The sequence below is a fragment of the Enhydra lutris genome, unplaced genomic scaffold (genome assembly GCF_002288905.1).
Source record: "Enhydra lutris kenyoni isolate GAN:26980312 unplaced genomic scaffold, ASM228890v2 scaffoldscaffold9, whole genome shotgun sequence".
NCBI lineage: Eukaryota > Metazoa > Chordata > Mammalia > Carnivora > Mustelidae > Enhydra > Enhydra lutris.
The window spans coordinates 74,078,956-74,148,420 of record NW_019154093.1 but is presented as its reverse complement, the minus strand read 5'-3'; the positions used below and the strand labels follow the sequence as shown (position 1 = coordinate 74,148,420).

General features: G+C 53.6%; 2 protein-coding genes across 3 annotated transcripts; one reads left to right on the top strand and one right to left on the bottom strand.

Annotated features, from left to right (window-relative positions):
- The first annotated feature begins 29,944 nt into the window (after positions 1–29,944).
- On the top strand, positions 29,945–39,159 carry LOC111143660 (ALX homeobox 3). Its single transcript, XM_022497481.1, has 4 exons — positions 29,945–30,221; positions 35,343–35,659; positions 38,350–38,478; positions 38,836–39,159. Exons 1-4 carry the CDS (start codon positions 29,945–29,947, stop codon positions 39,142–39,144), a joined length of 1,032 nt encoding a protein of 343 aa, XP_022353189.1. The 3' UTR covers positions 39,145–39,159.
- Positions 39,160–41,812: 2,653 nt separating this feature from the next.
- On the bottom strand, positions 41,813–63,122 carry LOC111143578 (striatin interacting protein 1). 2 transcript variants are annotated; one of them, XM_022497402.1, is made up of 21 exons: positions 62,943–63,122; positions 60,283–60,352; positions 59,394–59,468; positions 58,837–58,971; positions 58,618–58,738; positions 58,274–58,342; positions 57,185–57,291; positions 56,945–57,072; positions 55,692–55,880; positions 55,113–55,330; positions 53,656–53,721; positions 53,469–53,532; positions 52,336–52,407; positions 51,774–51,848; positions 51,486–51,583; positions 50,120–50,246; positions 49,807–49,907; positions 48,803–48,869; positions 48,161–48,265; positions 47,374–47,578; positions 41,813–46,285 (listed from the first exon to the last, which is right to left on the bottom strand). In XM_022497402.1, the coding sequence occupies exons 1-21, from the start codon at positions 63,120–63,122 to the stop codon at positions 46,038–46,040; spliced, it is 2,520 nt and encodes an 839-aa protein (XP_022353110.1). In that variant the 3' UTR covers positions 41,813–46,037. The 2 variants fall into 2 exon arrangements, with proteins under 2 accessions (XP_022353110.1, XP_022353109.1); XM_022497401.1 differs by having other exon boundaries at positions 55,698–55,880.
- Between the last annotated feature and the right edge of the window lie 6,343 nt (positions 63,123–69,465).

Sequence of the window (69,465 nt, the reverse complement as noted above, 5' to 3'; positions counted from 1 at the left end):
GGGTGTAAACAGGGGCCTGGGAAAAGCCAGAAGGGGGTCCTTCCTCCCCCATGTGGATCAGGGAAGCTCCTTCTCAGCTCTCCCAGAGAGAAAAGTAGACTCACGCAGCCTGTCACTCCAGGAGGGACAGTGGACCAGAACAACACACTGATTTTGTGGAGCTCTTCGGGTTTGTTTGTTGTTGTTGTTTTTAAGTTCAAAGTTATGGTCATCGCATTCCTAGATGGTGTGCCACGGAGCCAGGGTGATGGATGGGCGTCCCCCACTCATGGAGTCAAGATAGGGGTAGACGCCCTGCTCACTCCCTGTGATCCTTCAGTGCTGCCGTTGGACACAGGCATGGGCAAGACTGGTCATGGCACAGCGTGCCCTGAATGAGGCTGTTTGGATCATTCTAGTCCTTAGAAACTGCACAGGTAGCTGGGCCTCTGCCTCCACCTCCAGGGCCTCCTTCCAGCACCCCTACCCCTGCTCCGGCCATGGACACTGCTGGCCTGGAATATGTCACTGCCTTGGTCAACCGCTGGCTCAGGGGGGCTGGTTCAGGATCGAAAAGAACCCAGGAGGAGCCTCGCAGTCCCTCCTTGGTAAATGGAGTGTGACAGCCAAGAAGTTGCAAAGCCCTCCCCTTCCTCCATTCTCCTCTGGGACCCAAAGAATCAGAGCTCTGAAAAGCCCGAAGCCTGGGGAGTGTCAAGAGGGTGGAGGCTGCTCTTGGCCTCACCTCACCCCGTTCCCCCACCCACCTCCCTGTAAATTCTGGCAACACAACAGGAAAGCCCTTTAACTAGCACATAAAAGTGCTGTGGGCTTTCAAAGCCCCCGCCCCAGTGTTTACAGGGAGCCCGAGACATTTATGGGCCATTTCCAGCCCCCTTTCTGCTGACCTACTGAGGCATCTTGGTTTCTAGCTGTGGTGTGGGAAACTGTCACAGCCCAGGTAAGGGACAGTGTGGGGCCTGGAAGGAGGATGGGAGACTCCTGCCCCTGGGGGCTGCCAGGCAGAACCTCTATGGGTCAGGCAGTCTGCTGGGATCCCCCTCAGATCCGGCCCTTTGTCCTTGGGTCACAAAATAAGGACTCACCAAGTTGTTATTTGACAACTGACTGGTTTGCAGCTATAGTGATGATTAGATCAGTCTTGGAAGGGGCCCAGCAAACACCCCGGAAGAGTGATGAGGGCTTTGTCCCCATAGATATTCAGCCCATTCTGGAGGTGGCCAGGCAGGTGAGCTGTCCTAGGCTAGAATTCCAACAATGGACCTTTAAGATCTCATTTTGCCTTGCAAGACGGTGAAGCTGTAGACTTGCAAGGATTTGGAGGAAAGAATTAGTAAGCATCTGCTCTCTGATGCAGAGCTAGGACTGCCCCAGGCCAGTAGACACGGGGAGAGCCCAGGAGAGGCTTCTCCCTCAACCGGGTCTCTGATCCTCGCAGGTCCAGAGATCTCCTGGCTCTTAGTGCCTGGCGGGGCGGAAGGGAGCTCCCAGCCTGGGAGCTGACAGAAGCCCGGTGGTGGGGTGGCAAGGAGAGATCTCTGTCGGCTCCTATCTTCTTCCGCCTGGAGAGCTCAGCAAGAGGGAGCCATCCAAACCCCACAGGCTCCCAAGGCAGATACGGAAGTCCCATACTGGGCCCTGCCAGCTGTCCCCTCTCCCCAGCCCCTTCCCACCCTTCCCCACTGCCCCTCCCTTCCTGACCCTCTTCTATCTCTTTGTCTGCTACATTTTGGGGGGACAGCTTTTGCTCCTTTTGATATTCCTTAGACTCACTCCTGTTCTCAGCATCATTCCATTTGGTTTTTACCGTTTCTTCCTCCCTTTTGCCTTTTGCTTCCTTTCTGTTTGATCTAGCCATCTCTGCCCTCCTCTCCTCTCTTAGACAAGATTGTCTTTTAAGGTCTCATGTGACAATGAAATCACATGATCTGAAGATCCAATGAATGTATGTGCTACGCAGGTACATGTCAGGCTCTTCTCGGTTTCTTTTCTTTTTTTTTTTTTTTTAAGATTTTTTTTTAAATTTTTTTTTTATTTATTTGACAGAGAGAGATCACAAGTAGACAGAGAGGCAGGCAGAGAGAGAGAGAGAGGGAAGCAGAATCCCTGCTGAGCAGAGATCCCGATGTGGGACTCGATCCCAGGACCCTGAGATCATGACCCGAGCCGAAGGCAGCGTCTTAACCCACTGAGCCACCCAGGCGCCCTCTTCTCGGTTTCTTATTGCACTGGAAACTCACGTCCTTTCTCTGACGCTGAGCTTCTCCCCATTTTACAGGTGCAGACTTGAGGCTCAGTACCCAGACATGATTTGCTCAGAGCCACAGACCTATCAGATGACAAACCTAGGATGAGCTCCCCCTGCCTTCAGTCACAGCAGCGGTAATCAAGACCTCCCATAGCAGCGCTGTAGAGTGTAACACACATTGTGACATACGACATAGCACATTCCAGATATGGACAGTGTACTTAGTGCAGCATACAGGACGGTTCCAGATACTGCTCTTAGTGCTTGTTGTTCTTTTATTTTTAAAGATTTTATTTGTTTGTCAGAGAGAGAGAGAGATCGCACAAGCAGGGGGAGCAGCAGGCAGAGGGAGAAGCAGGCTCCCTGCTGAGCAAGGAGCCTGATACGGGACTTGATCCCAGGACCCTGAGATCAGGACCTGAGCCGAAGCACAACGCCGAACTGACTGAGCCACCCAGGTGTCCCAGTGTTTGTTGTTCTAAGTCCACACAACTTCATAGCAATCCTATGAGGTAAGTATACTACCCCCATTTTACAGATGATGAAACTGAAGTGCAGAGAGATTAAATAAATTGTCTACAGGCACACAACTAGTAAGTGGCAGAGCAAGACTCAACCGCAGCGCTTGCCTCCAGCCTCTGCCTGCACCGTTCCTGGGCTCCTGGACTCCCCTCTTCCCTGAAGGTCTTGGGCAGGTGGTCCCCTCTTCCCCCAAGACTTACGGCAAGTGGTCCTGTCATCAGGAAATTCAGGGTGCTGGAGACACGGCCTCTGATTCAGACAGTAATGGAGTTTTTTGGAGGCCTATTCGCCTTGCCTGCAAGAGGAGAAAGTGTGTGTGTCTGGATCTGTATGTCCCCAGGAACTCCAAGGCCAAGTGTTCAGGAGAGATGTCAGAGGAAGGGGTCTGCTGAGACAAGCAGATCCTGTCTTATTTCCAGATTAGAGAGAATAAAGACCTCTATTCGGAGCCCCTGCACACACAAACACACACACCCGGCTGGCTACTCCCATAAGGGCCTCTTGCCTCTCCCCGCCAACTCTGGGAAGGCCCTGAAGAACTTGCCCTTCCCTGACCCTGCCCTGGGAGCCGCTGCTAAATCTTGCTCCACTATTGTCCAGCAGCACCCCACTTGGACCCATGAACTCCCAGCCCCCGGGGACTTCTTGGTGGGTACCTGGTCTGCCTCTCTCCCCCCCCCCATAGGGAAGAATGTGCCGCTGTCATCCTATCCTCCCTCCCCGACCCTAGCCCAGCGCAGAATTGGATTAAGAACAAAAATATGAGCTGTGTTTGTTTTAATCAGCTTCAAGACATGAGGGCTTTTAAAGGGAAGGGGAGCAGGCTGGAGCTGGCCCCGGGGCAGGGAGGCCAGGCGGTGATGCCGTCCTGGGGTCAGGAGCACAGAGAGTGGTGAGTGCATCTGCAGGTCAGATCCTGGGCCAGATAAGGGCTGTGAAGAGACGACCAGGGGGCCAAGGGCTTCAGCTAAGGGAGGAAGAAAAGGATGGTGGGAGGGAGGGGAAACACAGGTCCCCCCCAACCAAAGTGCAGAGTGAGGCAAGAGGGGTGGGGAGGCAGGAGGCCCAGGAAGTCCCTGTGGAGAAGAGCAGCAGGGAGTAACTAGGGGAAGTAACCCCCTAGCCCCTCCGGGTCTCATCGTGAAGGATGATGGGAAGGAGGTCAGGGAGGGTGGACAACGATCTCCACCACCCATCGCAAGAAGAACTCCTGCCAGGGGCTTCCACTGAGCCGGAGCAATGGTGTCTGGACTGGAGTGTTGCACCCAGGTGTGCCAGAGGTGGGGGGACCCAGGTGCTCTCATTAAGCCAAACATGTGGAATCCAGTGGAAAATGGGAAGAGTCAGGGTCCGATTGAGGGAACCTGCCTGATCCCTGGGCAGACATCAGATCTGATGAACACCTGGAGGCTGCAAGGTATGGAGGAAGGACTCTGAGGTGGGAGCCAGGAGCCTGGGTGCCCAGGGATCCCTGGGCATTTAAGGAAAAGCCCCTGTGGCCATACACTTGTACACTTACTCTATGAGTGGCTCTCCTCACGTTAGCTCTGTGAGCCAAAGAAAGGGGCTCAGAGAGGTTCGGGGACTGGTCCAAGGTCACACAGCCAATGAGAGAAGAAGCTGGTACAACTACCTAGGGCTCAGGATATCTGGCTGGCACTCCAACCCCTCTGGGTTGAACAGCCTCAGCTAGTTCTCAGGTTGAAGCATCCAGATGGAAACAGTGATGTCAGACAGCTGAGGGCGGAGCCCCCAGAGGTCCTTCCCAGAACCTTCCTGCTCCCCAGCTATCAGGCACAGGGAGAAGGGCCTGGTTGGGCTCTGCACACCCTCCAATCAGACTCTGGTGCTTTGCACCACCCTTGCCTGGAGACGCCCACGAGGTGGCGGCCAGAGTCTGGGCCAGCCCTGAGACCAGAGCACGGGATCCCTGGGCCAGATCTGGGTCTTCTCATTTAAGTCCACAAAGGGGTTCTGCTCCATGACGATGCTATTACCAGTTGGAGGTGGAGAAAAACCAACAGGGAATTCTTTATATGGTTACATTTAGTGAGCTTCTAAATTTGAAATAATACCATCCTTTTTCTGATTTAAAATGTTCTTTCTTGTTATAAAACATAATGAAAGCAGGACTTCTAGAAAGTCCATTCTTGGCAAAATAAAAATTGTCAAACCTTTTCCTCCGTTCAGTTAAAAGCAATTTTCAATGGGTCCATAAAAATCCCCAAGTTTGGGAACAACTGTATATTATTTATTTGGGTGGGGTTTTTTTACAGATCTATTTATTTATTTGAGAAAGAGAGAGTGCCGGCATGAGCGTGTGGGATGGGGCGTGGGGCAGGGGAGAAAAACTAACTCTAAGCAGCCCCATTCCCAGCACAGAGCCCGAAGTGGGGCTCGATCTCACGACCCTGAGATCCTGACCTAAGCGGAAACCAAGAGTCAGGCGCTTAACCGACTGTTGCCCCCCACCCCCCGCCCAGGCATCCCTATTATTTATTTGGAGACATTGTTACCTGCCCTGAGACAGAGTCCAGAGCTCTGCATGCATGCTATAAGAGCTTAATAAATGCGAATCACAGGACTTCTCATGGTCCAGGTCAGCAGCAGGGACGCGGCTGGGAGGAGTGGGGTGTCTGAGCAAATAGCTACATTTCTGCCTTAGTCTCCTCTTCTACAGAGGAGGAGGCAGGAGCATCTAGGGACCCTGCAATGGATCTCGGGGGCAACATCCCGTCACTCGGGGAGACTGAGCTCCTGGCACACAGACGGGGACCATCTCAAGCACGGAGCTCGCAGCCGTGCCCCAGGCCAAAGACTTAAGGGGGAAGACGGAGGCGTGGACTGGCTTACCTGGCCCACGGGAGAGAATGTCTAGTATCAGCCACGGAGGGTCTGTCAGCCATGAGAAAGAGTATCACCGACAGCAGCCAGGACTTAGGCCCAGACTAAACAGGTGGCCCTGGTCCTCTGTCCCAAGCCTCTGGATGCATCTCCCAGGCCCTGCAGGCTGGGGCCAGCCTCAGAGCCTCCCCTCCACCGGGAATCAGGCCACCCTCTGTAGGTAAAGTCTATCCGACCTGGTGCAGCTTGGACCCTGCTCTGATGCCAAGTATGGGGGCACACACGTTATATGGGAGAACGGTGCACACAGTTGTGCTGCATTCTTTCAATATAGGACATACGTGTTCATACAGGTCTACCATAGTCCAGTCTGTTAAGAGGCAGTTGGACTGGGGGGCCTGGGTGGGTCAGTCGTTAAGCATCTGCCTTTGGCTCAGGTCATGATCCCAGGGTCCTGGGATTGAGCCCCACACTGGGCTCCCTGCACAGCAGGGTGTCTGCTTCTCCCTCTCCCACTCTCCCTGCTCACGTTCCCTCTCTTGCTGTGTCTCTCTCTCTGTCAAATAAATAAACAAAATCTTTTAAAAAGAAAAAAAGAGGGAGTTGGACGAAATAAAATATGTCCAGCCTCTGCCCTCAAGGACCAGCTTCTGGAACACACCCCTAGGGACTTGAAAAGAATCCACTGGACAGAGGAAACACATTCCACCCCAGGGAACATTCTGACTAATGGCAAAGGTGGGTGCTTGGCACAGACCCGGCATCAAGGTAAAACCTGAAGCAGGAGCCATGGACTGGTGGCCACCCATCGCAGGGCCCAGACGAAGATGCCTCTGTGAGTGCTGGAGCCAGGTTCGAATGGGGAGGGAAGGGGCTGAGGCCATCACTCCTCCCTGAAGCGGGACCCTCATGTCACTGGGGGTGGGAAGGGTGTGGCCGGTCTGGAGCAGGCACTGTCCCTGGGGTGTGGGTGCTCTGGTTTTTCCCAGCTCTGGTCTTGTTATGATGCAGGAAAGAGGCATCTTTGCCAGGGCCCCGGCGTGCAGGGGGAAGAGGGCACAATGGCCTCCACAAAGTGATGAAAGGACAGGGCAGCTGTGGGGCGGGTGGGGGCAGCTCTCCTACCCCCTCAGGCAGCTCAGCTCTGCACAGTCTCAGCCCCATTCCCCAGACACCAGGGGACACTGGTTGCTGACACCACGGCATTGGGTTTCCCCTGGGCTGGCCCAGGCTACTGTCACTGGGCCTGCCAGGAAATTGCAGCTGACACTCAGGGAAGGGCCCAGAGAGTGGGGGTCCAGGATCTTGCAGTCAGTGAGTTCTGAACAGGCCCCAGACCGGCTGGAGCAGGGGGAGACAGCTGGAGCTCGGAGGGGACAGCAGCCACACAGAGCTGGGCCTTGCATCTCCATGCTGGTCCTGCTCCTCTTGAGCTCTCCCCAGGAGGCTGGGAGACCCTGGAACCTGGGGTCAGCCTGGCTGTGTGGGGTGAGAACGGAGGGGAAGGGCAACACAGTCCAGGGTCACAGGACCCCTCTATTTCCCCACCCACAAGGTTGTACAAACTGGTGCTTTAGCATCCCTCTGGGTGGAAAGCCACAGCTGCCCCACCCTCAACGGGCCACGTGCTGCTGCCTCCACGGGGCCCCATCAGCTTTAATCTGGAGAGGGGTCACATCCCCCTAGTCAGAGTCTGTGCCCTGTCCTGCTCTGTCCCACTGGATCCCAGACAGCCCGCTCTGTATCCTCCCCCATGCCATCCCTTTCTCTCTCCCTCTCTCCTTCTTCTGTTAGCTCTCCCTTCTCTATTGTATTTATTAAAATAAAAACACACACCGGTTCCCAGGTGCTCTTAAGTATTTCAAAAACTTAGAGAGAAACTGGGGAGGGCTGCGGGTGAGCAGCAGGAGGGACCCTCAGACTGGGACTCGAGATCCTCCGGCTCTCACTGCCCCTGGAGGTTCTCTACTAGAAAGCGTGTGGTTACCTGCTGGGGACTTTGGGGATGGGATGACCACGGACACAAAGCACTCTGGGCTCTCAAGGGCAATTCTTACAGGAGGCTGGGCTCCATCCCCACCTGCAAAGAAATATCCATGGACTTAGCCCCTGCACTGTCCCACTGTCCACCATACCCAATCACAGATGAAAGCCCTCTGGCCCGGACTATGACAGCCCCCCAGAGCCTTGGTCCTGGACTGTCTCATTGGAGCCTCGGCCCAGGCAGGAGGACAAGGCAGGCCCAAAGGAGATGCAGGTGCAGTGAAAGTGTGGGAAGGGGCAAGCCCCTGGGAGGAAGCCCCCAGGGCACCAGGGTAAGGGTGGGGATGGAGATTGGGCTGAGAGGGGAAGGGTGGATAACATCCACAGGGGAGGGGCAGTGGGAGTCCAGCCAGGGACCCCCAGGAGGCAATGAGCCGTTGAGGATACCATGCTGGCAGCCCGGGCCCTGGGTCTCACAGCCCCCCACAACGCAGGCCACTCTCCCACAATCCCACAAGGGCAGGATGGACCATTCATGCAGGTGACTCATCCTCATCCGTGCACACCTGCTACAGCCGTGACACGGTGACAAATGTGCAAAAGGCCCCCAAAGGCCCATTTCTTCCTCAGTCTAGGAGACTCCTTCAGAACAGGTGGGACGGGGGTGGGGGTAGGGCACATCTAACTTGCTGATTCCCAAATTGGGTAACAACAGACTGTCAAACTATAATTTGGTGTACTTACTGTTCATTTCATCACAAAAGAAAGGTATTTTAACACTTGTTTCGAAAAGAAGTGAAGAGGATAGAATAAGACCATCCTTCTCAGTGTCGATTAATGGTAAAGATCCAGCAAGGGGCAGCTTTGGAGACAAGTGACTGAAAGGGCCACCAGGGGGCCTGGGGGGCACTGGTCAGGTGCGCACCCCAGATCGTGGCGGCCGTCACAGAGACACAGTGCACCGAGACACCTACTGAGCTGTACATCTGGGAGGAGGGCACTGGCTCGCCTAAGTTACACCTGAATGGGAAAAGTCATGTAAATAAGGCTCAAGTCAGACATTGAGCTCACGGAAGCTCCTGCCCTTGGGGGCCACTCTTCACAAACTCAAATTCCAGCTCTACCCCTTGATATCCGTGTGACCTTGCACAAAGTGTCTCACTTCCCTGTTCCTCAGTCTCCTCATCTCAGAAATGGGATCCCCAGCTCAAAGAGCTCCTGCAAGGCGCTCAGGAGTCCGTGTCCACGAAGTCGCCTGTGTGGAGCTTGGTCAGATGTGCTCTCTGTCCTTCCAAGAAAGGGCAGCTGCCAGCTCCACACGGAACCGTAAAAGAGACGAAATAACCTCACATTCAGAAAAGAAAACGTCATGCGACATTTTACAGGATGAATCATGTGGTACGATGTTGCTTTCTTCTACAAACTTATTAGAGGCTCTACCTGTGGCTACTCATTCATTACTCAACCCATATTTACCAAAGGCTGCTAGCTTCGGAGACTGCTCCAGACGGTGGGAATAAATCAGTGAATTAGACAAAGTCTCTGTCCTCGTGAATTTATGTTCTCCTGTGGGAGACAGTAAACTAAATAAGAAAAAAAATATATATATAGTATATTTATAGCTTATATAGTAAGCTAAATAAGCAAAAAATATATATGTATATGTATGTATATATAAAACAATGTCAGCAGAGAACACCTATCGGGAGAAACACCAACAGATCTACGTGTAGACATACCATGTTCAAACCACGGAAAAATCAACACAAAGAACAAATCTTGAAAGAAATCGGAAGGAAAAAAATGTTTCACCTGAAAAGATGGGTAAGAATCCATTGGACTTTCATTTTTTTTTCAAGATTTTATTTATTTATTTGACAGAAATCACAAGTAGGCAGAAAGAGAGAGGGAAGCAGGCTCCCTGCTGAGCAGAGAGTCTGATTCTGGGCTCAATCCCAGGACCCTGAGATCATGACCGGAGCCGAAGGCAGAGGCTTAACCGACTGACCCACCCGGGCGCCCCTTGGACTTTCTTTAGACACCATGCAAGCAGAATCAAAGTGGAATGAGATGTTTAAAGTGTTGGAAAATATATATCCCAATCTAGAATTCTGGATCCAGCGAAATTATCCTTCCAAAGGAAAAGAGAAATAAAGACAGTCTCAGAGGAGCAATGTCAACAGTGGTAAGTGCTGTGAGGAAAAACAAAGCAGGGTGGGGGCACTTGGAAGGCTCAGTTGAGAGAGCATCTGACTCTTGATCTCCAGTCATGAGTTCGAGGTCCACGTTGGGCAAAGAGATGACTTTTAAAAAATAAATAAAGCAGGGTAAAGGGTTAGAGAATGATGGGGGAGGTTCTCTCTCGGGGTGGTCAGGAGAACTTTCCAAGAGGGTGCCATTTCTGTGGAGACCTGAATGAAGTAAAGGATGGAAGCAGGAGCTGTGTGCAGATCAGGGAGAGAGCCCCTGGCAGAGGGAACAGCAGGGGCAAAGTCCCTGGGGCGGGAGGGAGGGCGTGCTGGGGCAACAGAAAGAAGTCATCATGGCTGGAGTACAACAAACTCGGGGCAGGGGCTGTGAGGTAAGGAAGGAAAGGCACAGGGCCCAAGTCATGGAAGGAATCTGAACTGAAAGGCAATAGAATCAGATTTACGTCTTTTAAAACCCCATTCTCGGCTTTGGTGTGTGAAGAACAGAGGAGGAGTTGCAAGGCATTGTCTAGGCCAGAGATGGTAGGGTGTGGACCAGGACAGCAGCAGAAGGGAGAGGGCGTCACTGGATTCTGGATATGTCTGGAAGGTGGAGCCAATAGAACAATGGAGGGACTGGATCTGGGACACGAGGAAGAGAAAGGAGCCAAGGGGATATTTTGGCCTGAGCAAGCGCAGAGCCGCAGGGCCTGCAGCTGAGATGGGGGGACCTGAGACGGAAGCAAGTCTGTGGCTGGGTGGGAGGAGGGGGTGGCAATCCAGAGTTGGGCTCTGTTCGGCCATGTCAAGTCTGCGACACCCGGGAGGCCTGTGAGAGGACGGGACAACTGTATAGCTAGACATACACGTCTAGGCCTCAGGGGAGTAGGCAGAGCTGAGAATATCGTTTGGGGAATTGTCATCAGCAGGAAGTGTAGCTCAAATGCCCCGCTTGTTCTCATGCTTGGGGTTTTCTCATTGTGGAAAATTCCCTGTAGTTCTGCTAAGGAAAGTGGGAACAGTCTTTCTAGGGCTGTCTCGTTAAAAGTCAAAGGAGGCGAGACCAGCAGACCTTGTCTCCAGCAACTCCGTTGTCCTCTCCCTACGGCCCGAAGAACATGGCTCTGCGGCACATCTGGGAAGATACGGTTGGAACAAGCTGAGAGGGATGCTTCGATTCCTCTGAGCCATGCCTGCTCCATGCCCCTGGAGGGAATTTGCAGTAATCTTTGATGATGCCCAGAAGAGCGAGCGAGAACATCAGGGCTCTCCAATCCGCTTTCATTTCTGATCACAACGTGTCCTTTACATGACAGTGGCATCTAGTCACTTACAATGTGGCCAGTGGGGCTCTAACGCCCTCTAACCCTTGCTAGCATTCCTGTTGTAGGAAAGAAAGCAAACGTTTGGACTCAGAGCCTTCTACAGGCTCTATGCATACACACGCATGTGTGGGTCGTGAGTTACTGTAAAGAAAACCGTTAATAGTACAAATGTGGACCCAAATCATGAAGGTCCTACTTCCGTGACTGAAGTCTGAAAAAACATGGCTCTCAAAGGTGCAGGAATGGGAATAAGAGCCCTGAGCCTCATGTTCATCCACAGAGGTTAGAATCCCCCCAAGCCACCCTAAGATCAAGGGTGGGAACATTCTCATTTCCCTTCATAGCCCCAGCAGGCCGTAGGGGGATAACACTCCCTCTTCCTTGTTGTGTTTGGTATTTGCCACCCAGGGAGTTCACTAAAGGGGAAAAGTCACAAAACATACAATTCTCACCATCTCAAGGCCATAAAATTGATGTTGTTCCCAATGATAGCCACCCTCCAAGTGTTGCAAATTCATGAAATGCCCTTTGAATCAGCAAAGCTGGGGCGCCTGGGTGGCTCAATCATTAAGCGTCTGCCTTCAGCTCAGTTCATTATCCCGGGGTACTGGGATCAAGCCCCGCATCAGGCTCCCTGCTCCACGGGGAAGCCTGCTTCTCCCTCTGCCTCCCCCTGCCCTTCTCCCTGCTCATGTTCTCTCTCTCTCAAATAAATAAACAGAATCTTCTAAAAAATTAAAAAAATGAATCGGCAAATCTTACAACACACCCTCTAAGGAACAACAACATCTGGTCACACTTCTAACTCATGGCGACAGACGTTCTAGACGATAACATCCGTAAGCAGGGCGAAATTCAGGAGTGGGTCCGAGTGTGACTCGGGGCCTTCTGCAGAGGCTGGCCAGGGCCAGACCTAAGGGGTCTCTGTGCGTCAGGTCTCTGTGCACAGCGGCCTGTGAGTCAGAGGACAGCGACTGTGTGAACCAGCTCAAACATGGATGGAAAGTACTCAGAAGCCAGTCCTGCTGACCCCTGGAGACCCTGTAGAAGCAGCCACCCCCCTTCCCTGGAGCCTTTTGGGTCCAGCGATATTATCCCGTAAGGAGGAAGTGTGGGTCCTGGGTTCTCAGCACCTCCAGCTGTGGCTGTGCTGAGGGAGGCACAGCTGTCTTGCCCGAGGCTGTGTCTTTTGCAAAGGAGAAACATCCGGCCAATTCCATCAAGAATGTCAGTCACTGTGCAGGGAAGGAATAGCCGGTTCAGCCGTCCTGTCCAGCAACGCCTGCATTCAGGGAGCGGGTGCCTGGACCGTCCTCGGCCGGATGGGGAGACCCACCTCCTGTGGACCATGGCCCAGGTGGATCCCTGATCCCAAAGGTCTGCTGCTGCCTAGAGCCTAGGGTTGGTGGCCCACAGGTCCAGGGGCGGCACAGGGACTCTCGGAGGTGACCCAGGATGTGGGGACCTGAGCACTCAGAGGGAAAAGATATGCAAAGGTGAAAGGGCAAACCTGTTTCCAGTCTCCTTATCAGGAACAGCCGACTGAAAGGGAAGCGGGCCGCCCTGGAGGTCAGGTTGGGGGCCATGGAAGGGGCAGGGCCCAGCCCAGGAGACCTGAGAAGAGACCCACTGGGTGGGGGAGAGAGAGAAAGGGAGGATGGAGGGAGGAACCAACCGCAAGGCCCTTTGCCAAGGGGAGGAGCAGCTACTGTGGCCAGCCATCCGGATCCACCTTCCTGCCATACGGGGCTTCCACGCTGGAAACCAGATGGTTGGTCACCCCTGGAGCAGCCCCAGCCAGGGGACTGTCAGAGTCCCCCACACTGCACACCATCCCAGGCTCACCCCACCACCCTATCTGAAGGCCTTCTTACTCCCCAGCGACACCTTTACTCATCCAGTGCTAATGAGCACCTACTCCACGCCAGGCCTGCTGGCAGGCACTGCGGGTTTGGCCATGAAAGGACATGCCCCCTGCCGTCCCGAACTTGTCGGTTGTGCCCACTGCCCACTCCCCAACCTGCCCGGCCAGCCCACCACACAGTGCCTCCCGGGCACATTTCTGGGAAACATCTTTTCTGTCTACCCCTCCAAACCCCCCAGGGTGGGGACTGTACCTAGCTCCTGGCTGGGCCCGGCATAGTGTCCTGTGCAGACAGGGGCTTAAGACATGTCTTTGGATGGAGGGGCTGAGGTACTGAGGACAGCTGGAAGTGGGGACACCTCAGCAGCCTAAACGCCCACAGCCCAACACCCACGCCACCCACATACGCACCTGGGGCACACCTAGCCTATGGGGGCATCCCCCCCCAGCACAAGGGGGCCCCACCATTCCCAGCTGGAGAGTGGGAGGGGGAAACACAGGCAGCCTGAAGGAAGACCCAGCCCAGGTTGGGGCAGGGTTGTCCCTGAGATAAAAGGTGGGAGGATCAGAGCTAGCTTTTCCCCCAGCTGAGAGGTCTTCCTCTTGGGCTCTGCCATCCTCTTCCCTCAGGGGCCCCACCTGCAGGGAGCCCACAACAATGTGCCCCATGTGTGTCTGGGGGCATCATGGGAAGGCAGAGCCAAGCCTAGACCCCTTTGACCTCGGTCCTTGCAGCCAGAGAAGCCAGTGGGGACCCTGAGGGGAGGCCAGGCATCAAGGACTGCTGGGGGAGGTGCTGGAAGAGGTTAGGGGGTTCCAGCTACAACTCCAACAGACTCAGCTGCCCACTTAAGGAGCAGGGATCTGTACCACTGAAGTCACCATGGGACTGTAAGCTTCTCGGAGGCAGGGACTGTATGCACTCATCTTAGTCTTCCCGATAGGGCACTGCTTAGAGCCGGAGGATGGCCAGAATCAAGCCTGGCCCTCAGAGAACAGGACCCCATGTTTCTGTCCTGCCCCCTGGTGGCAGTTTGTTGTATTGCAACTCAAAGGATCTAACAAGCTAGGGGGGTTTCTGACAGCAGCTGAGCTCAGCCCCCTGGACAACCCCATCTTTGAGATGGTCTTGAGGTATCACTAGGATAGGGCCCCTGGGTGTTCTGGGAACAGCTGGAACCCAGCCACTCCCAACCAGCTGGGGAGTGGGAGAAAAGAGCAGGATGTGGGAAGAGAAGGCTAAAGAAAACAGCAGCCTGGGACTTGATGTACGCTCTAGCCATAGGCTGTGGACAGACAGGGAATGTATAGAAGGGACTTGGCAAGTTTTTTCATGGAAACTCAGGTGTCCAGGATCAGATTCTGGCTTAATCACCATCTTTGGCTCCTGATGCACTCTCACGCTTTCACTGACTGGTTCGCTTACCTATTTTTTCATTATGCACAAGTTCCTATGAACCAGGGATTTTCTTTCTTTTAAAGCAACACAGATCCCCCCCTTTTTTTAAAAGATTTTATTTATTTATTTGACAGAGATCACAAGTAGACAGAGAGGCAGGCAGAGAGAGAGAGACAGAGGAGGAAGCAGGCTCCCTGCCAAGCAGAGAGCCTGATGTGGGGCTCGATCACAGGACCCTGGGATCATGACCTGAGCTGAAGGCAGAGGCTTTAACCCACTGAGCCACCCAGGTGCCCCCACACAGACCCCCTTTTATCCCAAAGGAAATTCTGCATGGAACCCCAGTGGAAAAGTGGAACTGTTCTGCTGCAGTGGCAGTGCGGGATGGCCACTAACTGCTTGATTTCCCCTTTCTCTGCCCCACAGCCCTGAGCAGCTCCTTGGAATTCTGTAGAACATGATCTATACCAACAGTGCCCAGGAGGGCAGGAGCCTGTCTCCTCCACCTCTGTGCCCCAGTGCCCAGCACATGCCCAGTTTGGTGTCCCACTTCAACGCATGTTGGGTGAAACGAATTGAATGAGAGACATTTGCTCCAACGACTACCCAGGTCTGGTGTGGGGGAGAGCACCAAAAAAATGCCCCTGCCTCCCAAAGTCTTGCCCATCTGCCCATCACAGTGCCTACGGTTCCCCATTAACACACAGCCTAGACTTGCTCATCTTCTGGAATCCAGAGGAGGTGCCGCCTCCTCCATGAAGCTTTCCCAGATGTTGTCAGCCAGTCATTTTGCTGGCTCCGAGCGCCAAAGCCACCTCATCACACCTCTTTCCCACATTCTTCACACGCACTCAGCCTTCCGCTCAAGTTATGGGCAGGCACATCTCATTTCCCCAGCAATGCGGACACCGTACTCCCTAAAAGCCAGGCATGTTTGATTACCTCTTGCGTCCATCCCAGGGCCTTCACTCAGTAATACTAAAAAAATATGTTTGAGAAAGAAGTCAAGTCTCCCCATACTCCTCAGGGCACTGTGTCTCCAGAAAGTCCTGTTAAAATTCTCCAGAAGGGGCACCTGGAATCAATTTGCCCTACTAAGACATGAGCACGGAGTGTTTTATCCACTCGACAAAGTGTCACCAAGCAGAGCTCATGGAAGGAGATCCAGCATAGGGAAGTTGGGCTGGAAAAGAGATATTTAGAGCCACAGCAGTGCCAGAGCTACGTACAGAGGATGGGTCTCTGGCCCTGAGAAGGATTCAGAGAGTGTGGCTAAGGAAGGGTTGGGGGTAGGGGCATGACGCCTTGGCTCCCGCAGCAGAGTTGGCCTCCCCTTGCTGCTCCCCAGGGCCTGGCAGGCTGGGACATAGGGGACTGGTTCCCTTTCTCTCCCACAGAACATCTGGGGCTGCATCAGACATAACGGTCTGGTAAAGAAAATTGTTATGGAAATATGTAACCGTGAGACATTATCAAAGGCGTCTTTAAAGTCCCTCTTCAGCCCCCAGCCCAGTGGAGGGGATTGGAAATTGGAAAACTGGGAGACAATCACAGGACCATCAAAGTGGCCGAAATTCAATCCAATCTGCGGGGTTGGGGACGGCTAGCAGACCCCTGCCCCAGCCCAGAAGGCTGCAAACCCACTGTTTAAAAACCAAATCAACAGCATCATCAGATCCGGGTCTGGAGCAAACAAACGGCGCCCACAAAGGCTTCCCTGGATTTCCCTTGCGTTGGGGAAATCTGAGAAGGGAGGCCCTGGGGAGGCGCCTAGCCCTGGGAAGGCTCCCAGCTTCCAGAGCTTCTATCTCCTCCTCCCCTCCTACCCCACCCCCAGCCTGGGCTCGGGCTCTCTGGCTCTTTGTCTCAGTCCCTCCTGAATATTCTCTTCTTCCTAGATATTTTGAGTTTCTTTCTCCTTCCGCCTGTCTCTCTTCTTCATCTCTCTTTCTACATTTTTTTCCAAGAGTCTTTGTCTCTCTCTCTCTCTTCTTCTCTCTAAGGTTCCCCTTTGTCATCTATCTTCTTGTGACATTTCCATCTTTTTTGTGTCTTTCAGCATCCGTCTCCTTACATTGTGTTTTCATTCTTCTCTTTCTTTTTTCTTTCTCTCTCTGCCTCCCTCCCTTTCTTCCACAACAACCACCTCATTTCCTTGGCCTCTCTTTAATTTTTCGGCCCCTTTTTCTGCCAATGGATTTCCTGTAATTTCAGACTACGCATGAGGTGAAATCCTCTTTGATCCGTTTAGTTACTAGCGCGAGTCCTGGGTATTTCCCCCAGGTCTCCAAACACACACTGGCCCTCCATGCGAGCCCACGTAGGGACTCTTCTCCCATCTTCCAGCACCAGGAACCCTGTGTTGCTGCCATACACATACAGCACATACAGGCACCCGGAATAGACATGTGGCTTTACCTACCAGCTGGCTCTCCAGACATGGAAATCTATGTCTGGAGGGGCAGAATGCTACAGCGCATAAAACTGATACACGCAGAACACTTCCTTAATTTACAATGATTTTTTATTTGGGATGAGAGAGAAAGACTGTAATTTTGCTACTAATACAATTCTCCGTATTTATCTTCGAGATGTGAGAGTTTATCTCACATTTCCTGTGGCCCTGACCTCGGAAGCCTCTGTTAGATTGCAGGTTTATGATCCCACGAGAGCCCAAGGCGCGCGTCTGGCTGGACACAGCCGGGAGATTGACTCCTGCAGAGTCTCCCAGGGACCACGAGAAGAAAGCTCCATTTTGAGTCATTCACCTTAGAAGAATCATTTCGGGAACGGGAACGGAAAGGGAAACGCACCCGTCTGTTTCTTGAAAAATGGAACTGCGAAAGGGCAGGAGAAAACGAAAGCAGAGGCTGGGCAGCCGCCGCGGGAGCCTGCAGGGCAGGGGGCGGACATCCGACGCGATGCGGCCCGGAGAGGCGGCCGGGATGCGAGCCGCAGCGGCGGGTTCGGAGCAGCGGGCAGCGGCCGCCCGTCGGGCCACGTGTCCGTCGCGGACCCCGGCGAGCTGCGCTCTCTGCTAGCGCGTTTCCTCGGCCCGCCGCCTCCGGCTCGGCTCCCGGCCCCTCGGGCCGCGCGGCGGACAACCTGTGAGCTGCGGTCAGTTTACCAGGCCTCAAGTTCACGGGCACTGCGTCCGTCCGGCCCGCGTGCGCCCTGGCCCCGCTCGGCCCCGGGCCGCGGTGCTGGAGTCCGAGGCCCCGGCTGGAGAGAAGAATGCGCCGGGCAGCCTGGAGCTCCATCTTCGGGGCTCCCGGAGCCCCGGGGCCCGCGGCGATCCCGGAAGAAACCAAGCGCCTGTTCCCTTTGATCTGGTTTTATAGAGATTTGATGTTGACATTAAACTTTGAATGCTTTTATCTATTTCAATCTCTCTCTCATTCTCATTTTGGGAGGGGATTCCTGGGCCCGCGGCAATCTCCGCGGGCGGGACTCGGGCACCGGGATCAGCAGGTCCAGAGGCACGAGGGTGCAGGGGGCGGGGGTGGGGGGGGTGACTCTGGGCACAGCCCCCACCCACACCCACCCCTGCCCCGCTCGTGCGCCCCGCCGCTCTCCGCAAAGCCGGCGCGGGAGGCCAGCGCGCGGTGCAGGAGTGATGGACAGAACACGTCTCCCGGGGGGCGCAGGACTGCGCGCTGTCGAGGGACTGGGCGCCGCCGCCGCGCCTCGGTCCTCCCTCCGCAGCCCCCAAACCCATGCTGAGAGACTGAATTACTTTCAGGTGTGGACCACTTAATAAAATAAATCTTCCGGGTCAGGAGGCAAGTTTCCAGGGTCCCGACTCAAATCAGCAGACTTCACATTTAGAAAGAAGGGCTTCCCTAAAATCCACTAAGTTTTTGTGGAGCAGGAGGAAAGGAGGTTCAGGAACACAGGGTGTCTCTTCCTGGGCTGATACTGTCCTTAACTGGGTGGGGGGATCCAGGGGGGCGCTCTGTTTGTCTCTTTCCCAGTTGCTCTTAGGGCTCTAGCTCTGTTCTCGCTCAGTACTTGGGAACCGAATCAACCATCTTGGGATCAAATCACCGTGTAACCGCGAGAGCCCTCCCGTGAAGTGGGAAGACCCAGTGGAAACAGAAAGCTGTCTTCCTCTCCCTCACTTCTTTCTCTCCCCTTTTCTCCCTTGTCTCCATCATCCATTGCCCAATGGTTCTCTTGATCTGAGATTTCCAAATCCAGTTTTGCAACACCCCAGGGAAACTCCAATTATCTCTAGGGCTTTGTGAAATGCTCAAAATGAAATAAACTTCAATTAACTTTAATTACTTAACTGCAGGTTACGGACCCCTAGTTGGGCAGGAGAAGCTGAGGAGGATGTTGGGGAATCAAGCAAACCATCCTGTTCTCTTGAAGCTCAGGAATTCCAGCTTCAAAAACTTCAGGGCTCGAGAAAGGATCCTGGATGCAGGCAAAGAAAAGCAAGTTCCCAGGAGGTCACAGCCTTAGTTTAGCAAGGTTTGGAGCCAGGGAAGGCTCTCTCTGACTGAAGGCGGCCTCCTCCCCCCACCATCTAGCCAACCATCTCCACGTAGGCCCTTGCAGGAGGAAGGGAGCGCGTTTCTCCCCACTCTAATGCCACCTACAATTCTGCCCCCAAGGTCTAATTGACCCTGGACACTGCTGTTCTTTGACCATTTGAATTCAGACCACAACAGAAGTCTTACACGGACTTTCCAGGAACTGAGGCCGATACAAACACACTGTCAAGGTTCTGCTCTTGTAGAAGAGTTACTCACCCAGAAGTATCCAAGACCTCCTCACTCCTCACACCACCGGCTTCAGAACACTGCCCTTCTCCTGAGCTCAGGGATGGGAGCCCCAAGAGGTGATCAGATGGCTGTGACGGAGGGCAGCTCACTCTCCCGGTGTCTGACAGGAGCCCACATGTTTCCCGTACAGAGAACAAATCTGCCCCATTAAAGTGTTACTCCGTTGGGGAAAACAAGGAGGCAATATTGGAAACATGCTGGGCCCAGTGCAGGAGCTGCTGGGAAGGGGAGGCAAGTCTTCCCGGGGCAGCCAGTGAAGGCCAGTGGGCGAAACTAATCCTACTACCTCCACCCGCACTTGGCCCAGCAGACAGAGGGAGGGATTACTGACCAAAACATCTGCAGGGAGCAAGTCTGTGGGGCTGGTGGTGTAGTTACAGACAGAGCATCTGGGGACAGAGAGGGGAAGAAGGTGCTGGTGACTTGGGGGGCAGGGGGGGGTGGACATGGCCGGGCTGTCTGAGCTTGAGGCCCCACTGGAGAGTCCACTTCCTAGAACCTGAACTTTATAGCAAATAACTCCATGGTCTGAGCCCTGGCAACACTGCTGATCTAAATAGCTTATTAACAAATGGAAAATATATAAACATAACAATTGCCTCTAAGAAAAAATTTATTAAACACCCCCCACGTTATTTGCAAAATAAATAGCTGAGAACATATGGGTGAGGGGGGGAAGTGGCTGTGTCCTAATTAGCTATATGCTCTTGGCAAAGGTTCCCTCTCTCGGCCTCCCTTGCCTCATTTTTAAATGAAGATGACAGCCTAGAGCGGCCGTGGTCACGCTGAAGACGCCATCAGTATCGGCCAGAAAAAAATAAAAAGTGTCAAAACAAAGTTTGCTGGGCCGCACCCCAGGACTTTCTGGCTTGGGAGATCTGGGGCAAGGCCGATCATCTGCCTTTCTAGCAAGTTCCCTGATGCTGCTGCTGCCGGGCCAAGGACCACCGTAAGGTTTCGGTGATGCCCATCCTGATCTAGCGTTCTGTTCTATCGCAGCGCCCCTGTCCGTCCCCCTCACCTGTTGGGAACCAAATGCAAGGGGCTTGATGTTTCTATACTCTCAAGCTTGTACCCCGTCATTCGGACAGAATAAATCTTTCAACTGGCCAGCGTGGGCTGATGGTCCTGCCCCCTGAGGGATTCCTGACCCCTCTGCTGCGCCTGTATTCCAGTCTGAATTAACCCCAGCTGCCTGACTGCGGGGCCTCACTCTCCCCACGGTGGCTAACATGGATTTTCCTTTGTACCAAACTGGGCTGGGCCTAATCCTAACCAAATCCCAAGCAGGCCTGTTGTGTAGAGGGCCGCCTTCAGAGGGGCTGGCAGGAGCCCAGGGTACATCTCCAGGCCCCTCGAGACAGGCTGGTGTCTGCGAAACACTTGCCCCAACACACACACACACGTGCACGCGCGCGCACACACGCACACACTTTGCCACACGCGGAACCCCCGGTCGTCAGGAGAACTAGTTTTACTTTGATGTACCTCTCACTGCACATTTGTTTCAGCTCCTCTCCTAGAGCCACGGCCTTATTTATCTTCTTGGCATAGGTTCTTAGAATCCTTCCATTCAGGCAGCAGCAAAATCACTCAGCTCCACTGTTTTACGGAGTTTATCAAACAGCAAAATATCCGGTCTCTTTGTCCAATGGATCTGGTGTGAATGTGCTTACAGAGCTGCTTTTCCCAGACGTCCTGGGGTCTGTGTGTGGTTACAGACGCCCTCCCCTGCATGGACCCCGCCAAATCCAGGGCTTGCCTGTTTTGGCTGCAAGGGGCCCCCAAAGCAGATGCAGGGCTTTGAGGCTTCTCCCAAATAGGGAGACCCAGCCACGCATATTCCACACATGCACGCCCCGTGTTCACACCCCACCAGCACAGCCTCCGACTCCCATGGCAGACCAACACCCCCCGATGCCCCCCACCAGACCCCAGGCCTGGCACAGCACCCCCACCCCCCAAGGGCAGGAGCTGCTTCTAAAATCACTACTGTCACCTCAATCCCAAAGACCTCTTCGGAGAGAGCCACCTTCCCCGAAGCCCAGGGCTTGGGCTGTCCACTCCCATTTAAAGGGACCACGTGTTTCATAATGTGCCCAGATTGACTCAAAACAGCTGCTGGCCTGGTCTTCTCCACTGTCCTCTACCCAGCGCGCAAAGCATCCTGCTCGTTCCCTGGGAATCATGCCCACCCCAGCATGCCTATGTCCTGTGTATGCCTACTGCTGTCCCTAGGAGGGTGCCCATCACAGGATTCCAGGGCCTGGCAAGCCCATGGAGAGACTTCCTCCCTCAGCCCCCGAAGTTCTTAGGGTTCTTAGAATCCTTCCATTCAGATTTTGCAGTCGACAACGTGTAGGGAGTGAAGGGCCCCTTTCCGGATGGACGTCTGCCTCAGGGGTTCCACATGTCCCCTGAAGACATATCCCTGTGCCCTCCTCTCTGCAGCTGCTGGTCATCCATACACCACACCCCCACCCTGATGGCAATATGTCTGTCACTTCTTCTCACTAAAAACACCTCTTCCCTCAGCCATCCCTCTTCTTCCCCTCAGCCACACCACAGTTCAGGCCTTAGGCACCTCATGCCAGGACCACTCTCTTACACGACACACTGTGTCCCCTTGTCCTATGTGCCACCGCTACCTCGGGCAAGTGACTGACTCTCTCGGGGCCAGAGTTTTCTCAGCTGTAAAATAGAGACAGCAGTACTTGGCTCATAAGAAGGTCAGACTTCGGGCGCCTGGGTGGCTCAGTCGGTTGGGTGTCTGCCTTTGGCTCAGGTCATGATCCCAGGACACTGGGATCGAGGCCCGCATTGGGCTCCTTGCTCATCGGGGAGTCTGCTTCTCTTTCTGACCCTCCCTCCTCTCATGCTCTCTCTCTCTCATTCTCTCTCTCAAATAAATAAATAAAACTTTAAAAAAAAAAAGAAGAAGGTTAGACTTCACTAAGACAGTGTGCTTAAAGAGCCTGGCCCATAGTAACTACTCAATAAACGTTAGATAGCATCGCTACTATTATTATTCTGCTCAGGCCACCAAAATTCTCTTCCCATAACACAGCTCTCCTTCTCCTGTTAAATGACAGCAACCATAATAATACTAACACTTACCAAACACTTATTCAGGGCCAGGCCTCCTGCAAGGGCTTCTCACTACTACCCACTGGCTCCTGCTATCTAAAAAGTAAGAAGGCTCCCTTTTCCACACCTGCCACATTCTGGTCCCGCCCAGCCCATCTCTGTCACACCTGCTGCTCCTTCACACAGCCTTCTGCTGGAGGCAGCCAAGTGCCTCGTGCTCAGACACAGTGTCCACTTGACCTGGGCTCAGCAACTGCCCTCCCCTCCATCTGTCCAGATCCACATCTTCTCAGGCTGAGCTCTGAACTCTCCAAGGCTCTCTGCACGGGGGAGTGGCCATTTGCAATGGTCCCCAGGGTTGTGCAGCTGAGAGTCCGGCCAAGGGTGCTGATATGCTCGCGACCATGCAGTGGTTTTCTTCTCCACCAGGAAGTGACTCGGAGTACACTGTGCCTTCCTGCTCATATCTGGTCCTCCACCAGGACAGCCTGTCTCACACTTAGCAAACATCCTCATATTCCTGGGTAATTGGTCTTGTGTCCCAATCTCGTCTCTCCCGGAGAAAAAAAAAGCGAGTAAGAAGGATTCACCCAGAATTTGGAGTGGGGGTGCGTTTTTAGCCCCGCACCCTCCAATTTTGCCCAGTGTTGTCTCTACCCCACGCAGTGCTCGGATCCACCGAATAGCCAGAGGGAAAGCAAGCACAGCCCTCATCTGTCCAAGGCGACTCAAGGCAGCATAGCACGCTGGAGAGGGCGCAAGCTGATTAGGGCACCTGCCTGGGGTCCCTCCTGGTTCCGTCATTGAGGAAGTGTATGACACCTTGGACAACTGACTTCATTCTCCGAGTTCCATATTATCAATTAGGAAGTAGAAATGATAGCATCTACCTCCCAGGTGGGTTCTGTGCCGTTTTAAAAAGTAGACTGCCCGGCTCAGACTTAAGTCATAGTGGGCTCTGAACACTGCCCCCAGCTCCTGATCATTCAGTTCAAGGTCGAAGGTCAGTGTTCCCCTTGCTAAGCAGAGAGCAATGCAAACAGGATATTCTAGTACCCTGCTCAGGGAAAAGGTGAGCCTGCTTCCTTCCTTCACCCACATGAACGAAGAGCCCGGGGGAGCCCGGAGATCAGCTCGCTGTCCTAAGGGAGCCCCTAGGAGTCTGTGTGCTGTGGCCACTGACGCCCAAGGTACAGAAAAGACCAGGGCACACCTCATCCCCATATCCTTCAGTCTCCCTCAGGACAGGCAGTGAGTATGGCTCTCCCTACCCACTGGGTTTTGCCACTTGTCTGCCAGGCTCTGTGCCCCACAAGAGCCGCCTCTTAGCTCATTGATGTACACACAGTCTTTCTGAGCCAACATGTGGCCTTCGAGCCTCCCCACAGAGTCTCGCATGTGAATCCCAGCCGCACTCCGCAACCGTGGGATCCAGGCAGTTTTCTGAGCCTGTCTATGGTCATCAGCCCCCACGATGGCCCCACGCTGGTGGGATCCTCTCAGTCAGAACCAATCAGAACTGTGTAGTCAGTCCAATATGGCCAAAGCGTGCACGCGTGTGTGCGTGTATCCCAAGGCTGGGTCGTAAACGACACTGCACCTTGATCTTTGGCTGTGGGGAAAGCCAGCTGCCAGGTTGTGAGGACACCCAAGTAGCCAGGGGGAGAGGCCCCCCCAACGGGTGGAACTGGGCCCTCCCATCAACAGCCAATACCTACCTGCCAACTGTGGGAGCGAGCCACCACAGAAATCCATCCTGCAGCCCACACCAAGCCCCAGAGTCCTGCAGCCCAACCAATATCTGAGTTGGGGTTGTGAGATGCCCCAAGACACACCATTCAGCCAAGCTGCTCCTGACTATTGTTGTGCTAAGCCCAGTGAGTTTTGGGGTGATTTGCTAAGCAGTATTAGAAAATTGACACACAGGCCAATCTCCGTTTCTTCATTTGTTAAAATGGGAATATTAATGCCAGCTGCGTAACAACGTGAAGATGTGAGGAGGTGGTGTTTGCCTGGCACACTGTAGGTGCTCGGTGAGCGGTGGGCGTTGTTATTACCCAGCCCACCCCCTCTCCTCCCCAGCTGACTCCAGAGGAGGCCAGGCAGAGGCCGTTTAAACCTTGTCACTTGCTTTTCTCCCAGTCCCTCCTAAAGTTCAGACCCAGTGTCCGCGCACTCTCTCTCTTCCCAGCGCAGAAGCAGACCCTGGACTGGAGTGGGTGTCTCTGTGACATGGTGGTGAGCTCCTTCCAGAACTCTGGGGTGGGTCCCACTCACATCTCTAAGGGTGTTCGATGGTGTATGTTTGCATTTCCTTTGAAGGGCCCCAGATGTGCTAATTACATACTTGTTAGCCCCGTAAAAACAACAAATCTGGAATCTACACTCTGGAACCAATGGATTTCCTGCTGAAATGAGTTCAAGAGGTGCCCCGGCCAGCATTCCCAGGAAGAGCCAGAGCTCTGCTATGGAAGGGTCTCAGGGATCGCGGCGCTCAACCTGCCGCACACAGCTCCTCCGCCCTCCGCCAACTCTCCAACCTCAGGGCGCCCAGCAGTTAGATGGGCATGTTGGTCTGCTGCTTCTCTGTAGGCTTTCTTACTGCCTGCCTGCTAGATATGGGTCGTGTGCCCCCCTAAAGTCAGGGAAATTCTGGGCCCTAGGGCTTGCTCCCTCTCATCTGCCACTTGCAGACCCAGTGCTTAAAGCTGGGCTTGGCAGATGGACACTGTGCACGGTGGATGTCTGTGGAACCATCCTGCCCTCCCCCTGGAGTCTCTCTTGATTTGGGTGGACACCTCCCCTCTGTCTCTCTTTCTCCCACTTCAGCCCAGACTCTTCCTGCCCTGGCCCCAGCAATTCAACAAATGCATGTTCCTTTGCAAACGTGGCTTCCTCTTTCCCACCACAGGGCTGTTCTCTCTGGATGCCTTCTCTCCCTGCCCGCTTCACACCCCCTTCCCTGCTAAGCCCCACTTGACTTTCTACCTGGAATTGTCCCGTGACCAGCTGCCCCCAGCCCAAAGCTGGGACAGGTGCCCATCTCATGGCCTCCATGAGCCCTGTGCTTCCTGCCAGCACAACACAGCCTGCGATCTAAGTGCCATTGCTCTGTGTGTCCCCTACCAGCCTAGAAAAGCCTTGTCCTGTCCTCTGATTCAGTCCTTGCTGTGCAGCCCTACTGTCTGGCACAGGGCAGGCACTCAGTACAGGCTCAACAAATACACAGATGCAGTATGTCAACTTATCAGCATGCTAGAATTGCCAAGAAGTCCAAATCTGCCTCCTTCTGCTTTACACCCAGAACGAGTTCATCAGAAACTCTCCCATAAAACGACTTCTCCTGGTCTGCGTTGGCATTTGCCACAGACCCCGTTTACCTCCACACAAGGGCAGTAAGGCAGCCGTCAGGCCAGATCAGGCACTCAGGACACATCCCAGACACAGCCCCCCCAACTCCGTTCACTGCCCCCATCCCAACCCGACCCCAGGGAGGTGGGCAGAGGGCATAAGCAGAGAAATATAGGTTCAGGGTGGAGTCAGGCTCAAACACCATCTGTCTAAACACAGTTCTGTTCATTCCAGCAAAGCTAAACTACAAAATCACTGCTCTCGTTTTCCAGGGAAGAAACTGAGGTATGGACAGGTTAAGTGACTGTCCCAAGGAAAGAGATCAAATGAATAGAAGAGCAAAAATAGCTCCCTAAGGTCCCAGAAATTTCACCCCTAAGCCCAGACTGCAGCCTGGATTGTCAGCCCAGGATTCTGGGTCTCGCAGCACAAAGCTCCCCGCCCCCTTCTTTCTTTCTTTTAAATATCATGGGTGAGGAGGAAGCAGCGGATCTGAGGGTTTATTTACCATTCCTTAGCCTGACCTTCCAGGAAGAATGTCACTAATGAGAAACAATCTCCTTGGGCTCCCAAACCCAGAATTTTCATAGGGATCAGTCTAGGATTTCAGAGCCTAAACAGGACAAGGGCAGTACCAATGGTCTTCCCTTCGAGGGGAAAAAAAAAAAAAAAAAAAAAAAAGAAGAAGCAACTGAGTCCTTCCTGTCTGAAAAGGAAGGTTTGTCTATGTCAGATCTGAGGTGACATTTTTCCCGTTGTTCCGACCCCTTTCGGATATCCACTGGGGAAACGGGATGTGGTGTAGGCTGAGGGATGTCGAAAATGAAAGAGAGCGGGAGTTGGGGCTCCTTCTCTGATTCTAGAACCCATCTCCCAGGTGAGGCTAGACATCGGGAACTCTGTTTTGAGACCAGGTTCCATCCTAATTCACACCCCAATGCCGATTTTGTCGTGGGGGAGGAGACATTTCCAAGTGTCTACCCCACGAAGGTAGCAGGCACTTCTAGCATCTCAGTGCCCGCACACGTGCCTGCCACACAGTAGGTCCTCCCACGGAATGAATAAATGAAGCAATTGGCTGGTGGAGAACAGCTGCCTAGACATAGCCAGTAAGCACTGTTGTTATTTTAGGAGTGGTTTTTCTCAGCAGGTGGGAAGTTAGTCAGTGTTGTTGCTTTAAGGTTTTTCATGTGATCGGGATCATCGCATCAGTTCTCACTTACTCCATGGATCATACAGCAGTGACAGATGCTACCACAACGCACGCAGCCATCAAACAGCAGGCATGGGGAACTCACACATTCTCTTAAGATACTGCCCCACATCTGGCCGCACCAGTGGGTCGTAAAACCTCTCAGGTGCTCGCTGCTCTGTTTCATTTGGTCTCAGCTTAGCAGAAACCACCCTGTACCTATTGTCCCAGCCACCCTTGCTACCCGCGAATGAGGGGTGGGGAGTCTCAGTAAAGTGCCACTCTGTGGGCAGGAAGGCGGCGCTGTGGTTCCACCCTGGACCACCTCTGTCTCTAGTCCACTCTGGCCTCGACTTCCTTTTCAGGGAAAAGTCCCAACCTTCCTCCAGGAACACGAGGGTGTGCACTGGATGATTTCAGCTTTGTCATGTTAGCCGAAGAAGGACCAAGAGGTGCTCCGTGTCAGGTGCGGGACCACAGACAGATAATGGGCATCAATTCTGGTTCCACCACGAAGTGGTCTTGGCCACCCTAGACAAATGGCTCCCTTCTGTGGCCTCAGTCTCTTCTCTGTAAAATGGAGATAATAATTGTGCCTGCTTCTTGGAGTGGGGAGGATTAAATAAACCCGTGTCTGTAGGATACATGAGAGAGTGGCTGACATGCAGGAAGACATATCAGCTATTGTTTTTATCTGTAAGATGAGGGCCCCTGTGGTACTCCAGGATCTCTCAGCCCTCATAATGGACAATTCCACGAGTGCCACTTTTGTGTTTTCTATGTGCCTCTGCTCCATCAAACTCTCCCCAGATCTCATAGAGGTAAAGAGTTTGCACTAGTGGTTTGAAACGGGAACAAGGAAGCGTACCCTGCCTCTCATGATCCTGGGAGAAAAAGCCATCCAGAGGGCAATTCTATCTACCCAGACGATCTGAATGAAAGCTGGGGTTTTCTTCGGCCTCAGTTCAACTGGCAGCATGGAAAATGGTTCTGGTCAGAGAGTGGGGAATGGCAGGAGGAACTTCTGGGCTTGGCAGGGCTGTGGGTCTCTAGGTCTGTCTGATCAGCCCCAGCCTCTAGCCCACTCAGCCCCCGGGGTCAGGAACCTTCCACCAATTGCTGTCTCTTGGATATCATAATGGCAATAATAATCTCATGAACTAACACAGTGCATCACACCCATCAAAACATCTGCGAGTCTCCAACATCCTTTGTCCGCGTGCACAGCCTGTTTTTACGACAAGGAAACTGAGGCTGAGAAAGGTTTATCACCTGAAGCAAAACACTTGGCCTTTAAGCCCGGCTGCCCTGTTTAAACTGTTGGTGATGTTTTCCCTGCATCCTCTGTGCATCTCTCTCACTAAGCTGCTCCATTCCTTTGTGGAACAGAAGTGGCGTCCTGCGTGGACGCGAACATCGTCCCGAAGAGTCAAAATATCCACAGCCCCAAGCCCAAGAACTATCGGAAAACCTTCCTAATAAGTGAAAGGGATCGAGGCAAATTGATTGCCCAAAGCTTCGAGCCACTGGATCCTGGAGAATTGATGCCCCTGGTGAGGCCAGAGAGGAGAGCTTAATTCTGAGCTGAACCTCCCTCTTGGCTGGAAATACCAGCCCCAGGTGCTCCCACCTCACTAGCCCAGTCTGCAGCCTGTGATCAGGGGCCCTAATGGCCATAATGCCTCCAATGTGGTATTTAAACCAATAAGGCTTCAGAGAAGTTACGGTATGTTTAATAATGGCTTAATGACTACTTGTGAGATGCAAGGCTTCTGGTTCCTGTTTGGCCTTGATTTACAGCCCAACTCTGGCTGAGGACAGCCAAGAAACCCCCTCTAAGCCCCCAGCGGAAGAGGGAGGTGTTCACACCAGGCCTCTTGGATTCCTTTAAAATTGAGAATTCAAATGAAATACAAACGATGTTTAACTCCCTGTCCCACTCACTAGTCTCTGGAGTCACTGAAAATAAAAGCTGTGTAACCCAGACTTGGGGACTCCTCAATCCACAGAAGGGAGCAGGGTCCCAGGTCAGGAATGTCTTCTCAGATCTTAGGGTGGGGGTTGTTTCTCTTCTCAGAAATTCCAAGCTACTTCCCTAGTCCTATGCATCCTTTGGTTGGGGTGGGGGGGAGAGACTCAGCTCCTAGGAGATGCAACCCTACCCTCACCTCCCTGCAAAAGGGCAGGCCTGGGGCAGTAGAGCCTTGGGGTCTGAGCTGCAGGCAGCCTCTCTCCAGTGGACCCCCATGCACTTTCAGATCACTGGAAAGGTATTCACTTCATGCCTGCTTTTCAAACCCCAAACCTTCTATGTACCCTCTCACCTGCTCCAAAGACAGCCTCTGCTAGACCCTGTCCAGTCTTGAGCTGCCCCTGCAAGTCTCCCTGCCCCTTCTGGTTCAGCCTCTGCTTCTCAAACCCACCAGGAATACACAGAAATGCTCCAGAATCAGATGAAGACACTAGCCACAGTTCAAGGTCCCACAGCTAATTAATGACAGCGCCCTGGCCCAAACTTTCCAGACCCCATTCCCGGATTAGATCTTTTTCCACACACCTCTCCCCAAGGACTCTAGTCCCAGGGAGGAACAAGGGATCCCCAAGGGAGGTGTTCCTGCCTGAGGCAAGGTTTTTCCAGCTCCCAGCAAAGAGTTAGGTAAAGTCCCAGTCCAGCCCCTCCCCCAGACCACCCTTATCCGAGGCTTCTGTCGGGAGACCAGGCCTAAGAGTGTTTGCTGGGCGTGCATCACGCCTCTAGGGGCGAGAAGCTCCAGGCTGGATGTCAGGACCTAGGGTGCTGCTCTGAGCAAGGGACTCACCAAGATGGGCAGACAAAAGGGACCCTGCCGTCGAGAGAAGGTGGCTTCCTCCCTCTGCTCGAACTGCCTCTGATGAACGCGGGCTGGGGTGAATCCAGGGGGCTCCCGGGCTCCTAGGGGTTAACCCGCGCGGGGCCGCACGTGACGTGGATGGTTCCAGCATTAAGTCAGAGGCGCGGCCCCCTCCCCTGTCCCCCGCCCCCCGCGGCGCGCGCCGCTCCCGGGGGCTCCGCGCCCCCGCTCCCAGGTCCCTCCCCCTTGGCGGGCGCTCACAGGCCGCACAGGCAGCGCTAGCCCCGGAGCCCCCGCGGCCTGTGCGCGGGGAGCCGGCATGGACCCCGAGCGCTGCGCGCCTTTCGGCGTGGGGCCCGGGCCCGGCCCCTACGCGGCCGCGGGGGACGAGCCACCCGGCCCGCAGGGGACCCCCGCCGGCGCGCCTCACCTGCACCCCGCGCCGCCCCGCGGCCCCCGCCTGACCCGTTTTCCGGCCTGCGGGCTCCTGGAGCCCTACCTCCCCGAGCCGGCAAAGCCGCCCGCCAAGTACCTGCAGGACCTCGGGCCCGGCCCGGCGCTCAACGGCAGCCACTTCTACGAGGGCCCCGCGGAAGGTAACGCGCGGCGCGGGGGCAGCGCGCAGCCCCGACCCGCTCTCCTTCCCTTCCCCGGCCGGCTCCGGCCTTCCCACTCCCCTCGCCGGCTCGCCCTGCTCTCGACTCTTTGACCCTCTAGCCCCCCGCCACGGCCCCCTCGGAAGCCCCACCGGTGCCGGTCCCGGCCGGGCAAAGCCAGCGCCCCGCGTGAGGCAGAGCCCCCCGTGTCTCCGGTGGCTGGAATGGGAGGCGGGAGGTCGCGCGAGGGTGGAGCGGCGACGGCCCCGGGCCTAGTGAGACCCGAAGGCGACCGGAGGCGGGAAGGAGAAATCACGCTTGGCCGGAGTTGGCCTGGAACTGCCACCGATTCAGAAGCCCGGACGGGGCCCAGGGCCTGGGCGCCACCCTGAGCCCTCTGCGGGGGGATGCGGGGAGAGAAGCGCGCCTTTTGTGTGCGGCGCCCGTTCAGGGCTCTGAGCTTGGGCCCCGACCTGGAGTGGCCAAGCAGGACTCAGCTGAGGGCTGCGGCCTGGCCGCCGCCGGCTTCTCCTCCCCAGGCCCAGCCTCGGTGGGGAAGGCGCTGCCTGCGCTTTAGGCATTCGGCGGCGCGGACGCGGCCGGTCGGCAGCGCCGGGGCGGTTCTCAATACGGAATAACTGTGTTCTTATTTCTCAGACAAACCTGGCCTCCCCGTCGTTAAGCACGGGGATGGCCGCCCTTCCCGCAGTCTTGGCTTGCTGGCCCTGGATCGCCACGGCTGGGGCCGTCGAGAGCAGCCCGGGCGGGCCTATCCCCTGGGCGCCTCGGGCTCCTGGGCCGGTGCCCCATGTGCCAAGGCCAGCTGGACCGCGCCAACTCCGGAGAACGCGCCTGAACGCTGGGGCCTGCCACACGGGCCGGCAGCCCAGCCGCCACCGCTGCACTTGCTGACCTGTAAGGAGTCTGGGCGCCGGCCCCATCTGTGCTGCCAGGGCCCGCACCTGAGGCCCAGAGCTGAATGTTCTGAGGTCGGCCTCAACCCGTTGGCGCCTGGCCGGCCTCCACCGAGTGGCCAGGCAGCTCGGGCTTTCGCCCAGCCGGGGCGGTGGGAATGTGCCGGGAAGGGCGGGGAGGTGTGTGGGGGTCAGCGGAGGAAGTGAGTGAGTCCGCAGAGCTTCGTGTCTGTGCCCTTTGAAAGAGGCTCTCCTGATAAAAACCATAGTTGGGACTTAATGAGAAGCAGTTGGCCTGGCTCCTCTGATCCCAGCCAGACAGCGGCGGCCGCGCAGCGCCATGAGCACGCCGGGGACAGGTACCCGGGCTGGCTAGGCGCGCCGCGTCGGGCAGGACTCACCCCACAGGCCCGCGTCCAGCTGGGCGCGCCGGATCCCGCAGGCACCGCGGGAAGGCCGCGACTGGCACACTGTGGAGAGCGCTGGGGCACAAGGAGCGGCGGGGCGCGGAGGGACCCGGCGACGGCGAGGGTGTCAGCAACGAAATGCGTAGAACTAAAACCTAAGAGTGTGAACCACCACCAAAAATAAGGAAAAGGGAATTGAACAAAACAACGAAGAAGGAGAGGTAGACAAAGTCGGCAAGCAGTGCAGAATGTTAAGAAATAAACGGAGAGCGAAAGGAAGAACAGAAAGAAAAAAGCAAGCGGAGGATCGAAGAACGATCGAACGAAGCGGGTAAATGGAGAAGGAGGGAGGGGACAAAGAAGAGTAGAAGCAGAAAAAAATGAAAGGAAAAACAGGGAGATCTTAAAAGAGCAGAAAGCTGCAAAATGAGATCAAGTGGAAGAGGAAAATGAACGATTCAAGTGGAGCGGAGGACCACCCAAACGAAAAAACAGGAGCGCAGCCTGGGACCCCGGCCGCTGCTCGCCTCCCGGGTGCCGGGGCCGGAACACGGCAGGCGCGGTCCCCTTGCGTCCCTGCGGCGGAGCGGGGCTGCTGGGGAGGACCGGCCCCGGGGGACTAGGGCCACGCAGTCTACCAAGTGGGAAGTGGCGGCAAAGGGGGAGACCGCCTTATTTCCAGGCTTCTCAATTGACGGGCTCCGAGCGTTTCCAGTTCAGACCAGTGAGCGCGCAGCTGCGCCCCATCTGCGGCGCGATCTTGCGGAGGCCCTGGCAGTCGCGCGCTGGAGAGCCTGGAGCTCCTCTCCCGCTCTTTGCGGTGCCCTTGGCGGAGAGCGCACAGCCCTGCCCTAGACCCTGGCCGCGTCCCGGCGGTGCTGGCCACCCTTTGGGCCCCGTGCGCGCGGCTGCTCAGAGGACCGGAGAAGTGCCCGGCCGTTCCTTCCCGCTCCGCCGGGGGCCGCTGGGTCCGTTCCCTGGCTTGGCTCTCTGACCTGGGAATGCGCCCGCCACCTCGGAGGCCCTGAACGGAGCACTGAAGGCCTTGCTCACCGCACGGATCGCAGACCTCGTGAAGGATTCCAAGCTGGGGAGGGCCCCAAGCTGAGGCGTCTAGGCCAAAGGTGGAAACTCTATGGAGAGCACAAGGGCCCACTGGGGTCCCGCGCCCGGGGTTTATGCCCATAACGGCTTCAGGTTACCAGCCGGAGCTGCGAGAGCCCAGGCCTCTGCGAGCTCTGCGGATCGCGTGGGAAACAGCGCAGAGCAAGACCCCCACCGTGGTCGAAAGCCGGGTGCTGGGTCTGGAGGCCTCAGTGGACGCTGGCTGAGAGGGCAGTGGGGCTCTCGGCTGGCGTGGGGAGCCGGGGCTCTGGCGGCTGGCAGGGTGCGGAAGAGCAGCCCTGCGAAGGAGCTGGAGGGAGCACGGTGGCAGCGTCAGAGGCTTTTGCCTGGCTCCTGTCTTTCAGGCCCCACAGACTTCTGCTGTGGTGTTTCAGTTGTGCAGGCTGTGGACCCCCTGGTGCTGGGCCCCAGGATCCCAATCTCTGCCATGAACACTCCCCCTTTAACCACCCAGGGTCCCCACCAGGTGCAAGTGACCCCCATACACTGCCAGTACACCTTGAAAGTGCTTGGGGCCTCACCAGGCACCATACTCCTTGCAACTGCAGACTCAAAACTTGGGGCTGCCTTTCCTTTCTTTCTTGACTGCTGCTCTTCCGGATCCCACCTCCCCTTTTCTCCCCTGAGCCTTGCTCTTCAGGAGAGATTCTAGGAGGTGTGCCCCGTCCCCCCAAAGAGAGGGGGTGCCTGCTTCTCCCTGGAGTCCTCCAGGTAGATGGAGGTTTCAGGCCCATGGCGATGAAGAGGGGAGAAGTACCCTAGTCCCCCGGGAGGGCTCTAGAATGGGCCAGCATAAGAGGCCAGCGGAGGCCAGCAGGCTTGGCCCCTTTTCTGGGTGGCTGTTCTGAAAAGTCCTGCCACACTTTTATCTCTCACTCTGGCAGCTCAGAGCCCAGAGCTGGTCACTTCCTCGGGCAGATCCTGTTCCAACAGACTCGGAAGGCCCAAGAGCCAGTGAGCAAAGCCTTAGAACTTTGGAGAAACCCCTACAGTGATGTCATTGCTCCCCTCGCCCCCATCCCCTAGCCCCCATCCCCTTGCAACCCTCACCCTTTTTTTGCCTGGAGTCCAGCAGGACCTCCCTCTGAACCCAGGACTCCAAGAACCCCCTCTCAAACCTGCTAGAGGCAGGGTGTCCCTTTCCAGTCTCCCACTCCCCCTGACCATTTTCAATTATTTGGCTCAGCTTCCATGAGTCCTTCTTCCTAAGCGGCTGCCCATGGAACTATCTCTAGAACCAAAATATGTTGGCCAAGAACGGAAGTTAGTGGCTGGAGCACTTTCTCCTCGATGCTCTGCCCGAGCTATGAGCCTGGTACCCAAGGGCAGGCCCCTGACCCTGCCAGGCCTCCAGGATCCTTGCACAACCTGGAGCTTCCTGCACAGCCCGGGTGTCCTGGGAGGTCCCTGACCACCTTCCAGCTGAGGGGGGACCCTGCCCAACTTGTCCTCCATAATGCAGATGGGGAATCATCAGAGCCAGAACCCAAGAATCCCATCTCTCTGGTCCCATCTTTCCCTGATGACAGCTGTGATCCTGACACCAAGTCCCGAGGAGGAAACCGCCTCTTGGTGCCAGCCTTCTGGGCCTCCTGGGGCTCAGACCCCTGCCTGGGATGGGCCAGGGCCAGGCCAGGACCGGTATGAGTCAATGGGGCGCCTTTGTGGCTGTGCTCCTGCTGTCCCAGTGGGCTCTCGAGATTTCATGGCAATGCCGCTTGCCAGAGGAGTGGGCAGAGCGATCGGGGTGACCTATTTTTCACCATGACCTGGTTGTGGCAGGGCTCCACCAAGCCTCTCATGTGCGGGTTAGCGTGTCAGAGTGGGGCTTCTGGTAACTGTGCCCAGCAGCAGTCAGGTCACCCCTCCCTGCTTGCTCATCCTGGGCAATGGGGGAGCCATCAGAAACTGCCCAGGAGGGAGGCACAGTCATTGGCCAGAGTGATGGGGTTGGGAGCTGAGTCCTCTTTCGACACTGGTCCCCCAAGCCTTCACCCTCCTGCTCTCTAATGCTGGAGCTCAAATGTTGGGTCAAACATCACAATTTCCGGAGGAATGAGACAATGTTTTTTGGATGCTTCTTTGCCCCATCTTGTCCTTCATGTCCTGGGGCTGGGGAATTTGTCATTGCCCTGAGATTTGGGGTCTAGAGAATGAGGCACAGCCAGACCAGCCAAAGGGGATCTGAGTGTCCCTGTCTGTCCCCTGCCTGGACCTGGGACCGGAGGCAGGGGCATGAGGACCTGGGAACCACAGCCCCCGCAGTCAGGGCCAAGGAGGCACTTCCTGGCGGGGGCGGGAGATGCCAGCCACCCCGGGGGCTCACCCCCTCCTCCCGCCTCTGTGCTAGGCCCTGCCCAGGGGGCCAGTCCTGGCACCCCCACGCCCTGTGGGCCACGCCACCACAAAGCGCTTCCCCGAAATGAACCCTCTTCTGGCCCCAGCAGATCCGCCCGACCACAGAGCACATGGTTCCCCAGGGCCCCCTGAGCTGGAGGCTCAGCACACAGGCCTCCAAATGCCAGGCTCCCATGCAGGGTGGCTGCTGGGACGAGGGAAGAGAAAGGAAGGGGGAGGCGGGGACTGAAGCGTCAAACGTTCTGCCCCCTCCCCCAGTCCACCCACAAAACCTCCTGGTTCGGTTTCCATCCTCCTTTTTGTGTTTTCCATTGCAGCTGAGGAAAAGGCCTCCAAAGCTGCCAGCTTCCCCCAGCTGCCCTTGGACTGCCGAGGGGGCCCCCGAGACGGGCCCTCTAGCTTGCAAGGCTCCCCGGGCCCTTGTCTGGCCAGCCTGCGTGTCCCTCTGTCCCCGGGGCTCCCGGACTCCATGGAGCTGGCCAAGAGTAAGAGCAAGAAGCGCCGGAACCGCACGACCTTCAGCACGTTCCAGCTGGAAGAGCTGGAGAAAGTCTTCCAGAAAACCCACTACCCGGATGTGTACGCCCGGGAGCAGCTGGCTCTGCGAACGGATCTAACTGAGGCCCGGGTACAGGTGAGGGCATCCCGGCCGTGGGCCTCTCTGGCTGCCCTGACCACCGCGGCCGTGGGCCAGACCATGGAAGGGCCGGGAGAGGTGGGCGCTGGTGCCATGCAGAGCCGCCTTCCCCCAGTGCCTGCCCCTGGCCTGCCACCCCTCGGCTCCCCCTCCATGCCCGGCTCCGCTGCGGCCCAAGTGCCTCATGGGGTAGTTGCCTCTGGCAGTTCAAAGACCTACCTGTCTGGGAGCCCTAGCTCTGCCACTTTCTAGCTGACCAGGTGACTTAGTGCATGTCATTGGATCTCTCGGTCTCCCTTTGGATGGTCTTTGAGCATCAAGATGCGGCAGCCTTTCAAAAGCAGTGAAAGGCTGAACACATCCGGCAGCTCCCGAGGCAGCTGCCCAGAGCAGGAGGGTCCCCAATGGGGGGGGTCTGAGGTTCAGTGATGCTCAAAGCTATCCCGACCCAGCCATTTTCAGGCCCCCCAGCTCCCAGACCCCTTCCCCACCCAACCAACTCTCCCCAGCAGAGATCAGGCCCCAGGGCTTCCTGGGTAGGGCTGTAGCCAGCTTCCTGTTGGGGGATGAGGGGATGGTGGGATGTTGGGAACAAGGGAAAGGGAGAAGGAAAGTCCATTTCCAAGACACATTGGAGGTGAGAAAGAACAGGCAGATGGCAAGCAGAGGGTGGGGATGGGGAAGGAGGCTTCCGGAAAAGCTTGGCCCAAAAGGAAGATGGTGGTTGTTTCCTTGCTTTGACTTGGAACTGGTGTGGTGTCCAGCAGGCTCTCTGAGGCCAGGCAGGAGTCACTGGGAGAGGGGTGGGATTTGGGCTTCTTGGGAGAGGTGAGGAAGTGACCTCTAGACAGAGGAAATTCTCTTTCCCCCTGCACAAGAGACCTCATAGGGACAGAGCTCATACATAGCACACCCTGTATGGGACCTTGCAAAGAGGCCGGCTGCCTTCTAGCAGAGAAGGCCCCGCAGTGGGATTCAGCATAGACCAGAGGTGCTTGGGCTCTTTCCCCCTTCTCTTCTGGGTCTTCCTGCTTTCATTTCCCCCCCCACCCCCGGTGGCACCCAAAACACACTTCTAGGACTGTGCTCGTAGAGTGCCCAGGGCCGGGGCCAGCAGGGTAAGAGGCCGAGCATTCACAACAGTCCCAGAGCCCTTGAGCCACAGAAGTCCAGAACATCGAGTCTCCAGACCCTCAGCGAGCCTCTGGGGTAGGGTCCCAAAGGCCATGGCTGTGGCACTCCTTGGAGAGCTGGAGTACATCCTCCTACTCCTCTCCCAGGCCTTCTCAACCCCGAGGGGGTGCTGGGGAGGCTGTAGGCCCTCACACTGATGCTTGAGGCCCCAGGAGGGCTCTTTTCTCTGACAGGAAAGTGACAGCCACCTGTAGGCCCTGCCCCACAGAGAGCAGTAAGCCACCACACAGAACAGAGCAGAGGGCCAGGCCCAAGTGCAGGTGGAAAGCTAAGGTGGGGTCTGTAGAGACAATCAGGGATGGTGGGGAAGAACGCCCAGTGAAGCAGCTCCCTTCACTCACTCTAGACTCTTTCAATTGCCCGTGGGGCAGGGAGGATAGAGAAGGGAAGGCCCAGCAGCTGGGCAGGCAGGATGGTCCATCCCTGACCTTGCCCCACGCCTGCTCTGGGCTCTCTGCCTCTGAGGCTTGGTGGGCTGGGGGTCTGCCAAGCTCCTTAACTGTCATGGCTTCACCTGCCTGTGCGGGTAGGAACGGCCACCATGGGGGTGTATATGAGGGGCCGAGGTTGGGTTCCTTACACATCACACGCACACACACAGAATTTGTTGTGGCTCCCACCTAGATCCCTAGAAAGCAAGGGGATGGTTTGGTTCGGTTTTGATATTGCCAACATCCACCCCAGAGCCTGAAATGTTTATTAAATGATAGAAACACAAAACACATGCATGGGGACCATAAACATAGAGCCACAGGGCCCACAGATCCATCGAAGATGCACACATAAGCGCCCAGCACACAGGCGGGCGCCCCTCACCTGCCAGGCGCTCACAGATGAGGGGAGGCACAGATTACAAAGCAGACAATGGTAATCGGGTGGGGTGAGTATGAGAGAGATGCCCGCGTGACACCCAGGCCAGCGGAGATGTACGTGTGTGTGTCAGGGTGAGTTGGGCAGCCTTGGCAGGGGAGGCCCAAGCCAAGACGGGGACTCTCAAGGTGGTGGATGGGTTCAAAGGCAAGCGGGCATGAGAAGCAAGTGGGGAGAATCCAGTGATACTACCTGGTTGGGGATGAGGCTGTGGGGAAGAGTGGGCTCAGGGCCCAGGGGCCTTCTTACGGAGCTGGGCCCGGGACGGACAATGGCAGGTGGGTGGCCTGGGACTGGAGATGAGGTAAAGGAGGCCTAGGTGGGGCCCAGAGCCTGAGGCCACAGATCCTATGATACCCTTAGCGGCCCAAGCGGGCAGGAGAACCAAGAGAGTGACAGCCTGGTGTCTGGGGGTAATGAGGACCCAAGGGACCAAGAAATTCCCTCCAAACTCAGATCTTTCCTAGACCTCATTCTGGGTTCCCCAGCCCTGAGAACAATAGGAATTTATAGGTGGCTCAAGGTCCTCCAGGCGGGACCCAGCTCCATACCTTCCAGAAGGACACCACCACCCACCTCAGGGCCACTGTGTCACTCCCTCAGCCTCTCCCCTCCGTCCCCAGGTCTGGTTCCAGAACCGCAGAGCAAAGTGGCGGAAGCGTGAGCGATACGGGAAGATCCAGGAGGGGCGGAACCCTTTCACATCTGCCTACGACATCTCTGTGCTGCCCCGAACTGACAGCCACCCGCAGGTGACACCCCACCCGGCCCCGCATCAGGGCCTGGCCCCCAGGAGACCTGAAGCAGCATTAGGGCTCTGTGGAACTGTGGGTAAATCACTCGTCCTCCACCAAGCGGGGCTCCTCCCTGTCTCATGAATGATGCGTGCCTAACAGCGGGCACGACAGGAAACCTCACTTGGCACAGTGGCAGGGGTCTCCTGGATTCCATTTCGAGGGTCGGGGGTAGGAGGGAGCAGATTCCAGACCCCGGTCAAACAGAGCTTGCCGGGTAAGTTTCTGGAGTCCTAAGGGCAGAGACAGAACCCCCAGGTAAGGAAGGCAGCCCCTGGGCTATTGATTCATGGGCCTTCTTTTCTCTCTTTTCAGCTGCAGAACTCCCTGTGGCCCACTCCAGGGTCTGGGAGCCCCCCTGGCCCCTGCCTCGTGTCTCCAGAGGGCATGCCCTCGCCGTGCATGTCTCCGTATTCCCACTCTCACGGGAATGTGGCCAGCTTCATGGGGGTGCCAGCTTCCCCTGGAGCCCACCCTGGCATATACTCCATCCATGGCTTCTCCCCGGCCCTGGGGGGCCACGGCTTTGAGCCTCCCCCAGATGGCGACTATAAGTCTCCAAGTCTCATCTCACTCAGGGTGAAGTCCAAGGAGCCACCCACCCTACTGAACTGGACCACGTGATTGGTTGCGTGGACATGCAGACTAAGCTGCCCACCCCGCTTTTCTGTTCCCAGCTGCTCCCACCTCATTCCAGCCTGGGGGCCAGAGAGGACATACCTCTGTCTCCAAGCCCCAGCGATGGTTCCTGGAGGCCCCAGCAGAGCAGCTGGGATACTCAGCCTCCTGCAGGGAACAAGCTAGAGTTTTTTTGTTTTTTTTTTTCTCTTAAAATAAGGTGGGGCTGCCCAGGACAAAGGGGGCTGCAAAGCAGGTAGGACTCTTCCTACCACACACTGGGTCCCTTCATCCAACTCGGCTCGAGGAAGACACTTGCCCTGCTTCCTTCAGAATTTGTCTGAGTTTAAGTGTCACCCCACCAGCTGAAATGGCTGAATTGGTTCCTCATTCAGGGAACCCAGGAGAATAAGAGGATGGCAAAGGTTGAAGCTGGAAAAGCTCTCTGTGACTTAGGGGAAACCTGGCTTGCGTGAGCATCTGGGGCCAGCCTTACTTCCCCAACCCACCACTAGGGGGCGAGCACTCAGCATCTGGAGCTCACAAGGGCGCATAGGCTGTCCCTGGAAATGGTGCCTGGCACCCCTGATCCAGCCTACCCCTTAACTCCTGCCCTATGCTCCCTCTCCCAACATGCCACGGAGTTCTCTCTCCCTGCAAGGGGGCAGAAAGTCCCCCAGACACCACCAAATATTTGGATTCTCTTCAATGGGATAAGGCCAGAGCTATGCCATGGAAACTGTAGGCTCCCTTGGTTTACTCATTAGATGTTGGTAAGAATAAAAGAGATTTCCACAGAGTCTAAGCCCCTGAGATCTCAACACCCCCTTTTGTAAAAAAAAAAAAAAAAAGAAAAAGAAAAATTTTAAAAAATGTGCTGCCCAGCATACTAATAAAGATGGCAGTATTTTTTGGAATAGGCAATTGTGTCGGGCTTTGGCACTTGGTTAGCTGGTCTGTGCTCAGGGTTCTGGCTGGGCCAGGCCCTCCTGAGGGGCCAGCAGGGATCCTGGGGGCTAGGGGAAGGTAGGCCTGCAGCAGGGCCCCCAAGGCTGAGCGATGCCATGCCTGGCCCTCTCACCTGCCCAGGATCAGGAAGAAGAGCCCAGCTCTAGGGCAGTTGGGCCCATGTGGAAGGGAAAATGAGGGACTGGGAGTGGGAAGGTGAGTGGGAAGGCGGAGATAAACTTGTGGCTGAATTGGCAGTGGAAGTGGGGGGTGGAATGAAAGATGGGGGAGCCCACTGAGGGCTCTGGGCTCTCCTGGGCCAGAACCATGGGGGTGAGGCAGCCCCCTTCTCCCAGAAGCCCCAGGAACTTGTCTGAGCTGTGGGGCAGAGACGAAAGCCAGGACTCTTTCTTGTGGTTTCAGAGTATTAGCCATTCTATCCTTCATCCCTACTTTCTGCCTTATCTCCGCAGCCTGGAAGGCAGGAAGAAAGCGGGCCTGGCCCTCCCACCCTCCCAGTAAACACAACCACATTGCTCAGAAGAGCTCAGCCTCAGCCAGGAGCCCAGCCACCACACCCCAGGCCTCCTCTTCCAGGCACAGAGAAACCCGAGCACACAAAGACACCAGTGCTGTGCTCATTCCCAAAGAGGCAGCAAGTCCCCATCAGGATCAGACCTTCCTCTGACAATGTGGCTAGGTTCAAGCACCCTTCAGAAGAAACCAGTGTCTTCCTTCCCTTCCCTTCATTCAAGGGCCAGTCTGCCGGTGATTTCTCTCTTCTCTGTACTGACGCTGGCTCTGAGGTCCACATGAGAGCCGTGTAGCCATCAGGAAGGGAAGAGCTGAAGTAGTAGGGACAGGCAGCCCCAGCATCTCCGAGGAACACAACACCCCCTCCCCAACCCCCCCCCCCCCCGCCCTTCACAAAGCTGGTCAGTAATGACTGGGCTCAAACCCAAATTTCTAACTCAGGGCTAAGACAACTGCACTCGAAGTATCTATACCCAAGGAGTGGCCAGCAAAATTCTGGAATTCTGTGTCACAAAGTCAGAGAGATGCAGAAAGATTAGTTTGTTCTACAAATATTTATTGAGTGGCCACTCTGTGCCAGGCATTGTGCTGGGTGCCAGAAACAGAACAATGGTCAAGAAAAAAAAAACCACAATTCCCTCTCTCACATAGCTCTGCAGGGGGTCGGGGGTGGCAGTACATGGAGAGGAAGGGATTCGTGAAAGCAAAGGAAGCAGAAGGGAGGGATGAGAGAAGAGAAGGTAGTAAAGCCAACAGAGATCCATGCAGCAAGAGTGGAGGAGGCAGGCCGAGGCTGGGAGCGAACCATGCAGGAGGGAGGCCCTGGTGGGAGAGGGCATGGGGAGGCCAGAGACCAGCTACTGGCTCCCATCCAGGGGCATCTGCCCACAGCTCATATTTTTCTGGCCAGTGACAGCTAAATGAAGAGAAAGCTAACTTTATAACCGCCCACTTCACACGTAATGAATATGAATGGGCATCCCAGAGCCTGTTCCCTAGGATTATCTGTGAGCTGATGGCTTCTCCCACCGACTGGGCCATCCCAGCCGGCCTGTCCCCTGGCTAGGACACAGGCAGCCCTTCCACCTGCTTCCCATTAGCCATCCTCCCATTCTCCCCTCCTCCTCCACACCCTAGGCACCTCACCCCTAAGACACAGCCCCCCCCCCCCCCATCTTCAGATGCCCCTGCCCCCAGCCTCACTCCCGAGGTGACCTTGGCTCTCAGCCTAGTCCCCAGGCCAGGCTGGGGGCTATGCTAACCCCTTCTGGAAAAAGAAAGGGGAAGTGGCCCCACCTGGAATCCAAAATTTAAGAGAGTTGCTAGGCTCAGTGCCCCTTTGCTAAGGCCCCTCTCTGCCCTAGTGAGGCCCACCCACCCTGTCCTAAATCTTGGTGCTGGCAGGGACACAGACCCCAGGTCTGGAGCACAGAGCCCTTGTTAGCGGGCCCTTCGGTCCAGGCTTCTGGTCTCAGTCGGGCATGAGGAAATGCTTCTCATTAGAGGCATTCAATCTTCCTTCCCCACCTTCCCCCAAGCATTTACACATCAACCTGAATTACAGCCCTTACGAGCAGACCTTCTGCAGCCCCAGACGGAACCTAGCCCAGCCTGGCCAGGAGCCGGGCATTCCCCCCCACCCCGGCCCCATCAGACGGAGGGAGCACACGCTGCACTCCCGCTCCAGCCTCATCCTGGCCACTTTCCCCAGGGGCAATGCTCTCAGGACCCATGGTCCGGACGCTGGAGCCCCCACCCTCCCCACAACCCCATGGCAGGCTCCTCCACCCAGAGTCTTCTCCAGCGCATTGGCTGGGGCTGGTGGGGCCCAGGTGGCCCTGAGGGTATGTCTTGGGGTCCACCACGCTACTGCTCTTGCTTGCTGTTGGAGGCACCTAACGACTGACAGCTTGTCAAGGAGTGTGGTGTTCTGTTCACCTGGATGCCCAGGGCACCTGGAACGAGGCCTGGCCCAGAGAAGACGCCTTCAAGGGAGGGTGGCAGGGTGGCCCGGCAATGGCTGACTTTTGGAAGCCTTCTGTATACAGAGCAGTGAGTTTAGGAGGGGACAGGCGGAGGCCTGAGACATGGTTCTGGCGCTTGAAGGGGGCAGGGGTTTTTTCCCAGGGAATTCAGGAAGTGGAAGCAAATTCAGAGTGGGCTAGAGTTGGAAGGGCCCTTAGCAGGACTACGAAGAGCGGTCACTTATGAGCTGTGCTGTCCCCCCACAGCCAGGCATGGAGGCCATTATCCATCATCTTATCTAGCCCTCATGACCATCTGTTATTACTAAACCGATTTTTATATATGAGCCAGCTGAGGGTTAAGCTCACTGAGCTCCAGGTCCTCTGCAGTCTGAGGCTGATCGTGCCAAGTGACAAGTGAAATGGCCCCACTACTGCTTCCTGGAGCAGTGGGCTTCTGAGAGGACAGAGAGAGCCAGCCTCCCGGGACAGGAGCCTGACAGCAACGGTGGGGCAGCCACACGCAAGGCCTCTGGGACTCGGGACAGAAAGACAACCCAGCTCAGGCCAAAGAGGACGACAGTAGCGACGGCCCCCAAATTACCTCGACGAAGGCACATTTGGGGCACATGAGAAGCCAGAGCAAGGCCTAGTGGACATCTGCCAAAAATCTTCTTGCCAAGGACCATGCTTAAGCAAATACTAAGTACTGACGGACTAAAGGGAATAAAAGAGCAAATGAATGCACTGGTGGTAAATGCTGGGGGCGGGGGCGGCGGGGCGGGGGGGACGACGGCATTGACATACACACTTTGCAGAGACCTTGGTTTGTATCCAGGCCCTGGCTCTCACTATTCTGTGACCATGGGCAAGTTCCTTACCCTTTCTGTGCCAGTTTCTCATGTAATGCTGGTACCTTTCAGGGTTATTAAAAGCAGTAAGATATCACATACAAAGCACTCAGAGTAGCGGCTAGCGTACAGTGAGCACTGAACACTGGCTGGTTCCTGTAGGGAATAAGCTTTCAAGAAGCATGGGGACCGGACCTGGCACCTATGTGGCACCAAGTGGTAAACGCTTTTGATTAACAAGGGCCAGTTCCCTCAGGTGATAAGGCCACCAGGTAACCCATCTGTCAGTGGATGGAAGGAGCCCTGGACCTTCAGCCTGGTAGCAATCATCAACATTTTGTGTAACTCAACCATTTACAAAGGGCCTTCATGTACCCTGCCCATCTCAGGGCCCAGATGAGAAAGAAAACCACAAAGAGAACATGGCCCACTTGTTCCAAAAGCTGTTTTTGTACAAAAGCCTGGATCTAAATGGCCAGCCCAGCATTAGCACACTCTGTGGCTAGGATATGGCTCTGCCTCTCTGGGCCAGCCCCTGGGCCCACAGATGCAGGCATTCACTTGCCCACTCCGGCTTCATGGAGCTGTAGCGTTCGTATTCTGCATCCTTGTTTGCACAAACTTATAGATAAAATTAGATATATAGGTATTTACAGACCTTTGCAAACCAAGAGGGGGAAAAAAGGGCACCTCTGGTTAAGGGAAACTTCAGAAGAGACTGGGGAGATCATAAAAAGGGGAAGGAAGCAAAACTTCAGACAGGCTGGTTCAGTGATCCAGGCTGCCTGGTGGAGTAGGAAAGTGAAAATCTGTCTTACTTGAACTAAAATCTCAAGATATATACTTCCTGTTGGTCCTGGCTAGGAACAGAAGAAAATCCATCCCACACACATGAATGGTGTCCGATTCCCTTGTCTGGTGCAAGTTACCGAGAAGCAGAAATTCAATTAGTCGCAGGGAACTTCCCACCTCAGAGGCTTACAGAAAAAGGACAGTGTTGGCTTCGCCCCTGCTGCTCCAAATCATGCAGGCTTACCCTGGAAGTCCAGCTTGGGGCCTGCACTGGGGCTCAGCCAAGACCCAGGCCAGGAAGGCACTGAACCAGCAAAAGGGAGATTCTCCCCAGAGTACATTTCCTTTGTAAGTCAAGACCCCTCAGAGACTTAAGACCCAATACACATGGCCTACAGGTAAGATAAGGGACTTTCAAGTAATTCTGAAAAGAGAACGGTCCTATGGTATCACTTGCACCAGAAACAGAACCTCAAGATGGAAGGAGGTAGAAGCGGAGATGGAAGTAGGTGGAAGCAGATGTGTCCAGGGATTGGAGGCCAGGTGCAGGCTCCAGGAGGCCTCCAACTGACACCTACCACAGAGAATCCCCTTGTCTCTTCCCCAGCAATGTGGGCTCCTGCGGCCCCCAAACACACACCTTCCCCCTGTGAGGCTGACTGCTTCCCCAGGCTCTGCGCACAGAGGTTTCCTCTCGCTCCCAACCACCCACCCTTGTGAGGGCCCAGAGCAGCTGAGCCCTCGCTGACTCAGCCACTCCCTCGCTGGCACTACAACTGGTTTGGTGGAAGCCAACTCAGAAGTGTGATCCAGAGATGCCTGGGGCTTCTACTGCGATCACATCAAACCCAGGCACACAGGACTACGGGTCACCCCAGCAGCCTGGAGCCCTGGAGCTGGGCTGAATCGATTCCAGATTGACGTGGGGGAAAACACTCTGGGTAAGTGTCAACTCCCCATTTCTCCCTTTCAGGTGGGAAAGGCAGGTAGCCTGGCAGGGAACAAGTGGGTGACCCATCAATGCTGGCAGGAAAAGCTACTTTCTAGATGGGAGATAGGGGCCATACTTCCTGCAGACACGGCAATGGGGATTGGTTTTGTTTTTTAATGTAAACAGAATACACAAACACGTTAAAAATCCCAACAGGACACGAGAGAATACACAGATATATATATAGGTATTTACAGACCCTCGCAAACCCAGAGGAGAAGTGGCATCTCTGGCGAAGCGCAGCTTCCCTTCCTACCCCCTAACCCCATCCCAAATCAAAGCATTGAGGCAGATGTAGGAGCCTCTGCAACTGCTTCTGGACGAAACTTAGCAGGAGGCTGGAATGACATCAGAAACCCCCAAAGCAAAACCAAGATTCCAACTTTCTGGCCCTGGCCCATACCCTAAACCCTTCTCCTCGGCAGGCTGACATGCCAAGAATCTGTGCATCTTGGGAAGAGTCAGCGTGACCCCTGCGATTCAGATGCAATGGCTTCCCAGCCCACTCCAGCTTTTCCCAGCCTTGGGCTGAATGAGAAATGAGCTGCAACCAACCGTATCCAAGAGAAGAGGGTAGGGAGGAGTGAAGGAAGAGGGGATCCCAAGCTGAGAGCAGACTGCACTCAGAGCAGGACGCTGGGAATCAATGAGGGGCCAAATCTGGCGTCCCCCACCAGCCCAGCGCAGCCTAGGGAGGGCACAGTGGGGCCATGCTGCCACCTGGAGGAAGGTGGGAGCACTGCACCCACGGACTGGGACAGCCCCTGGGGCACCTCCAGGTCACCCCCTCTTTCCTTGTCAGTCCCCTGCCCAGGAGCCTCACTGCAGCAGCTCCTCCCAAGAAATGGGCTTGGAGAAGACCTCCCTTTCTAACCAGAGGTCATAGTTCATCTGGAAGTCCTCAGGGAGGTCCACCCGCTGGCCCAGGACACTCTGTAGGCAGTTGTCCACAGGCAGGAAGTCCGGGTTGCTATGGGCCCGGTCGTACCGCCGGGCGTTGAAGCGTTCGATATTGGCACGGAGGGCACATTCCTCTGCCTGGAAGTCCCAAGGCCGGGCATCAAGATCTGGGACAAAGCAGGAAGACATGTTTAGGAGCCAAGCCCTTGTGGCAGCTCCCCCTGGGTTCACTGAAGCTCGGGGCCAGGCTGACCCTGGCTTGAAATGCTGTCAGCCCAGAGCAGAAGACTTCCAATCCCCATCCTCAGGAAGACTGAAAGGACTTTTTACTTTGATACAAAAGAAAATCAGATAAAAAGAGACCATATCTATAAAGAGGCCATGTTGCAGCTTGTGGGGACCCAGCTAGGGAGGGCCACGCAACAACACACTTCTCTGGAAGTCACATTCTCCCTGGCTCTCTGGGATGGATGGCAGGAAGCTCATTGTCTCAGTTCCCTGGCCAGGGCCCCAGGGGCCACTCTGGCTCCACACAAATTCACAGGGCACTGGGGCGCTGATGTGGTCACCTGGCCATGGGGCTGTGGGCTAGGAACTGGAACGGGGTGGCAGCACGCTCAGGAAAGCCCAGGAAGAGCCCACTCCACCTGGAGGCCGAGGTGGCCACCCAGACAGGAAGCACTCATGTGGATACCCAACAGCTACAGGTATGAGGGAGGTACCCTGCTAGGAGCAAGGAACATAGGGGACAATGGGGCTAATGGGCCACGATCCCTGTGTGGGACGGAGGCTGAGCTGAAGAGAAGCTGGATCAGGTTACGCAGGAGGGGAAAAGACACTGGGCCAGCCTCACAAGCCTTGCTTAAGAGTTCAGAAGCTAATGAAGGATTTTACTTAGGGAGTTAGCGCCACAGGACCTGCTTTTTAAAAAGATCACAGGGGCTCAGTTTGAGGCACTGATAGAGGGGAAGAAAAGGAGGGCAAGGAAACCATCTGGGTCTGTGAGAATTTCAGTGGTCAGAACCGAGGCAGTGGTCGTGGGGAGAGAAAAGATGGGTAAGCGTCTTGTGACAATTTCTGGAAAAGGAACTCCTTCAAGGGGACAGAGGAATGGGGGGGTGATCACATGTGCCAATCCCAGGCAGTTTCTCAATGTCTTTCCTGGAGCTCCCAGCGGGATGGTACAGAGGCAGGAACTGGACTCCGCGGGTTCCTCAGAGGGAAAGGCGACCCCCAGCTTCGCACCAGAGCTTACCGTTGCCATACGCCCAGTCGTCGTTCAGCCGATGCCGCACCTTCTGGTAGATGGCAGACATGGTCTTCATGTTGCTCTTCCGCCACTGCCGCCCCAGGTACTTGGTCTGCACCTTGAGCAGCTTGAGCACGTACAGTTGCATCATGGCCTGCTTCACCTTGAGGGCGCGCTTCAGGATGGGGGCCGACTTGAACACCACCAGCATCTGGGAAGGGCCACGGAGGGCCGGGTTGAGGGCAGAGATTAACACCTGCACCACACCCTCTGCTCACTGCTTCTGGGGTTACAGGCAGGGGAACTGACCACCTCCGTCTCCCCAGACTGAGGGGTTTCCCGGCACACTCCCACCACTTAAATCACGGGTCATCGCGCAATCTGAGGCAAGCCGTGAACCCTCTCACCACCAACGTTCCTACGTGCACGTATGTAAAATTTCCAAGGACTCACGGACATCCCCACCCCAAAGGCATCCTGACTCAGGGTTAAGGGAGACTCCCAGAATCCTGGTTGTGGTACCACTGGAGATTAAGAGGACATAGAAAAATCCCTTCTCTATGTGTCCACCGGTTTCAGGGCACGACTGAGCCTCTTCTAGCTTCCAGTTCAACTCAGCAAGGAACCAGGAATGAGCCGTTAAATGCAAGGACATGGCTACAGGCGAATCCGGTGAGAAGGATGTAGGGGCAGCAGCGAGCCCGCCCTGGGGACACCCTGGGAGGGGACAGCATGGGGTGTGGCCCTCTGCCTAGACTTCCAAGTTGTGTGCCTGCTGACTATACTAGCTCACCATGGTCCTCGAGTGCTTCCACTTTGTCAGCTTGTTCAAGATCCGAAGCAGATTGATACAGGAAAAGAGGTTCCTCCAGCAAAACTGGTTATTGTCACCTGCCTCCTGCAGGGAGAATCCGGGAACAGTTATAACGCTCACAGCTGCAGGGGCTCCGCAGTGGCCAAGGCCCGCATGCCTCTCTCAGAACTGCCGGGCCTTCCTCTCCTCAGGCCTGGAGGACTGCTATCCCAAAGGTTGGCAGGGGTATGGAAGCTCCCTAGAAATTTTCTGCAGGACACGTGGAGAATGTGGATTTTGGAGACTGTGCCCTTAGCCCCCACACCTGGGGCACCCGCACCCACCTCAGAGCTGCACCCCACAGAGATCCAGCGTGGGAGAGGGAAGCAGCCAGGCCAGGGGAGCTCTGGGTCCACAGCCCCTGAAGACCATGCTCCTGACCAACTACTCCCTATATCCACATCTTTCCCCTCAGCAAGCTCCCTCCTCTGGCCCTTCTATGCCCTCTCGGTGCTTTAAAAGCCAGCACTCAACAGTGACCTCACACTTGTGCACACCTCCATCCCCGTGTCGGGGGAGGCAGGCCCTCCACCAGCACCCCTCATGCCAAAGGAACAGCTGGGGAAGAGCACAGCCACTCACCAGACTCTCGGCGGTCAGCTCCGGCAGCTCATGCACCACGCAGTGGGGGTAATCCAGGACAGAGATGCTGCAGAGAGCCAGGGCACCCATCCTGAGCAAAGGCTGGGGGCTGGAGAAGCAGCTACAACAGGACTAGTTCCTGGCCTTCCTCACTCACATGGGAGTGGAAGTAGGACTCTGCCTTATCTACACCCCTTGGTTCCCCCAGTATAGGAAGATGAAATCCCTACACTCAGAGAGCTTGTAGGGTCCCTCTATGGCCAGAGACCAGCCTGCCATCTTGTAAAGTCCAGAGCCCCTGCTTTCCTCAAAGCAATGAGCCTAGGGCCTGGGGAGGGGGAAGATTTCTCAAGGTAATTAATGTACACCAAACCCCTTGTGGAGACAGTGTCCAGATGAGAGCTCACCCTGCGGCACATCGTCAAATCTGCTGGCCCCAGGCGAGGGACGGCAGGGGTAAGAGCAGACAGGGCCTCACGGTGCACATGGCAGAGCCCCTCAGAGATCAGGAAGCCCAGCCAAAAAAAAAGTGCAAAAAAGCACCAAACAGGGGCACCTGGGTGGGTCAGTGGGTTGAAGCCTCTGCCTTTGGCTCAGGTCATGATCCCAGGGTCCTGGGATGGAGCCCCTATCAGGCTCTCTGCTCAGCGGGGAACCTGCTTCCCTTCCTCTCTCTCTGCCTACTTGTGATCTCTGTCAAATAAATAAATAAAATCTTTAAAAAAAAAAAAAAAAAGCACCAAACACTGAGGACAGCACTGGAGCCCAGGATGAGAACCTTCCTACCTAGCACAGATTGAGTCACCTGTCACTAGAGTAGCTTAGACTCAGACTGGACATACTGGCATTCTCCACAACAGGAACCATATCTCACTCATCTTTTGTGTCCGGGGGCCTGGTGGAGTGCTGGCTTGTAGGGCTTGAACAGGCTCAGGAGGCGAGGCCAGCAGGGAGCCCTGCCATCTGGCCATACCCACCCCTTCCTGCTCCCTCATCTTTATCACCTGTTCTTGGCGGTGATGTAGGACATGATGTTTTGATTGAAGAACTTCAGGATCAAAGGGATGCAGTTGGCAAACACCAGGTGCTGGGCCATGTATTCAAACTGAAACCAACAGAAAAAACTAAGCATGCCCTTTAGGACCTCACCCTCCTTCCTCTGATGATAAAAGGCCTTGGTTGGAGAACTGTGTCTAAAAACATTCATGCAGAGCTCAAGGGGGTTTGAAGGTCAAGGCCTGGGTTCTTCAGGGCTGGAGGAGCAGCACTGTCTGAGGCCCTGGCCCAGTGAATAAGGAAGGCAGGCCCTGGAAGTACCTGGTAGACGTGGTTCAACTTAAAATGCTTGAGCAGCAACAGCAGGACAGCGGAAATGGCCTTAACAATGACCTCCTTGTGGCGGTTCACATCCACGCCCAGCTTCATGCTCTGCAACACCGTGGTGCTGGAAACACAGTTCCCCGGTGAGCCACCAGTGTGTACAGCACAGCCTTTCCTGGTGCTCACAGGAGACACGGGATTCCTGAGCCTTCCCTGGGCAGAGGCCACCGACCTCCCCAGCCACCCCACCCCGCCCCCGCCCCAACCCTCACCCCAGACACCTGAGAGATCAGGCCCGGGGCTCCTCCCACCCACCTTGCAGGCAGTCCAGCTCAGCACAATTTATTTCTTGTGAGGCCACAAACACATTCTTAGCCTGTTTCCCTGTTTGCGATTTCCTCGCAAAATAAACTTCTCCTTTTCAAATTCTTCCTAAGCCTTTGCTACCATATGAACTTAGGTCCCTCAAAGTGTATTCTATGGAACACTAGTACATTGAGACATTTCACACTATGGAGAAAAAAGGGCTTTGGTGTCAGATAAATTGAAGAAGCACAGAGTTCAATCAGTTTCTTCATTCAGGGCTTCTCACTATAAATCTCTGTAAAAGGAGGTTTAGTATTTGACTTGGGAACCTTTCTTCCAAGGATCATCATGATGGCCTTGTTTTCTGGGACACTCCCTTTGGTATTAGCCAATCCCTGTCTCCTCCCTCACAGGGCCATCACTCAAGGGGCCCAAACCCCAGGGAGCTGGGAGGTACTGGCAGGCTGGCAGGAGGTCAGATCAAGGCCCAGGTCCTTCTCAAAGCATTAAATGATCTCGGTTTGTACTCTTGTATCAAAGTGATGAGGTCAGTGCCCCAGAGAAAAAGAACCCCTAAGGATTTCACCAGCGCCCTAAGATACCCATAAATACTTTGTTTGCCAAATCACCGGTGAATAGGAAAGAACCTGCACCCCACTCAGGTTCGGCTGTTGGCTGGTAAAGTGTCCAGAAGCTAAACCTACGTGTCCTGGCTGTCCTGATCACACCGCTTTCGAGGGAGGGTTTCAGGAAATGTCAAACACAGCCTGATTCATTTTACAGGGGAGGAAAGGACATTTCCCCAGTTCACTCAGCGGCAGATTCCACATCAGAATCCAGGCCCACCACACTAAACCACTTCCCCAACCAGTAGAACTAAATATTTAATCCGATATAGTTTCTTTCTTCTCAGCCAGGAATACCCTAAACTTAACCTACAGAGAAACTGAGCCAAAGAGAGAAACAACCTAGCAAGACTGGGGCTGAGAGGAAAACACTCCCCTTTCCCCTCTACCCGGGGGTCCCGACCCGCGCCATTCACAGGAACACCACTCACGGCATCTCCTCAGGCAGGACATCTGCTAAGATGTTGATTGAGTCCGTTTTGGCCTTTGAGGTGGGGGCCGCAGCCAGCAGGATCTTCAGCAGAGCGATCTGGGGAGAGGCAGACCTGAGCCCTGAGAGGCGGTCTTTCCGGAGGAGCGCAGGTGGGCGGCAGGAGGGGCTGAAGGACACTGGCAGGGCGCACTCTCAAGGCCAGTGTAGTGGGCGGGGCCACCAAAGGGGCCCCAGACCCAGAGCCCTCCTGAGCAGGAGGTAAGAGCCCAAGAGCAGGAGCACTCACCATGTACTGAGGCAGGCTGGGAAGCAAGCCTTGGTACAGGGTTTCTGCAGGTACTTGCTCCACTTCCTCTTCTCCCTTTTAACACAACAGGTACAAATAGAGATCCCCCCCATCCCGACTGGTCTCCTGAGCCAGCTTGCTAGGCAGCTAGAGGAGCATATGTAAGTAGCAATGTAAATAAGGACATTGATCATGACAGCAAACCTTGAATAATATAACGTGTGAGGCACTTTACCTGTACTAACTCATTTAATCCTTTCTGCAACTCTTGTGAAGAAGGTACTGTTACTATTCCCATTCTACGGGCGAGCAAACCAAAGCACAGTAAGATCCAGTAACTTGCCTGAGTGTCCACCTACTGAGTGGTGGAGCAGGAGTCAGAGGCGGGTGACAGACTCAGAGTCCATGCTCTTGACCCCCACATTAGACACATGCCACCCCTGCAGCGGGAGTAAGACTGGGAGCTTTGAGGGCAGGGCCTGGGGCAGCTTTGCGGTCTGGGCCCAGTGCAGTGCCTAGGAACAGCTGGGGGTCCGGTGGCCAGAGAAGGCCTCAGACTCACCCCTGAGAGGGGAGAGCGAAGGTACTCCTCCTCCATCTGGGCCTGGACCTCTGCAATCGATGTGTACTTGTGCTGGAGAGAGAGAGCAGAGAAACACCTCTCATTCTTTGGCCGAAGCCCCACACCCTGGCAAAGGCCCTACTCAATTTTCTTCAAACACAATCTTCTCAAAAAGGGTTAAGTCACCACAAAGATCCCTAACTCAAATCCTGAAATATTTTTCTAAGTGGGCACGTTTTTCTTAAACCCAGCCTAAAAACCACATGACAGATTAGAAAACAACAAAGGAGAAAGGGGCTTTCAGGTAACTATAGAGCCAGGAGAAAACTATCAAAGGGAGAGTCAAGGATTCAGAAAAGCCGAGCAGCACAGGGCCCACTTAGCCCACTTACACTATAAATCTCAAAAATACACTTCAAAAAACCACATCAACATTTCCACTCCTGATACGTTGTCAGGGGAGACACCTCTTCCCCACTCTTGATGCTTCCTCCCACGTGGAGGGATATGCACGTGTCAAAAACCCCCACTCTCCCATCCCGTTCCACACACTCCCTCCTCCTTTTGCCAACTGGTGAGTATCAGGGGAGGTGTAGGACTTTGAGCCCAGCCAACTACTCTTTTCTCTTTAGAAAAAAGAAAAGCCTATGTTCACTTCTGTTCCTCAACCAGGCTTGGAGGGTTCCAGCACCGCCTGGCCCTGGGTAGTGAGTCTGTCTAATATTGGAAGTAAAACATAAGAGTGCATATCACTGCCGTGTTCTCATGCCTCACTGTCCAGTCGCTGTATTAGCAATTAAGCTGGTGTTTCAATTGCCATCTGTCTACTCCTCTATCTCAACTGCTTAGAACTTGGACTCAGAAAAGGGAGGGCAATTTATTGGGCCCTTTAAAACGCCAACTATCAAGTACTATCTCTAATAAACTCCCAGTCAAGTCCCCAACAAAAATTCAGCTAAAATAAGTAAAACTACAAAGAGCTGTATTAAAGGGTATTGCCACAGCCCACCCATCCCTCTACTCCAGGTTCTTTCAGGCAAACAACACTCTTCAAAAGGTTTCTCCCAATGGATTGCTCTCACTTTACTCACTTGGGACCAAAGTAGGTCAAAAGCTCATTCAAAGCTACCTACCTGTTTCAGAGTCTTGATGCTTTCGTGGATTGGCCTGGGCAGCCCCACCACTGTGTTTGTATCACTGGAGAATAAAGAAAACCTGTGTTAAGCCTAGACGCAATTTGCCTCGATCCCTGAACACCAAAGGCCCGGAGAAAGAACTCCCGTTACCTCTTTCTTCAAAAGGAAGTCAGATCACACTCACCTGCCTAGAGTGTAACCTATAAACTTGCTGCGGCTGGACTCGAGGAACATCTCAATGTCCTTCTCTCTGCCAAAGACAGAGACAAGGTTTTTACAAAATGTTACCTCAAGGTGTCATGGTCAATAGAACATAGAATGCCCAAAAATTGTGAAGCCAGGAAAAACGGTCTCCCACCATTATTTTTCTTTTTAGGGGGAAGAAGAAAAGAAAAGAAAGAAAATGAACAAATCAACTAAAATCTTCAGACTATTTTAAAGTCCTTTATAATGTTGTCAGATCTATAACCTGAAAATATTATGTGTAACTAGTTTACCGGTAAAATTAAGGTGCTACATCAAACTGAAAAGGACACTTTATTCAGCTAGTGAGTCTGTCAAAAGAATTTCTCAAAAATCTAAAGTCATTCCAACCATTAGATCTATCAAATACAGCTATTTTCCTATACGTCCTGGGTCCGTCTTAAACAACTGCCACGTCTTGCATTTCCTGACGGCTAGCTCTCCGTTGCCATCAGATATCACTGAAAACTGGGGTTTCAGATCAAGAAACTGACTTCTGTATCCTTTCACATGTCCACCAATTTCGTAAGTTGGTGGCTTTTTTTTTTTTTAAAGATCTTATTTCTCCATTAGAGAGTGAGCGAGCGAGAGCACAGGCAGGGGAGGGGCGAAGGGAGAGAGAGAAGCAGACTCCCCGCTGAACAAGAAAGCCCGATGCCCGGGCTCAATCCCAGGACTCTGGAAGCAGGACCTGAGCCAAAGACAGATGCTTAACTAACTGAGCCACCCAGGTGCCCCTAGCTGGCACCTTTTCAAACTGATACCATTTCTATACACCCAGGCACCTTCCCACCTATTGATTCATTCACACATATCTCAAACACCTTAATTATGATTCTGAAAACTCTTCCTTATTCTTTAATTTTTCTGTTAAGAACACATACAACCGGGGCACCTGGGTGGCTCAGTGGGTTAAAGCCTCTGCCTTCGGCTCAGGTCATGATCCCAGGGTCCTGGGATTGAGTCCCGCATTGGGCTCTCTGCTCAGCGGGGATCCTGCTTCCCCCTCTCTCTCTGCCTGCCTCTCTGCCTGCTTGTGATCTCTCTCTCTCTGTGTCAAATAAGTAAATAAAACCTTTAAAAACAAAACAAAACAAAAACACATACAACCCCAGCGTAAGTGGAGATGGGTTCAGTTACATGTCCTGGTTCTCCTTTTCCCTACTTCCCCTTCATTAGTACGGCTAGCCAAAAGCTGACTCACATTACTGATTCAAGAGCCATACATGGGTTTCTCTGAGCAAGGCCAGCGCCCTGAGACCTCTGGGCCAACACAGAGTACTTTAAGGAGCTTCATCCCAGAGCCAAAGTCAGCCTGGCCCTGCAGAGGACCTCTTCCTGGGGCTGGGAGGCCTCTGGTTTTAGGAGCCACGAGTATGCCAGACATCTGAGCCTCACCTGACCTTGGGAGCCCACGGAAGCCCCTTTGGGCAGGTGAGCCTGTCAGTCTGAGGCTGCTGTAACGGGGGAGGCATCACTTCATCCCGCTCAAGGGGGAATGTCTCCCCCTCCAGACTGTTGTCATCATCATTCTCCTCTTCCTCTTCCCGAGAGTCATCAGCCTTGTAGGGATCCCGCTCGTTGAAGGCATCCAAGTTGTCCTGTTTTATCAGTGCCTGAAAAGAGAGGGAAGGGGAATCAGACAAGTGCCAACCGAGCAACCATAAGGGCAAGGAGGCTAGAGAGGCTATAACAAAGAAAAGTGGGAGGCGGAGCCAAGGGCAGGGGAAAAAACCTGAGAGGAAGGCCAGGCTGGGCCCAAAAGGCTTTTCTTGCCCCAGTGTCTCAAAAGTGCCATGCTGTGAGTACCCACAGTGCTCCGGACGCTGGGCTAGAGACACAGTGTCCCCGGCCCAGAGGCCTTCATTTGGACTAGCTGGTCAGAGAGGATTTCCAACAAGCCCGCTTACCCAAGGAGCATGCTGCCATGCGCTGTGCACCTTGGGACCCTTGGGACTCACAGGGGATATCCGTCACCCTCACCTTGTGCTCCCGACGGCCCCGCTTCTGCTGCTGCTCAATCAGGTCCGAGGCAGATGCTGGCGGAGAGGCAGCCCTCATGTTGCGGATCACCTTGATGCTGTCCTCAGGCAGCGGGGGGAGACCCAGGACCATGCGCTTCTCAGCCTTCATGCTCTGGAGTTCCTCAAAGCCACCCAGGGTGCACTGTATCACAGACAAGGGCAGGGCCAGGCTCATCACCTCCACGAGTGGGTCCCCAAGCCCTGCGTGACACCACAACCTGCACCATCTCTGAACAAGGGACTAAACCCATTCACACGAGGATCCAGCAACACCAACGTGGGAGCAGAGCAGTCAGACCAAGGGAAGGAGACATGCAGGCTGACAGAGCTAGAGGCCATGCTTTGCTCCGTATGATACACTCATCATATCAGGAGGGCAGACTGAAGAGCCTACTCCTTCAGGTTCCTAGAAGAGTCTGTGAGACTCACATGCTTCAAATGCTATACATGCCAGTCTTTCAAATTGGGGATACACTGTTACATACTCCCCCACAAAAAAACAACCCAGGCTCCCTCTCATCATGCCCCTAGAAGCCAGACCCCAGCGGTATTCAGCTTTCGTCTCTGGCTTCAGTGAAGCTTTGTGAGGAACCAAGAGGATGTCTGACCAAAATAAAATGTGCACACAGCTCTAAAGAGGCCCTAACCTCCCTGAGCCTGGCTCTGCAGAGCTGGTCTGCTCTGGAAGGAGGAGGTGAGCCCCAGGGGGAAGGAGGAACCCCATCCGCAGATCCACTGGGTGCAGAAGGGCACTGGGCAGGTTGCTGGCCATTCATCCCCCAGCCAGAAACAGGCTCTACACAACCCCCTGAGGAAGAGGGCACTAGCACAAGGCTTGCTCTTGCTTCCCTCAAGGGACCTCTGACCGAGGGGACCCAATTACACCAGCTCTAGTTCTGTCTCCAATCACTTCATACACTCCAGGTTCGGAAGCAGCCTGTCTGGGGAGAAGGTGTTTTATGACTAGAGGAGCAGCTTGTAGGTGTCAGGGAGCCAACTATCTATTCCGACCCAAGGGCCAATTCCTCTTCAGCTATAGTGAGACAAAAGTGCTGTTTTGTTTTAAACCTAAGTTTTATAGTTTAGTTATTTATCAATTTATATATAATTTTTCACATAATTCAATGTTTAAAAAGATATATAGTGAAAAGTCTGTCTCCTGGCCTGACCCCTAGCAGCTGAGTTCCCCTTCAAGGAGGTACTCACCAATACTGTCTTCCAGAGCAGCAAGAGAACTTTCTTCATGGGGAAGTGAGGGGCATGGCCACTGCAAAATTTGGTCACCATCCCAAACAGCATGATGGCAAATGGTTCATTGTTGTACAGGGGGGAACCTAGAGGCAACACAGAGGGATCAGGACCACCAGCAGAACAGGACCCTCCCAAAGGCCAGCAGCCTCGGCTCCCAGGCAGGGCCTCAACACCCCAGGGTCTCCAGGGCCCTACCCAGCTCAGCCCTGAAGGTCTGTCGCATGGTCCTCCACTCAGCCTTATCACCCTCACACTCCTGATGAACAGTCTCCACAATCAGGTACATGATGTTAAGCAGGACCCTGGGAACAAGAGCCAGCTCATAATGTTGCACAATCGTGAAGCAAGGGAGCGTCCTGGCTTCTCCACTGTCCAGCTAATGTGAGGAAAGCATGTGCACAAAGGCTAGTTGGTGGCGGAGGGCTGTGACACAGAGCAAACTGAGAGTCCCACAGAATGCCCCTTGTCCTTTCTTTGTCCTTTCTTGTCCTCTGCTGTTAAGGGCATGACCAGATCTTACTCTGCTTTGCATGCCAGCATCGAGCTAGGTGTTTATCCAAGCAGGCACTTCATCAATGGTTGCTGACTGGATGAATATGAACAAGAATGGCCCAAAGCATTTCTGGCCCTAAGCTCCCCTGAGCAAGAAGAGCTCAGAGGTGGGAGCGAGCTGTGGAATTAGATGCCAAGTCAGACAAAGCAGCACAGGGTCAAAGCAAAAACAAGACTACGCAAGTGCTACCATGCTAGAGTGGAAACTGGGAGCCAGGGGCAGTGCCCAGGGTCGGGACCACAGTGGAGAACACCATGAACACCCAGTCTGAAAACTCCCAAGCTCACAGAGACAGATGCTAGGCCTCACAAAATGGGAAGGTGACCCCATTGTTCAGCAGCTGCTATTACTGCCTGTGGGCAGGACATCGTGAGGGAGATGGGGGTCAAGCTGCGCAGCACCAGAGGGTGGAGCCCGAGGAGCCACACGGCGTACGTTCCACCGAGCACAAAGCACCACACCAGCAAGCTGTCAGCAGCAGTGTGGGCAGGAGGCTGCACGTCACTTGGGCTCTATTAAGTGGCTTTACCCAAGATTTCCTGCCGGGGCAGTTCTCAGCCCAGAGCCCCACCAAGGGAGAGCCCCCGCCCTAACCTGCACGGCCGACTCAGGAAACATGGAGATGGGCGAGCACAGAAGGAGCACACACATAGCAAGGGCCCCCAAAGACATCCTCCCGCTCCCAGCTCTGATCTCATTCTTAGGGAGCCCAAGCCAGCTGCCTGCCTCACCTCAGGTCTGTGCTGTCTGCCAGGGAGATGGCCGGCTTCCTCACTGCGCTGCTGCAGGCCGCACTGTTGCTGCAGGAGACATCTGGGAGTCAGGCCCTCCCCCAGGAAGGAAGACGAGGAGTTGCCCGGACAAGGGCCGCCCAGTGGGGGAATGAAATGCTACGATAAGTGCTTCGACTGCAGAAGAGCCCACGGTTCAACCCGACTAGTCAGAACAGAGCCTGGGACCACCCCGTCAGCCCCACTTGGCCCATGCCCCCTTCTCAAAACCACTGAGCTCTGCCAGGCCTGTCCCCTCAGCCCCTGCCTCCCCTTCCCTACTCCAGCTCCTCAGAAGAACTCACTCTATCTCCATGTTCAGAAGCTCCACCAATGCATTGAACGTGCCCACCTCCAGGAGCAGAAAGATGTTGTAGCGCATCCAGGACTGCACCTCTGCCTCCGAGCTGCACTCTCCAAATGTGCCTGCAAACACAGGCACAGCTCGCGGGGGCCCTCCCAGGATTGCACTGGACGGCATCACTGAAAGCTGCTGCAGGGTGCCTGGGGGGCCCGCTCAGTACCTTGGGCAACATAGAGAATTGCTCGAGCCACCTTGAGTCTTTTCTCCCTGGCAGTGACTTCCAGGCCATCCAGGAGCCTCATGGCATGGGTACGGTGCTGGTTGGTATCCAGCTCAGTCCATTTCTTATCTGTTACTGTGGGGCAAGAGATCAGGTGCACTTGAGCCCAGAAAAATCCTCACGATGGAATGAACCTATGTTAACTCACCACATTCAAGACTGTCACAAGGCCAGAACACTCAGAGAGAGAAGTTAACTCTCTAGGTAAGGCAGAAGGTCACGTACTGCTCTACAAATTTCCAGACTAAAACACCGCTGTTTTTTGATGCAATTTTAATCACATAAAGCTTTTCCCCCCAGTACTCACACTCTGCAAAGCCACTATCAGAACACTAGCAAGCCCACCCAACGGTCACATGGGGCCTGGCACAATCATGGTTTGGCAGGTTTCTTGGGCCAGTCCAGGATGACTCAAGTCACTCAGATGACTAAGAGAAGCCCTGCAGCTCTCAGGATGCTGGGTCAAAGAAACCAAGAAGTGTGGGGAATCATCTCACCATGGATCCGGAAGTCCTCCTCAAAGCATTTTCGATTCATCAGGAATTCTGGCCCTTCTGTGTAGCTGTAAAGCTCTATCAAGAACAAAGTCTCATCAGCTCCATGTCCACATGCCACAGCAGGTCTTGTCCGTAGCAGAGACTATAAGGCATTTGCCTCTAGGCTCCACTCTCTCCCTGAGTCACAGTGACTCTTGGACTATCCAGTTACTAAGGGCGTCTTAGTGCTCTGACGTGCACAATGGAGAGAATGCGGACTCCCCTTGCAGCACACAATCAGAATGCTGGTTACACAAAAGTCCAGGCATTTCCAGTCTGGTGCACATCAATCCCACCATGCCACGATCTCCTAAGTGGCCATGATCTCCTAACTAGGACCTGTACTCAAGTGGCCATGATCTCCTAACTAGGACCTGTACTATGGAGGCCTGAGAAGCAGCTCAGGCTAGCCTAACGTTACATGTGAGTAGCAGTGGCAGCAACACATGTGCACAGATGCAGGCACACCTGTTGGCAGACCTCATGCACGACCTACTGCTCTAGGAGAAACCACTGTCAGGCAGATAGCGTATGGCCCAGGGGAACCACTGTCTGAGACTGGGCCATAGCCAGCTTAGCTGACCACAGCAGAGGGGCTTCACCAAAGCAAAGGAAAAACCAAAGTTATGAGATACGCATAGCTGGAACCCCATAATTAACACGTATGTATATATATATATATGCATATATATATATATATATATGCAAGTTCATACAACTGATATATACGTATATATATCACTAGGTAACCAAAGGAAAAAATGAACTCCAAAATGACATTCATTCTTAATTTTATTAAAGACCAATACAGAAAAAAAAATCCTAAATAATAAGAAGGTCTGTGCTTTACCCGAGAGCTCTGCAGCCCACTTGTCTGTGTCAGCATATTCAAACTCGAGATCTGGCGACTCGGAATAGCCCTGAGGAGGAGAGGAGACAGTAATGCAAAAGACCACAGTGAGTGTTTTCTGAAGGAGGAAATAATATGCGTCCAGAGACACTGCTGTGTTACAAGACACCACTGCCTCCAATTTGCTGGGGTTTTATCACATTTTGTCTCCGGGGCTAGCTCAGGTTTTCCTATTGGGCCCTTGCAGAGCACCTTCCACTTTCCCTTAAGAGCACAACTTCTAATTATATGCCAGCATGTGTATTTGTTTTGTGTCTGTCTCTCCACAATATTCAAGTTCCATTCCTTGAGAAGGAGAACTTTGTCCACTCTGTTCACCAGCGACTTCACAATGCCCAGCATACTACCTCGCCTGACTGAATGAATGAATGAAGTTTTTTTTTAAAGATTTTATTTATTTATTTGACAGAAATCACAAGTAGGCAGAGAGGCAGGCAGAAAGGGGGGGGGCAGACTCCCTGCTGAGCAGAGAGCCAGAAGTGGGGCTCGATCCCAGGACTCTGGGATCATGACCTGAGCCGAAGGCAGAGGCTTAACCCACTGAGCTACCCAGGCGCCCTGAATGAAGAATTTATAGTCAAATAAATTCTTGTGAGATAAATGAACACAGAACTTCTAAGCATCCTGTGCAGTGAATGACCCCTTCCATACAATGCTAAGATTCCGGAAGCCTCGCTTTTTTCTGGCTAGTAGTAGGCCATCGACAGCTCAGGACAAAATGAGTATTGATACCCTCAGTTTTCCTACCCTTTTCTCAAATTTCAGTGAGAACTGACAGAGAAGGCGCAGTCTAACAGAATGGTTTCCCTCCCAAACACACAGGAGAGAATGTGACGGAGAATCTTTTCACTGGTAGGGATAGGTGATCACTGAGAACACAACTTGTGCTGGGAAGAGAGAAGAGGTGACAAAGTAGGTAAAGTCTTCAGGCCTAATTATAAGCTACTTAGGAAGACAAAGACCACCCACAGAATGACATAACAAACCCAGACACTTTGAAAAACATGAAGAACTCTACTGTCAGAGGCAACAGACTGCACACTTTCACAAGTTCCTGAGCTTCAGTTCATTTATGGAATGGGGATGACAAAAATCTATCTTGAAGGTTTTTAAGGACTAATCAAAATTATGTAGCACACAGTGGGCTCTCATCAAGTGATGTCCTCCCTGTCCTCCAGGCATTGCTCAGGCTCCCAGGCTAACTGATTCCAGCTTTGACCCAAGAGCTGAGTGCAACACAGACATCTCTTAAGAAAATAAACTGAAACAGATCTCTCAGCTTAAGTGTTCACTGGCTGGCCTTCCACGTGATGAGTCTATATGAAAATTAAAGGATAGAAGGAGAAATTCAAATGCATCAAAGGGTATTTATTTGATCTTTCAAGACAACCTAGAAAAATCTTAAACTGTAACTCCTCTCCTGATAAGGGTGGGCTCACCCCACCACTTTCATAATCCTCCATCACCCCACCAGGCAAAGGCTCCTAAAAAGTCAGCTTCCCTGCTTTTTCAAATAATTCCCATCAAGCTCAGTGCACCTCTATTTTGGACTTGCCAAATTTTGACACGCTTTGCCAGAGATTTGTACTTGACAACAAAATACAAAAGCTTGAGAGGAATTGATTTCACTTATCTTCAGCCTTTGGTATGACCTGGTATACTGCGTCTGGACAAAGGAATTCCCTCTCAGTAATAAGAGCTTTACTGCTGATCAGCCTCTGAGTTCTCTCGTAAAGACGACCTCACAGTAAATACTCTGGGAACGTACTGATTAAGAAGCCCTAAAATGCTGCGACGTGCGTGTCTTCATTCATGAAATCTACATTGGGAGGGAGTGGGAGGAATTCTTTAACTCGGGGTGAGGTGACTAGTCAGCTTCAGACTACGGTGTCTCCGGAACCGGAGGAACAGCCCACTAGCAAGAAAGGGAATGCTGAGCCCTAATGCCTGTTTACAATGTATATTTGTGATCGTTAACACTTCAGCATCTGGCGCACTAGGCACTGTGAAACTACAGCCTGGACCTGTAAATAGCTAAGGTCAGACCGAACTGGGAATGTTACCTCCGCCTACTTACTCTCAAATCTCCGGGCGAGTAGTACTATTAGTGATAATTAACTCCGTCCGGCTTCCAGCTCCCTTCCCTGCCCACACACACCGCCCACCGCACGCTGCGGAGCCCACAGGACCAGGCGACAGAGATGATTAGGGGTCTGGGTGCAGCCGCCCGCCCCCTGGAGCGCACTCACTCCAGTAGACCACTGACTCCTCACCCCCGAACTGGGACCGGGTGCGGCTTCCCCAGGGGCTGGGGCCTGGAGGCCGCACCCTTAGCCCCGGCCCCAGAGAAGCAACCGAGGAGTCGCTGGCTCCGGGAGGTTCTGGCTAACGACGGAGCTCGGGGATGGGACCCCGGCTTCACGCCCCCGGCCCCAGGGGTGCCAATCTTGCTTCCTGCTCCTTTCACTGTAGAATGACAACTCTCCCACCGGGCTCTCTCCAACCTTTCGGAAGCCCAGCTGGAACCCGAAAACAGCCCCGGGCCTGGGTCCCCCGCCGTCACCCGCCCGGTGCTACACTCGCCCCCCGAAGCTCCTTACCTCCGAGTCTTTGCGCTGGTTGCGGTTGAACTCTCGGGCTTTCCCCCCGGGCAGGAGGCCCCCGCCGGCCCGCGGGGCTCCGGGTGGAGGCTGCGCGGTTGCCGGTGGCGGAGGTGGTGGCGGCTGAGGCTGTTTGTTGTTCATGATCAGCGGGCCGGGACCGCCGGCTGCCGGCTCCATCTTGGCTGCTCCACACCCCCAGCTCAATTCACGGACTGTAGCCGTGATGCAACTCTCGCGTGATTTCATCCAGGAACCCTCCCTGGGGTCGCCATATTAGGTGTGGCGGCAAGTGCTGGAAGCCATCTTGGCTGCCCAGCACCTCGCGAGATTGCTTCTGCCGGGACTCTTCCTTTCTCTGTCCTTTTTGTTTTCACCCCTTTTCAGTACTTGTTTAGGTGCAGTTTGATCTGTGAGTACTCCCATAGCTCCTTAGGTCAGTTTAGTTGCCTCCACCTTGCTTTAATATGGCTTTGCACTTGTCAGTGTTCTAGCTCTGTTCAAATCTTAAGGGGATATAACAGTTAACACAATGGACACGATCCCAAACTTCACGGAGTTTATGCTCACATGGGGGAGTTAACGCTAAACAAATGGATAAATCAGTAAAACAATTAGAGTTGTGACAAGCATGCATTCATCATTCAACAAACAATAAATGTCTCTGTGCTTCCAGGCAGTGCGAATGAATGGGGAACAAATCAAGTTCCTGCGCTAATGGTACCTAACATAGTACCGAGTGGGAGAGAGACGCGATGAGCGATACGCTATTAGAGAAATAAGTGTTGAGAAGAAACAAAAAGAATTGTAAGGGATTAGGAAGTGGCAGTGGTGATGGGACGCGTGGCTATTTAGGTCGGGTGCCCAGGAAGGCGAGCCTGAGAGTATGATTTTAAATGAGTTCTGAAGAAGTGAGAATCCTGCAAACTGCCAATGAGCAGCTTAAGCAAAGGGACCTGAAGTCGGATGGCAGGTGAGTGAGCCAGTGAAAGAACAGGAAGAGGTTAGGGCTAGATCATCCCCCAGACAAATAAATTTAGAGCCGTGAAGGGCATGAAAAAAAATTGGAATTTTATTCTTAGTGAAAAAGAAAACCATCAGAGGGTGTTAACCCAGGGAGCTGACGTGGTCTGATGTTTACAAGACCATTGTGACTGCGTTTTGGAGAAGGGATTGGAGAGTTGAGAGTGGAAGAGGGTAGGCAGGTTAGGACACTTCATGGGACAATGACGATGCTTGCACCAGGATGGAGTTAAGACATTTCTATATCATGTAGGTAGATTCAACAGGATTTAGTGAAAGGCTGGAATCCTCCTGGCGGAATAGAGTGGAGTAGATTTTGGCTGGAGCAACTAGATGAGTGGTTGTATTGCTTATTAAAATAGGGAAGTCTGGGAGAAAGAAAAACAGGTTTAGGAAGAAGATCAAGATTTCTGTTTTGAGATGCCCATTAAACTTCTTAGAGGTAATGTTTGATAATTACCTGTTACTATACTTTGAAGTCCTTAAAGACATTTCCTCCATCTTTGTCTCTCCAGAGTTCCATCTTGGCTACTCCAGCTCAATTCTCAGAAAGTCCCAATGAGGCAACTTTGGCGAAATTTCCATCATCCAACCAGTAAGTGCTTCAAAAGTATTTGTTGTAAACTAATGAACAAATCTAAAGCCACTATATTGCTATTTACTTCTACTGATGTTCCTGTCCTTTGCCCCTTTCTTCTCAAATCCAGTAGTATACTTTGTCAATTAGCATTTCATCCAAGCTGGGCAAGGCCAAGGTGATAGGAAAAACTAAGGAATTTTCAAGAAAAGGACTAATGTGGCAAGTCTTCTTGGATAAAACCAGCAGGTCCCACAAAACCCAAAACATAACACCTCTCTAGTTTTGCTTACCAGTTTGGCCAAGTTCTAAGACTGACCTACCACAGCTTTTATCACCTGGGGGAGTTGGGGGGCGCAGAATAGAGCTTTAAGTACCCTGTACTGTTTCATCTCCATTCAGGATAGGGAGGACTTAAGGTTTTAGTTCAGTAATTCCACTTCTAGTAATAGATCCTAAAGAAACAAAGACTTAGACAAAGATATATGTATGATGATGCCAGTGGTATTTTCAATTGTGTAAAGTTGGAACCAACCTGATTTGAGGAATAGCCAACAAGAAAATAACTAACTAAAAATGGGGGCATGGATAAAATTGAATATACAGAAGCCAGGAATATTTGTGTTTAATATTAAAAGAATTTTTAGTGACACTTTGGTGAATGGTTAAGACTTCCTTCTTTCCTCATCTGTAAAATGATGATAATCCCATCTGTCTTATGAGGCTATAGATCAAATGAACTCATTTATGTGAAATCATTCTGAAAACTATGAAGCATTTTGTTTTGTTTTGTTTTTATAAAGGATTTTTTTAAAAAAGAATTTTGGGGCACCTGGGTGGCTTGGTCGGTTAAGGGTCTGCCTTCGGTTGAGGTCGTGAGCTCAGGGTCCTGGGACTGAACCCCATGTCAGGCTCCCTTCTCAGTGGGGAGTCTGCTGCTCCCTCTCCCTCCACCCCCCCGCCCCTCCCCCTGCCCATACTTACTCTCTCTGTCTCTGCCTTTGTTTTTCTCTCAAATAAATAAATAAATAAAATCTTTAAAAGAAAGAGAAAGAATATTATGGCCAAGAGGTGAAGCCTAAGGTGAGAAGGCACTTCTTTCACCACAAGTAGTTTTGGTTCCAGAGACTGGAGGAAGGGGAAGTGCATATTCAAGCTGTTACAGCATTGCGGGGGAGTGGGGGGGTTGCCAAGAACATGGTGGTGGTCCTGGGTGGGCTCCATAGTAGGAAGTGAGCACATACTATATGCCTTCAGGGTGTTACCTACCAGGCAAGATGCTTCACATCCATATACACCTAACTGCATGCTGGGAGGCACTTTCCATCTTAGCCTTGGTCAGGTTATTACCAGTCCCTGAAATGCTCAATATTAAAGTTGTGACTTGTTAGAGCATCTGTGGGCCTGGTCTAAACCTCTAGTTGTAGTACTATGTGGCATTTTCTCCACTAATGGCCATGAGAAGAAGAAAAAGTGGATAATGTGACAGTTAGTTAGTTAGTCAATAGGGCAAATAACATTAATCCTGTCTTCCAAAGGAATCAAGCAGCTTAACTCTGTCCCAGGACATATTAGTTAATGACTTCCTAGCCTTCTTACCTACTTCATGGCTTAGTCAAGAGAGGACCCAAACATACATCTGATGGCTGATTTGACATCTCACTCAGATGTCTAACAGGCATTTCAAACTTAGCACGTTACAGACAGAACTCTGAATTCTCCCTCCCTTTTCGCAAACTGGCTCTTCTCTTGTTTTTCCTTCTCTGGATAGATGATGTTCCCAACCCTGTCCACTTTTCACAAGCCAAGACCTAGGACACATCCTTAACTCTTCCCTGCTTCACCCCTTACCTGTACCTACCAGTGGCTCTCCCACCAAAACCGTACCCACGCTCCCATTTCATGAACATCACTACTATAGTCTGCCTTACTTCCCTCCCTGCTATTTACCTGACTCTACCAGCAAGCCAGGCTGGGCTTTTATTATTATTTTTTAAATATTTTATTTATTTATTTGATAGAGAACATGAGTGGGGAGGAGGGGCAGAGGGAGAGGGAGAAGCTGACTCCCCGCTGAGCAGGGAGCCTGACTTGGGGCTCGATCCCGAGACCCCAGGATCACGACCTGAGCCGAGGCAGACGCACACCCAACCAACTGAGCCATCCAGGTGCTCCCAGGCTGGGCTTTTAGAACCCCAAAGCAACTTGTATAACTGATTTGCTCCCAATCTCCCATGGCTTCCCACCTCCCTTAGATTTATTTTTTTATTTTTATTTTTATTTTTTTTTAAGATTTTATTTATTTATTTGACAGAGAGAGAGATCACAAGTAGGCAAAGAGGAAGGTGGGGATGGGGGGGGGAGCAGGCTCCCTGCTGAACAGAGAGCCTGATGCCGGGCTCAATCCCAGGACTCTGCGACCATGTCTTGAGCCAAAGGCAGAGGCTTAACCCACTGAGACACCCAGGTGCCCCCCATCTCCCTTAGATTTAAATCCTAACTCTTTTTTTTTTTTTTTTTAAATCCTAACTCTTTACCCTAACATCCAAGGCTCACGTGGGCCCCCAGAGGGCCCTGCCTGTTTCTCTGACCTCCTCTCCTGCCACTCTCCTCCTCTGGCCGCATGCCTCTTGCCTCTTGCCCCCCGCCCCAGGCTCTATCTCTCTAGCAGGTCAAGTTTGCTGCTACTTCAAGACCTTGGCACTAGCTGGTTTGTTGAAGTGAGGGGAACAGGGAGCTTGGAGTGTTCTTTCTATAGATAACAGTAATAATAATAACAGCAACTATGTATATATCCTTAGTTTATGTCAGGCACCGTGCCAAGGACCTAAACTCATTTAATCCTCACACCAGTGCTCTGGGATGGATACTGTTGTTTGCTGCTGAAGAAACAGGGATAAAGAGAGGTGAAGTATTTGCTAAAGGTCACATCCTGTCTGAGACCGGCTTCCCTGAAAGCAGGCTCTGAGGCAGAGATCTGCATCTGGGAGGTGTGTTGGAGACCGACCCTGGTAAAAACCCCCTTAGGCAGGTGAGAGCACCAGGACTGGGGGAGGGAGAAGTTGAACTGTGACACGAGATCTCGGTGGACCCTTCAAGGCCCTGGAGAGCGGAGTTGTCCTGCATTGGAGGCCAAGGAGTCAGGCCTTTATATTCCTTCGTGGATGACTCCTCAGCTGCCAGACTGCCTGGGCGAGGGGTATATCTTTAAGCTAAGGGAGCTCTCTTCACTGGAGAAGGACTTCTGGAAACTGCAACTGCTAAGTAGCCAACACTTCGGGCACCGGAATTATGAAAGCCCCAGCCCCGAAAGGAGAGTTTGAGCAGCGGGTCACCGTCCCCAGGACACACCGTGCCTTAGTTTCTAGTTCTGTGTAACAAGCTACCCTCACATTTAAGGATCAAAATAACAAATAGTTATTATCTCATCGTTTCTGTGGGTCAGCAATCCGGGGATGGCTTTGCTGAGTGCCTCTAGCTCAGGATGTTAAAGCATAAATTGTTCTAGCACCTGTTAATGTGGTAAGGAAGACTTCAGTCCAGATTCTTGGAATAGGCGTCCAGACTATCCCTAGGTGAGAAAGCTTGGGCTCAACTCCAAATCCAGCAAAGACTGCTGGGAACTTGTAGCCAACAAGTGGAATGAGGGGGTTAGTGGATGAAAAAAAAGATATTACTAAGGGGAGATACCAAGGGTAGGGTGATTCTTGCTAAACTAACAGGATTCTTGCTGAAGGCGGGCCAGGGTGATGAGATATCAAAGGTGGAGAAGGAAGAATATGATCAGATACCAAGGGTGAGGAGATTCTTGCTAAACTTACTTAGTAGAATTCTTATTATACTTGGGCTATGCAGGCCCGGCAAGGACAGGGAGCCAAGGTCAAGGGCTCATTAAGGAAAGGGCTCAGAGGAGGCCGACTGCAGTTTGTACAAGCAGAGTGTCTTTGTCAAGGTCTCTCACGAGGTTACAGTCAAAGCTGTTGGCCAGGGCGGTGGTCTTACCTGACAGCTTGACCTGGAGAAGGGGAAGGATTCTAGGAAGAAGGCAGAGTAAGAAGCACCAGGATATTTGTCTCCCCATTTAGTGGACAATTGTACTGTCAGAATGTGTCTGATGTAACTGTTCTGGAACTCTGAAGTTTGCTGAAGGCTCTGCAGGGAAGACCTGGAGAGTAAATTACCTTCACTTTGATCAATTTCAGCTGTTAGCCACCATAGCAACTACCATCCCCCAATGGCTTGGAACTGTACCTTTAGTTTTCTGCATGAGACTGATACGTTTAAAGAAAAAGATTGTTAGTGTGAAAACTGTATTACTCTATCTTCGGTTTGTGACTCCACACTTTGTTTTCTATATAATTTAGGAGAATAGTGAATTTAAAAGAATTATTCATTTGTTTGGGGGCACACAATGTATAAAGATGATATTTTGTAACATCAGCAATCAAAAGGGGTAAGGACAGAGCTATAAAGGAGCAGAGTTTTTGTATGTTATTGAAGGTATAAATTCAAATGAGAGCATTATAAATTTAGAATCTTAAATGTAATCCCATGGGAACCACAAAGAAAATAGCTGTATAATATACACAGAAGGAAATGGGAAAGGAATTTAAACAACTTTGAATGAGAAAATTTTCAGAGAAATGTGTGAGTTTTCAAAGAACATAGAACAAGAATTGACATCAGTACTTAACCTGTTAACTGCGTGCAAAACTCTGGGTTAGAGCAGGGGTCAGTAAGTGAGCCAAATCTGGCCCACTGCCTGTGTTAGTACAGCTCACAAGCTAAAGAATGGTTTTCACATTTTTAAATGTCTTTTTAAACCGTGACTGCTGCTATTTTGTGACACATGAAAATGACATGAAATTCAAATTTCAGTGTGCATGAATGAAGTTTTATACACAGGCACACTTACTTATGTAA

What these genes read in the sequence shown, in the direction of transcription:
- LOC111143660 (XM_022497481.1), top strand. Translation starts at nt 29,945, where the DNA reads ATGGACCCCGAGCGCTGCGCGCCTTTCGGCGTGGGGCCCGGGCCCGGC. An exon ending in CTACGAGGGCCCCGCGGAAG is followed by an intron (nt 30,222 to 35,342) that starts GTAACGCGCGGC and finishes TTTCCATTGCAG; the next exon opens with CTGAGGAAAAGGCCTCCAAA. An exon ending in GAACTGACAGCCACCCGCAG is followed by an intron (nt 38,479 to 38,835) that starts GTGACACCCCAC and finishes CTCTCTTTTCAG; the next exon opens with CTGCAGAACTCCCTGTGGCC.
- LOC111143578 (XM_022497402.1), bottom strand. Translation starts at nt 63,122, where the DNA reads ATGGAGCCGGCAGCCGGCGGTCCCGGCCCGCTGATCATGAACAACAAA. An exon ending in GGAGGACTTCCGGATCCATG is followed by an intron (nt 58,972 to 59,393) that starts GTGAGATGATTC and finishes CTTGCCCCACAG; the next exon opens with TAACAGATAAGAAATGGACT. An exon ending in AATTCTCTATGTTGCCCAAG is followed by an intron (nt 58,739 to 58,836) that starts GTACTGAGCGGG and finishes CTGTGTTTGCAG; the next exon opens with GCACATTTGGAGAGTGCAGC.